We start from the raw sequence: 69,516 nt of genomic DNA on the forward strand, positions 1-69,516 counted from the left end.
TGTTGAAGCTTTGAAAAAAATTGCAAGACTTTTACTGTTTTTCCAGAATTCAAGACTCTTTACAAACCCTGTTAGATAAAACATTAATTAAGACAAGGCTTTACAGCTGCCTTAAAGCCTCTTGAAATAGTAAGCCATTGACCAATCTGAATGCATGCTGTGGCATCTCAGTTACCGGTACTTTAAAAATTGAAACATGTTCCACTATTATTTACCATCACAAAGTGTTCATAGTAGTCTTTTACAGCTTCATGACTAAAGCTTCTATCCATCAGCTGCCGCCTCTTTCGAGCACCCGGACCATTTAGATTTTGAATATTCTTTTTACCAACAAGAGGCTCAAACATCTGGAACAGTTCCACTGGAGAGGAAAATGAAATCTGGGTAAATGGCACATTTACTCAATAAATTCAAAATAAAATGTACTTTAAAAAAGTGTCAGGCTTGTATTGAATTTATATTTGCAACCTTAAAGTCAAATGAAGCCGTTCTGTATGAGGTGGTCTAATGAATTCAATCTTTATCATATGTTTAATCAGCTTAAAAAACTTCAGTAATTAATTTTCATATTATTCAAGAATCCTGGGTGGACAATTTTTTTCAGGCTCCTTTCAACAGCTCAATTAGAAAATGCAATTTCTAGAACTGTCAAATTTATCATTCAACCCTCATCAGTCTACTTGGAAGTTGGTTTTCATACTTACATGGTCTGTCAAAGATGTGGTTTACTTCTCTCCAGTACTCTGGAGAAGCCAAACTGACGACATACTTCTTGCCCCACCAGAACCCTGCTATACTGCCATATTTCTCATGTAATAACATCAAGTATTCATGGACACTTCCAGCTTTTCCCATGTCAAGAAAATTTCCCATTCTGCAAATAAAGTAACAACCCACAGATAATCACTAGCTGCAGATGGCAAGTTGCTTAAGCAGACAATATTTACATGTTATTTCACAACTCCTGCAAACCTCACATTATATTACATGTTTGGTCAGATTAGGAAAACCTTAAGGATAGTGACAGTGTACCTGATGCAAAATTTGCTTACACACATGTCTCTTGCATATTTTCAGCTTGCAAAGATGATTATCTGGCATCAATTTTTTGCAAAACCATAATTGTTGGAAAAGCTGTTTTTCCTACTAAATTTTACTTTTTTAAGTCAGTTAGGAAGACATAATGCCAATAGGCTAGATATTAGCATATTTTTGCTTTTCTGTAAAATACAACTCTAAATAAAGGCCACGTTCACAGGAAAAAATAACGGATTCCCATTTTTGGATATTTTAGGGAATTTAAAGAATACCCACAAAAATCCCAAATTTGGAAGAGTGAGACAAGTCCCAACCAGGGAACTTGGTTGGGAATTCCCTGGTTGGGACTTGTCTCACTCTGCCAAATTTGGGATTTTCATGGGTATTTTTTAAATACCCTAAAATATCCAAAAATGGGAATCCGTTATTTTTTCCTGTGGTTCACCCTGTAGGTATGTATGTTCACAGCAGTACGTCCTCTTATACATGCACCAGTAAGACAATCTCGAAGGTTGATAATGAAATATGACCTTATTTCTACACTAGAATGAAAGGGAAAGAGATCACTAAAACATGCAAAAATTTAATGAATAAAATCACTTTATCAGGTAACAATTAACAGCGGCCAAAAGGGACCAAAGGCCATTGCAGAAAATACCATAATTCCTTACATTGCTACCCTGTTAGGGTAGTGCTTCATGTAAACCATACTTTTTGACCACGATTTGCATGTGCAATTCACCACTTGTTAAAAAATTGCATGGTTAGTATATTTGCATGCAAACGCAGTTGTGCCAGTGTTCAACGTTTAGTTTAGTACCTTTGTCTTTTTATTGCATAATTCAGAAGTTTCGCAACAACAGAAGTGATTTGGAAGGACTCTTTTATCAGAGATAAAGTTTGTAAGAAAAACGCTCAGAATAATTACACATTATAGATTACTACGGTATTTTTCACAGTGGACTATGAAGTGTTTGGAGGGGGCACTCATCCAGACCATACAGGAGGGATCGGAGGGGTACACTGGAAAATTTTTCTTGGACGTACAGGCCTTAGCCTGCAAATGCAGATGTATTTGCAGTTGTCACTTCTCTCTTCCCAAAGTAATAACCAAAAATTGTCTTTGTGTGCAAGCTGTGCAGGTCTTATTTTGATCCAAAACTGTTAACAGGCCAGAGCGCTTTCCCTAGCCAATCTGTGAATTAGTTACATTTGTAATTACTTACTCTGAGTCCGATGGTTCTTCTCCTGGAATTGCTGGACCTTTTGATCTTCCTTTCTAAAGGGAACGATTTATTTAAGCTTAATTCCTGTTGTAACTAAAATGTCAAAGAAATTTATCACGGGGCGGGGGGAGGGATTATGCATTGCACATCATGTCACACTCCTGCCCCATGGCCATGACGTTAAATGAACGCAAGCCGCATCAGTAAACTTGTCTAACTCTCTATTCTATTTCTTTGAACAGTACACTTAGGTGACGTCTGTTCGCTTCTCTCCAGCTTAACTAAAGCTGACCTTTAAAGCGACTACAGTAAGCTACAACGCAAGTGACGTTTACTTACAAAGTCAAACATGAAAAGAAGAACGACTATCAGGCCAAAAACCATCGCCACTGCAAACACGCCCAGGTCATTGACAGAAAGATGAGTTGGAAACATTATGAAACACTGTTCGATTATCGCAACAACCTTACTGCAAAACAGTCGAACAAGGATGCTCTTATATAAAAATCTGCAGAAGGAATCGCAGATTTTGAAAAGATTTTGCAAAGTAGATTTGTCCCAGTCTTTTTCAAGCTCTACGTTATGTCCATGGGTAGAGCTGGCGGGGGAGGGGGGGAGGGGGAGATACTCACTTATATGTGCCGCCCCATGGGGTAGGGTTTTTGCGCCGTTTTGGTCTGAAAACAGGTATACCGCAGGTATACCGTCTATACCGCCTTTGCCCATTCTGCTCTGGAATCAGGTATGGTTTTTGAGGGAACTGCGGGAGTGTATGAACGTATTTATCGTTTCAATTCCAAAATGAGTAAGAAAGAAAGAGAAATATACCAATTCGAAATGGATTTGAAGAATTTTTTTGTTTGCATTCCAAATTTATGGCTAAAGGCCAGGTCTGAAATTATGGGTACGAATTTTAAAGGTCTGGTCTGAAAAAGGGTGTGGAAAATTACATTTTTTGGTCTGAAATAGGGTCAGGATTTGGCGAACCGGGCGGCACTCCCCAAGCCTGCGTAGCTGGCGGTATTGTGTAGTAGTCGAGTGAGATTTGACGGCGGAGCCGTCACGAGCGGCAAAGCCGCGGGAAATACCGCCTCGTTCCTACTCCCTTTTTTTGGAACCCGGTTCCGCCGCCAAAACTTTAATCTCGCACCCACACAATGCCGCCAGCTACGCAGGCTAGCACTCCCCCACAAAAATGCCCAGTAATAACCCCCCCTCCCCTTCTGGGTAGGGGGACCAAGCCGAAGGTTAGCCGCTGCGGTGGAAATCGAACCTAGCGAAACCGAAGGTTTACTAAGTTTTGCATGACGGGGAAATCAACCTCTGGTCTGATCTTTTTAAAAGCCTTTTCCAGGTGTTCAGATAGTGGTGTACGGGGCAAAAAAAAAGTGAGGAAAAGAATAAACCACACCCCTCTCGCTGTTTTTCCACTCCTGACCAAATCTCTTTCCGCAGTCCCCACAATCTGAACCGGCCTTTGAACAGGCTAATCAACCTCACGTAACCACTGTTCTCTGGGATTTCTGCTTGATAGCAATCAACTAAAATCAAAATGTTTAAGAACGCTAAGCAAGTAGTCTTACAGTGAGGCGAGATACTTTGGTAAACTACTTTGGCCTCGGAAGCTCGTCGTCTCGCTCCCCAAAAGTGTAAATTGTAGATTTTGGTCTCACTTGTGTTTGGGACGGAAATAAAACGGTGCATAAAGAAGTTTTGAAAAAAAGGCCGTGACACTGGCCACACAGTGATCTAACGTTAGATTAAACTGGCACGAGACAAATCAATTTCCAGTGGTGGTCGCCTTTAGGGGTCTCTTTAAGCTTGAGTCACACCCACATTAGTCTCCGTTTAGGGTTGAATCAGATTGTAAATTGAGGATTGCTACACGTGCATGTTAAAAACTGTTGTTCTTTAATTATCATATTACACAATGCAATTCCGTCGCAACAGACTAAACGTGATTGCTGAATTGGAAGATTATTCTGGAACTGGAATTGGAGCTATAGCGTTCCTGCGAGCTGAGCCTTAATTAGTCGAACAAGTGATGGAAAGAATTTGCTAACAGTGTGTGCTATATCAGGTGACAAAAACGAAACAATGCCGCTCCCTGAATTAGAAAAGGTGAAACTGGTAGAATTGGTCTGTTCTCACAATATATAGTTCCAGGCTATCAAAAAGCCTGGCGTATGTGGGATGGTTGGGATCGGCTAATTATCGAAAACGTTTTAGTTACCAAAAAATGTCTCTTTTTTCAAGAGATGTTTTTTTTTTTTCACTGTTTTATTTCTGTTTTTATTTTGTTTGTGTTTTTGTTGCTGCGTTTTTATGATTGTGGGAGTAGCTACGCCCATGCAAGGGGAAACAAAATGCTTCATGGGCCCATGTTATTGGAGAGCCAACTGTTCTGTTCACATGTTCTGAGATCACTGTGGGTATTCTTGAACAATAAATTGCGTTGTGTATCTCTTGAAATTTGCAAGAACACCGTTAGATGAAACACCTTAATTTATGCGGCCCAACTTCTGCAGCTGCCCACTAATTTTACAATTGAGTTGTGCTTTAAGTGGCATAATTAGCCTGGGACACTCTCTCTGTTGGGGAAAAAGGGGAAAAGGCTAGCTAGTGTTGTGAAGAATTTTGAAAGTTATTTTTAAGACGGATCTATCTTAACTTTTAAGTTTAGTTTTTGTTTGTTGTTTGTTTTCTTGCACATGACGCACTGCGAGCGTCCTTTTGGCGTGGGGAACCCCGCTAAAACAAAAGTGTAAGAAGGAAATCAAAAACCGCCAAGTATCCTTGGCACATGTCGGATTCGAATGTTTGGCTGGGTTTCGCATATGCTACGCGGCAAAGTGCTCAAATATGCGTATACTTAAGGCTGGCCATCATTTAACTTATAGAATAATTGTCAGAACCAACAGGACTGTCCCGTTTTTAAAGACCACTGAAATATTCGTTATCAAACGTTGGGTTGTTTCGGCCTCTATACTTAAAGGGGCTATGTCACCCCACACGCATGCGCGAGCCAATGAAAACAAACTTGAAAAAGTCGGCCCGACTTTTTCAAGTTGTGTCGGAGATTTTGGAAGGCTGTTTTTATCTGTCTAAATCTCAGCCATCGCTCGATAGTTAGCGAAGTTTTGTATTAAGAATCGTTCTATGGTGATTACAGAACAATTTTTTGGCGTTATTTTGAAATTGTTTGCCTGTGGAATGTTTTTACGTGCATTTACTGTGTCCTCTTATCAGCGGTCGTTGTAATGGCAGAGTTAATGACGGCTACTCCACAATGAGTGATGGAATCTTTGATGGAATCTTCTCTATAGTTCACAGGAACTTTCTATTGAGTTATTTTGGAGGCTGCTAGCTCTTGGATTTTTCTTGTGCTCAAAGTGTGGGGACATATGATGAAGCGGCTATGGCGGCGGCCGTTTTTTGTAAACGAATTACAAGAGCATCAGGCCATGAGTTTCGTGACGAAACTAAACTCCTGGCGAAGGAAACATTATAAAATTCGGTTGCATTCCTTCTTGTATTTATCTCGATTCACGGCAAAGATAAACACGACCGTTTGCTCGTCCAGATTGTTCTCAACGGACTTAGAGAGGCACCTTAGTACGAGTTAGATCCTGTGAATGCCATGTTTCTGAACTGTTTGTGTTCGAGCATATTTTTGGAAAATAACAGAGTTTACTTTCCCTTTTAATCAACGGACTGCTTATAGTGGAGTAGTATACCAATGATGCTTGGTTCTGTTTTTCTCGACGTCGCAGTGATTCGGCACGATCGAACAATTTATGCGTTCCATAAATTCTATCGAAATATCCCTTATCTAAGGTCCGTGCACACTTCGGCCAATCTAATTTTCCATTTTTCCAACAAAAACGGAAAAAGGAAATATTACATATCCTTATCATATTTACATATTTTAAAGTACAGACAAAATTAGAAAAAAAGAAAATGGTCAGGAAAATTGATCATTTTTTCATTTTTCTAATTTTGAAGTCCGCTTCAAAAATACAAAAAATACTGTAAACGGATAAAAGAGATATTTTGCTATTTTTTATTTTCTTCCTATTGTTAAAAAATGAGAAAAATGAAATAATGTCCAATTCCTAACTCATTTTTCTATTTTTCCGTTTTTCGCCAAAAATAGAAAAACGGAAAAATGAAAAAAATAATATTTATTCGCACCATTTTTTCATTTTTTCCATTTTGTTCAAAAAATGAAAAAATAGAAAAAAAGCATACTTATCGCCCAATTTTCCATAATTCCATTTTAATAAGAAAAATGAAAAAAATGACAAGTGTTGCAAGCAATTTTCTATTTTTCCATTTTTTAATAAATAGTAAAACTTTAAAACGATACACCCTTTCAGACCGTTTTTCGTTTTTTAGGCAGAAAAGTGAGAAGTTATGAATATTTTAACGGTGAAGAAATGAAAAACCTAATTCGTATCCACTACCGACGCTCTAATTTGGTTAGAAGATTTACCCAGGGTCGGCAGAGATGTGGGGAAATTGAGGGGGGCGGGTGGGGGAGGGCTTGTTAGAAATTATTGCGTCATTGTGGCGGGAAAACTCGTCACGTGATCTGAAAACTGAGCTTTGCATGAGAGTCTTAGAACTGTGTAGTCGTTCGGAGTCGTGGAGCTGATCAAGTGTGTAGATTGAGTTTAGATCATCGAATTGTTACGCGAATTGATGTCGATGAATCCTTTAAGTGTAGAACAGAGTACAGAATTCTAAAATATGAACATGTGAAGAAATATGCTTTAATGGAGTGAAGAATTAAAACTACAGAGAACTGATTATATATACAACATTTGGTTACAGGGCTTAGTTTTCGAGAAGTGGACGTAGTTCCATTCACTTTTGATCTCGATTTCCCTGAAGGTTTGAGTTGTCGGGAGTCGACTGTGGATGGAAGCGGCGGGAAAACTGTAACGTACCGGCCGTGGAAATGAAGAACATTAGAAAGGGTACGAGGGAGGAGGAGAAGGCGTGAAAATTGGTACGGGAAAAGGGGGTGGTAACTCAACGGTTTTCATGCCAGCAACAGTATGGTCCCCGCACAAAAAAAGCGGTTCGTGAGGGAGATTAAGGGGAAGGAGTTAAAAACAAGGTCGTTGAACAGTCACATGCACAAAATAAATAAAGAGCACGCCAGTGAAGAGGTCAGACGCTTTTAAATGAAATAGATGCTCAAAAGTAGACTGCTTAGCCTGCCGAAATAACGGATCTTGCCGCAGAACGGGTGTTTTAGGATTGCAAGAGTAAAGTATGTTGAATTAATATTATGGAGGAGAAACATAACGAGGCGGCTAGTATACACTCGCGGGAGAGAACATCTTAATGATCTGGCCCATACATTTGCTCATACATTTGATTAAACGTTGGATAGCGACTATCCACCGGATAAATCACTATCCAGCGGCCTGATAATTTTTTATGTATTTTATGGAAACCAATTGCGTTATCTACTGGATAGTTATTTATCCAGCGGATAGCGTTATCCACCTTTTAAGCAACTCAGCCCTGGAAAGACGAGAGCAAAGATCGCTAATGTCGGGAAACCCATGTGACAAGTATGGGGAAACGTTCTACAGTTTGAATGGAACAGGAACACTTTATGGTGACGCAGTGTTAGAACAGGTCACAGAGTGAGTGCTAAGTAATGAGGTAAAGGAATCAGCGAATCAAATCCAAACGTGAATGAAACTACTTTCGCATTCCGAGAACTAAAGCAGCCCCACCCACCCTTCCCATCCCACGTCTCCGCCGACCCTATGTAAATCGTGTAACAAAACTAGTGAGTCTAAAGTGGATTAGGTTTTTCTGTTCTTTGTTGGTAAATGTTCATGATTTGTCATTTTTCTTTGCTATTTTTCATTAAAACAAAAGATGAAAAATTATCCGTTTTTGTTTGTTTGTTTGTTTTGTATTTATTGAAAAAATGGAAAAATTATTCGCAACACTTGTCATTTTTTTCATTTTTCTTGTTAAAATGGAATTATGGAAAATTAGGCGATAGGTATGCCATTTTTCTATTTTTTCATTTTTTGAACAAAATGGAAAAAATGAAAAAATGGTTCGAATAAATATCATTTTTTCATTTTTCTGTTTTTCTATTTTTTGGGAAAAACGGAAAAATAGAAAAATGATCTAGGACTCGGAGATTATTTTATTTTTCTCGTTTTTTTAACAATATCAAGAAAATAAAAATAGCAAAATATCGCTTTTAGCCGTTAACAGTATTTTTTGTATTTTTGAATTTAACTTCAAAATTAGAAAAATGAAAAAATGATCGATTTTCCTGACCATTTTCTTTTTTTCTCTTTTTTTCTGTACTTGAAATAGGCAAATATGATAAGGATGAGTAGTATTTCCTTTTTCCGTTTTTGTTGGAAAAATGGAAAATTAGATTGGCCGAAGTGTGCACGGACCATCTAAACCCATTTCGCTTGTTAACCTCTCTAAATTAGGAGCCTTAGACGTGACAGAGAACATAAACATGGCTTAAGGTTAACCGTCATTTACATAATGATTCATCAAACGAGGCAATTATAAATGATTCTTTGACTCCTCTACCAAAACAGTTTTTTTGGGAAAACGATTCGTCACAAAAATTTAGAGCTACATTACAGTCTGAAGACATTCAAAGAATGATCACGATTTTATGAATACTACAACAATCACGAGAAATGTTGACATGAACCTTCATGCTGTAGAAAATATTCTTATTTCAACCGCCAAACGCTCTTTGAAGATCAAAACAGCAAAAAAGCGACGTTGCAAAATATCTTCGAACAAAAAATGGTTCGACAAAGAATGCCGCTATAAAAGACATGAACTGCGGAAACTTTCTAATCAAAAACATAGAGATCCTCTAAACAATACCCTCAGGGAAGAGTTTCACAACGTCTTAAAACAATATAAAAACCTTTTGAAACATAAGAGAAACGAATACTATAGCAATAAGATCTGTGAACTTGAAAATACGGTCGAAAATTCGAACAATAAGAGCTTTTGGAACTGTTTGAAGTCAATGGACGACACTATGAAGGAAACCTACACCCCTCCAATTTCTGAAGAAAAATGGATGTCCCACTTTCAATCTTTGCACTCGAATGAACCCCTTAATGAACAGCAAGAAGCAATTATAGATGAGTTGCAGAATTCAAAGGATATGACGACACGATCTCACTCCTTGGATTACCTCATCACTGAAAATGAAATTCGCACTGCAGCTGGAAAACTCAAAAACAACAAATCTTCTTTTTCAGACAAAATCAAAAACGAAATGATCAAATCTAGCCTAAACGAATTAATGCCTGTTTATCTAAAACTATTTAACACGGTCCTCGACTTAGGAACTATGCCCCAAATGTGGTGTGATGGCCTCATTACACCAATTTTTAAATGTGGTACTAAAAGCGATCCATCAAACTACCGTGGAATTTGTATTTCCAGTTGTATTGGAAAACTATTTTGTTCAATTCTCAATCAGAGACTTCTAAAGCACGTTGACTTAAATAATATACTTCACAAGTCTCAAATTGGTTTTCTAGCAAATAATAGAACAGCAGATCATGTCCTCACACTTCGAACATTAATAGACAAATATGTCCATTGTCACAAGGAGAAAATATATGCGTGTTTTGTTGACTTTAGGAAAGCCTTTGATTCGGTTTGGCATGATGGGCTTCTCTATAAGTTATCTAAGATCAATGTCCAAGGAAAGTTTTATAGTCTAATTAAGAGTCTATACTCGAAGTCTACCTGCTCTGTCAGTATTGGAAATAACAAAACGCGATCTTTTCAATACGAAAGAGGAGTGCGGCAAGGCTGCATTTTAAGCCCTCTGCTCTTTAACTTATACCTTAACGATCTAGCGTTCTCATTTGACAATGTTTTATCAGACCCCTTCGTGTTACCAAATGGCACCAGACTCAACTCTCTCCTTTACGCAGACGACTTGATAATATTATCGCGATCCAAACTTGGTCTACAAAACTGCCTTAACGTACTATCTTCATATTGCAACTCATGGATGCTTAGAATAAATCCTAAGAAAACCAAAATAATGATTTTTCAGCGATGCACACGAAAATGTGAACATAACTTCCGCATAGGCAATGAAGTAATCGACGTTGTCCAAAACTATACTTACTTAGGAACTCGCATTACATCTTGCGGAAATTTTACACTTTCGCTTGAACATCTCCGACAAAAAGCTCTTCACGCGCTCTTCAGCCTCAGGCGGCACACGGATTTGAATAATCTTAAGCCCTCACTTGCGTGTAAAATTTTTGACTCTATGATTTCACCAATTCTAACCTACAACAGTGAAGTTTGGGGTGCTTTTGTTAAATCAGATTTTAAGTCCTGGGACAGCTCTGCAATTGAAAAAACTCATTTGCAATTCTGTAAACGTTATTTACAAGTACATAACAAGGCATTCAACATTGCTTGTAGAGCTGAACTCGGTAAATTTCCCATGATCATTGATATAAATAAAAAGATTCTAAATTACTTAGACTATCTGAGAAGTAAAGATGAAGATTCTATAGTTAAACAGGCCTTACAAATTTCAATTGACCTTCATCATAACGGAAAAACTAGTTTTTACTCTAATCTCATGAAAATGGTTGACTACTATGATCTAAACTATGACTTTTCCTGTAATTCATTGAGTGACTCAATAGTTAATAGGTATATCGGCATAATGAAAAATAAGTACGTCTCTTACTGGAATCAGACCCTTCAACAATCACAAAAACTCAGTTTTTATTGTACAATCAAAGACGACTATAGCCCATCGCCGTACCTAGGTTTAACAAGAAAAAATCCCTCGAGAAAAGCACTAGTTAGATTTAGAATAAGTAGTCATCAACTTAGAATTGAAACAGGTAGATACGAAAACATTCCTCGCAATGAAAGGATATGTCACTTTTGTACAAGTAACAAAATCGAAGATGAAAATCATTTCTTACTAGATTGTAAGGCTTATTCTCAGATCAGAGACATATTTTTCTCCAAACTAGAAACTAAAATACCTGACTTCAAATCACTTTCACACGATACTTTAATATCTCTTCTTATGAATTCTTCTGATTATTTAATTAACTGTCAATTAGTTTCATTTATCTCGCAATGCTTTGAATTAAGAACCAAATTAATATCAATGAATGATAAATGAGAACTGTAACGTTTTGTAATGTTTTGCACGTACTAATTAGTTGAATTAGTACTTAAATTTAGACTAATAGCTTTTGCAATACTGTAATTCCTTTATGGTCATGCAAATAAAGCTTTTGGTGTATGTATAAAGAAAGTCACGCGTTAAAAACAATAGAATTTTGACAGTTGAAAGTAATTTGCATAACCTCAGAGGGCACATGGAGAAAGTCACGCGATAAAAACAATAAAATTTTGACAGTTGAAAGTAATTTGCATAACCTCAGAGCGCATGCTCTCCAGCTGACATAGCCCCTTTAACTTATGAGGCAATAAAAACACTTATTTATCCATCAGTGACTGTGAATCGCTGCAAAATGATTTTATAATCTAGTTGAACGGTGTGATGAGTGGACTAAGTTGGTCACAGACAAATGCTCGTTACGCTCAGTGACAAGAAACCGCGAACCCACTACTTATTATTATACCATATGAACTAAAACCTTGATGAGAGTTGACGCTCAGTGTGACCTTGATGTTCTTATTACTTCTGATGCCCATTTTAATGAACACATTTAGGGTCATGTTAATAGAGCTAAAGATCCTAGAATTAAGGTCCTTTTCGAGTAAATAAAATTAGATTAAATTTGGTTAAAAACCAAACTGTTTAAGGGAAAAATTTTCAATAGAATTCTTTATTTGCGGAACATCTTACCTGAGATACTTATAACCAGAAACTCATAAGGGGTTGAAACGTGTAACTCTCATATGTTTTGCTTTGTCCGATGCTCGTGATTATTCATTTTCGAAAGTACCATATTTGGAACGAGAAGAAGAGATAACTGACCAATCAAACTTCGTAAACAACGTGACGTATTTTACTTCATGTTCCCGCGCCCGCTTGAAAAAAATGGCCGACAAGTGGGGGAAAAACTCCCGAAAGCCGAGAAAGCTTTCAAAGGTTGAAAGCAGGAATCTTACCGAAACACTGAGCAAGATATTATTGCCACCCGGGCCAAACATAACATTATGAAACCCATTGACGTCCTCGCAACTCCATGAAGTTGTCACTTCAAAAAACGATGCCTCGTTGACTCTCTGCACAGTAAACTTATACTGCAAATAGGCTTTTAAAATTCTTATATTAAAATTCTAGAATAAACAGTAAAAAATATTTTCGAATAAAATTCATTAGCTGCGTATCGAAAAGTGTCCAAAACCTGAACCTGACATCTTCACAAAAAGTGATGCGTGTAATGAATGTGAGAAGCAATTAAGCTTAAATTCAGCTTGGATGTTGTAGTCACGATCGTGTTTTGAGCTAATTTTATGAATGAACACACTCAAAACAATAGACAGAGAATCCGTTTCTTGAAAAGTTTTATTCAAAATCCAAAAACTTAATCCTTTAAAGCAATTCGGAAAACACTATCTGGATCGTGGATCCGTTCACGCTAGTGAAATCGGCTGAGCACATGGCAAAGTTCAACACAAAATCCCTCTCAAATTGGGGCACACTTTGTAATTTTTCTTAAGCGCCGAAGAGAAAAATTTATAAAACGTCTATGAAACATTTAAAAATAGATAAATTCCCTTTTAAAAACGCAATTGTCTTGGCCATAGAGTGCAAAATGTACCTGAAAATTCAGCAAAAACTTCACTGCCTTGGTTACATTTCAAAACAGACCATGCGCTCCGTCGAGAAGAAAACAAGGTTGAATTCCTCGAAGGACGATTTCTTGATGAAAAGCTTCCCTTCCTCCACAAAAAGAAACCTGAGCATTCTTCTGAACTTTCTCTTTCCATTTTTTGTCTTGTAACGGTGTATTTTAACCTTGAAATGCAGAACTCTTGTCTTAAACATCTGCATGGTCATCGCGCGGCAGCCATTTGTTGAAAAATGGATATCTGTCACTAAGGTTTCCAAATATGGTAAAAGTGAATATTCACGAGCATTGAACGCGAGTTACACGTTTCAACCCCTTATAAGTTTCTGTTATCACTGAAAACTTAAGCCTCTATTGCTTCAAAAAACGTTGCAGAGATTTTTTCAAGAATAAGATTAGGGACTTTGATCCTGATTGCCCACGTGTTACCTGGGGAATCTTAATGCTGTCTGTGTTGTGTTCCGCAAGGGTCGGTCTTAGGACCATTATTTTGTTGTTGTACAAAATTGATATCTATAACTCTTCTGACCAATTAAGTTATTATTTATCTGCTGATGACATTAATCTACTTGATGCTGATAACAACTTGAGATTTAGATTTCATAGAATAAGAACCTGTTTAAAATTTGAGGCTAAAGAGGTTCTTGTATAAAGGGGGGCCAATCTGGAACACGTCAGACTAACAGGAGTAGTAGATAAGGCACCGGTTACTCCTTTTCTTTGCGGGGGAATTCCATTAACTTTCGGGGGAATAAATTAACGCAGATGACGTGCATCTCATAAAGATGGGATGATGTCATAGTTTATTTTTAGCTGGCAAGGAGCAAGTGACGTCAGAATTTCCTAGAGTTGACGTCATCAAAAAATGTTGAGATCATAATCTATAAACAGAAAAGTGATTTTTTATATAATCAGCTATTTGCGATAGTTTTCTTATTGGATATTGTTTGCTATAGTCTTGTGATTGGATATTGTAGAAACTGTTATGTGTTCAAAATAAGAGTGGGCAAATTTTGAACGTGTTATCCTTGCAGATTATACCAAATGAAAAATCTTTAATCATTAAATTATGTTCACTAAAAATCGGTTATAAACAAAACTAAGACATGGAGGTTAACTGAAAAATCTTTACTTCAAAAGAAGGGAAAAGCACGTTAAGCAAATGCGAAATCGTACAAATTTTTCAGGCAAAACATGAAAACGCGGTCGAAGCTCAGCGGAGCGAAAACCTGCCTATCAAGCAAAAATGTCAATCTTTGTTTACGTGACTCTGTAGAAAGTATTGCACAGGGTATGAAAATTCTATAGAAATCAACAGGTGGTTCTAAAGTAAACCCTAGCTCTTTTGGTTCTTAAATCAACTCCATTCTTGTTCCTAATGAGTCGAAAGTCTATTTATAAAAAGAGGGAATAAGAGATGCGATCCCCTAGTAACACATGTCTTCTTATTTAGCGCTAAATATCGGATATATAACAAAACACACACACACATACAAAAAGTGGAGCTGAAAACTCTCTATTTCAATTTTGACTCACCATTACGAAAGCGTTTTCTCCGTTCCATCTCGAGGAAACGACTAACTATTGAAATCTCAGCGCTTGATGAGCTTATGGTTTTGTCAATTTACGCGCCGTTAGCGTTAGTCAGTTAATTATGCGGGCTAACAAGCCTAAAGTTGAATACAAATTAGTTCATCTCTACAGCTAGACCCAAGGGAGCACCTTGACTTATTATTGTAAAAGCACAAACAATTGATAACTTAACAAGGATCAATTTAAACACGCGACGAATAAATTGACAAGACACGAGATACAGTTTTAAAAACTTTATTGAAAACCAGTGACAAAAAGAGTCAAATAAACAGCGATTTGGAAGGGATGGAAATTAATCATCTTCTTCGCCCATGGAGTACTTGTAAGGTCTAACTCGAAATTTCTTATGCCCACGTTTCTTCAGCTGTTTGCCATGAGATTTATGATCATCCAAATAATTTAGAAATTGAATCCGACGTCTCTTGCGCTTCGGGCCTTGTGGTAATGGGGTTTCTACTGTGAGAGGAGGGGTCAGGAAAGCAGGATTTAAGGGTGGTGGAGGGGTGAGGCTTTCTTTGTCAGGTTTTTGAGAGATAGCCGCTTGTGTTAATTCAGGTGTTACATTAAAGGGTTGAGGGAAGTCGAGAATGCTGTCGTTGCTGTCGAAGAATCTTGTGTCCTTGATGTTAAGTCTGGAACAGTGCTGATTATTTCTTCCGGTCGTGTTCTTGTATTTAATTGTTCTTTAAAAGCCAGGTATCTGTTTTGCAACTGAAAGTATCGTTTAGCTTTTTCATCGTCCCGAAGATCGTTTCGAGAAAGCACGTCATCCATGTTGCCTTGTATTTCTTGCATAGCTGGAAGAAGCGGGACAGGCGAAAGAGTTTGCTGCTTCAGATATTTTAGAAGCTCTTGAGGAATATTTTCTTGAAACCCTGCTTGGTTAAAGCCTTCTTCACTGGGCAGGACGTTTGTTCGCAACCGACAATTATCTTGGGTAGTAGTTTTCAGATCAATCAGAAGATAACCAAAAGGTCTTTTTACAGCCTCTTCGTACTGATTTAAAAAGAAATCAGTCTGCCTGGGATACATTTGCTTCGCCAGAGTCAGGATTTGCAATTTGTCTCGTGGATTCTTGAATAACACCAGATAATGGCTGTTTAGGCTTATGCTGCGGCTACCTTTCCCCTGATGAAATAGATTCTGCACGATATAAATCACGCTCAGATTGCGATGATGAGAACCACGAGTAAAGAGGTTCACAATTCGCTTGTCTTTACTGGCGTCAATCATCTGATCATCAAACACGATCAAATTCCGTTTGTTCACGTCAAAATAGGAATCCTGCTCCAAAGCCCTAGGAATTCCCTTGACGAATTCAATGTTTGGCATGGCTATTAACATTTGTGTATACGCAGGCTGCCATTGTGAATAACACCAAATGATCCTCTCCGGGGGAGGGTAAATTGTCTCTGAAGCTTGTTGCAATAGAGATCGAACCCAGGCCGTTTTTCCCGACCCGGTCATTTCGGCAATCATGGAGGTGAAAGGGTGCTCGAAGCGAAACCGCTGATATTTCTGTGAAAATATTGGAACTGTTTGAAATGGTGTGAGACCAGCATTGCGGTGTTTAGACATCACGTGCCTTTGCATATTATCTTTTCTACTAATGGATTTTTCGCAGACAGAACAGAGCCAACTCATGTCAACTCCTCAGGAGTAAAATGTAGACTGAGAAAGAGGTAGAATGTTGCTCATTTATATAGGTTTTCAGGCCACAAAATTCTATTGTTTTCCTCCCCTAAAACCACCACTACCACCACCATCACATTTCTATTGCTTTTCCTCCTCTTCCTCCTCATTTCTATTGTTTTTCCTCCTCCTCCTCATTTCTATTGTTTTTCCTCCTCCTCCTCATTTCTATTGCTTTTCCACCTCCTCCTCCTCCTCCTCATTCTATTGCTTTTCCACCTCCTCCTCCTCCTCCTCCTCATTCTATTGTTTTCCCTCCACCACCACCACCGCCATCACATTTCCACTGTTTTTCTCCAAGACAGTCAATAAAAGACTGCAAACTACTATCATAAGTTCAGTTTGTCGCAATGTCTCAAGTTGTCAAGAACAATCGTGGTTTTCTTCAATTCTTAGCGGTTTGTCCAGCTCATCAGCGACAGTTTCTTTTACGGACAGCCAGTCCAAAACAACTACATGCATTAGTCCAAGTCTTATACAATATACTTAAGGAATACATTCTTATCCCCGTAGAAAGTAAGCGGAACGTGTTGCCATATAAGGATGCTCTAGTAAACCTAGCAGAAACAAATGTACCTTACAAAACAAAGAAGCGAATCCTTGTACAAGAGGGTGATGGTTTTATTCAAGACCTATTGGTACCTGCTGTTACAAGCCTAGGATTTTTGATGTTATAAAAGAGGAAACGAAACTATAAGTTACTCATTTGAAGAAACGGTCTGTCACGGGTACTCATCAAAATGAAGAGAAAGATAGATTTGGTTGAAGAAGAACACGAGAGTGAACATGAAGAAAGTGAAAGTTCTGGTGATGAAAGCGAGGATGAAGAACCAAGAATAAAAGAAGAACCAAGAATAAAAGATGTTTTGAGTCATCTTTCCCGAGCAGTGTCGGAAAAGCGTGCTTCTGATTTGCTGCATAGTATGGCCGCCTCCAAAGATATTCTTTTCTGGACTCCTAGCGGACAATTACTTCGAAATAAACGCACTATTCCCGTCACAAACATCGCCTAGCTAGTTGAGTATGTGTTACTCCCTCATAACAATGAGGTTACCAAGCCTCGTGCGTTAAATACGTTTCTAGATGGACTTGCAGAGTTAGGAATCGATAAAGGTTTAATCAAAAACAAAAAGTTGTTAAGTGATTTAATAGAAAAGGAAAAAGGCTACCGAAATGTAGAAAATACTTCCAATAATGAGAGTAATAATGAGGAGAGTTCATCGGATACTGAAAATCAGGAGGAGGAGGAGGAAGTGACTTCTGAGAATGGCGTTGAAACTGAAGGCACCCAAGAGAGTGACAACGACACTGAAAACGATAGTGAGGAAGCAGAAAGTAGTAGCCCTGAAACGTCCACCACCTTTCACTCTAAAAGTCCCTGTGAACGTTGCGAAAACTCTAATGTGTACTCCACACTGATCATGAAATGTCCTAAATGCTTTTGGCACGATAACTACAAGATTTGTCCTATATGCGATCACCAGATCCCCGAGGAGAGAAAATACATCAAAGAGGGATTTCTTCGGTGTCACGATTGTGGATTAATTACACACAAAAACGCCAAGACGTTGGAAACCAATTTTTATTCACCTTCTAAAGGGGAGAACGAAGAAGATGATTAATTTCCATCCCTTCCAAATCGCTGTTTATTTGACTCTTTTTGTCACTGGTTTTCAATAAAGTTTTTAAAACTGTATCTCGTGTCTTGTCAATTTATTTGTCGCGTGTTTAAATTGATCCTTGTTAAGTTATTAATTGTTTGTGCTTTTACAATAATAAGTCAAGGTGCTCCCTTGGGTCTAGCTGTAGAGATGAACTAATTTGTATTCAACTTTAGGCTTGTTAGCCCGCATAATTAACTGACTAACGCTAACGGCGCGTGAATTGACAAGACCATAAGCTCATCAAGCGCTGAGTTTCCTCGAGATAGAACGGAGAAAACGTTTTTGTAATAGTGAGCCAAAATTGAAATAGAGAGTTTTCAGCTCCACTCTGTGTATGTGTGTGTGTTTTGTTTATATATCCGATTTTTAGCGCTAAATAAGAAGACATGTGTTGCCAGGAGATCGCACCTCATATTCCTATCTTTTTTTTGATAGACTTTCCACTCATTAGGAACAAGAATGGAGTTGATTTAAGAACCAAAAGAGCTAAGGTTTACTTTAGAACCACCTGTTGATTTCTATAGAATTTTCATACCCTGTGCAATACTTTCTACAGAGTCACGTAAACAAAGATTGACATTTTTGCTTGATAGGCAGGTTTTCGCTCCGCTGAGCTTCGACCTCGTTTTCATGTTTTGCCTGAAAAATGTGTACGATTTCGCATTTGCTTAACCTGCTTTTCCCTTCTTTTGAAGTAAAGATTTTTCAGTTAACCTCCATGTCTTAGTTTTGTTTATAACCGATTTTTAGTGAACATAATTTAATGATTAAAGATTTTTCATTTGGTATAATCTGCAAGGATAACACGTTCAAAATTTGCCCGCTCTTATTTTGAACACATAACAGTTTCTACAATATCCAATCACAAGACTATAGCAAACAATATCCAATAAGAAAACTATCGCAAATAGCTGATTATATAAAAAATCACTTTTCTGTTTATAGATTATGATCTCAACATTTTTTGATGACGTCAACTCTAGGAAATTCTGACGTCACTTGCTCCTTGCCAGCTAAAAATAAACTATGACATCATCCCATCTTTATGAGATGCACGTCATCTGCGTTAATTTATTCCCCCGAAAGTTAATGGAATTCCCCCGCAAAGAAAAGGAGTAACCGGTGCCTTATCTACTACTAACAGGTTCTTACTGGCGGGTTTTTACTGTATTTAAGTATTATGGGTGTTGTTGAAAGCTTGAATTTTTACTCTTTGCCTAACTGCTTATCCATTTTACTAAATGCGTCAAGATTTGGTTATGCTCATTATGCATAAACCGCGAGAAATAATGCGTACGACAGCTAGTTTTATCAGGGAACCTTCATGATACTATTAAGGATATTATTATCATCCTTATTTATCCACTGTACGTGTTTCTCATTTCTAAGGATTTCTAAATGATGGCGGATTTGCCGCAAGATTGTATTTCTACGTATGACCATATTTGTACGCGCGCTCTGATTGGCTATTTTCTTGTAATGACCGGACATCACCTTCTTGTACTGACCGGGTGTTTTTAGTTAGGTGTCCAAGGCATGTACAATCTGTGTTTAACTTGATAGTGGACATCCTTGTGGCCATCCATGTTATGATCAACTGTCAAAAGGGTATCCGCTGAACAGTGTCACCTGAAGAGTACAATTAATTTAGGTGACGTGTTTTCTAAAGTTATCCGCTGACCAGATGTTGCTTTTAATTGATCGCAGGTTCAGGTCTATGATGAAAAGGCCATAAAAAAGACTTATTAACCTCGTCCGTTCGATCACCACGGGGAAATGTCAGGTCGAGGCTTTGATGTGTTGACAGAGAGATAGCAAGGTCAATGCATCACTAAATTGAAGTCCGAGGTCTGATATTTCCCTGTAATGACCTCAATCTCGGTTAATAAGTAGTATGTAAGTTCCTGGTTTGCACTAATACTTTACCGAAGGTCTCAGCGACGTAAGGAATAGTCTGAGAAAGAGAAAAAGAATTTCGGGCAGGAGCTCAAATCTCCCCCTGGGGGGGGGGGGGGGGTCAAATCCCCTTCCCTATGGAACGCCTGCTATGATTCAGTACTCTCACAGGAATAAGGTCGTAAAGTTCCGCATTTACCAGTCTGTGGAGTTTAAATGCAAATCATTTCGTACTCATATTCTGCATATTCTCTGGTTATATTACCCCATTGTATCAGTTGTAGAACACGCAGTTTTCCAACTCAACCCCCATCCTCCGGGAGGAGGAAGCCTCCGTAGGCGATTACGTATGTCTGACTATCAAACCCGTGGCTGACGGTGCTCTTATTTTTCATTTTCATTTTATTTTATTTACTCATTTACGCTGACTACACTAGACTAGTTTTGAACTATCAAAATCCATACTTCCCTGAAAGGATAAAGAGAAAAAAAAGGGCAAAAGAAATCAATCAAAATGTCATTTCTTTTGTTTTATCAGCCGTCAGTCTCGGAGCCAAGCTAATAATTCGCTACTGACTTGCTACAACTAGGTAAAGAAATCACTCAGTACGGTTTCCGTTCAAAATGGTAATGAGAGAGCTAAAAACCCAATGCCAGTGAAAAATAATAGAACCTGTTAACTATTCCATTATGAAACAAAAAAAATTTAAGAACCTTTAAATTTGTATTGATGCAGCAAAATCGATAGACACAAGGATTTATTGAGAGTCACTGGGAGCGCCGCATGTCAGATGCATGTATTGACTATCCGGTGCAACTTCAAGGTGGTTATTTGTGTGACGCCTAATATTTCGATGATTTCATTATTGTCAAGACCACTTCAATTGCCCTCTTTAGGTTGGTTGTCTGCTACATTAATAAAGCAACGATGCTGGAGATATTTGAGCTAATAACAGATAGTCAAAACAGGTGATCCTTTTTCTTTGAATCAAAGTCTTGTGAACATAGTACATAACGGGTAAGAAAATTGATCTCAGAGCCATGGATGTTCTCTCCAGCTTAAACTTTACTCTTTTGTTGACTGCCATTCCATTTTACATCACTGGATTCGTCGGTAATGTGTTGGTCATCCGCATTGTACATAAAACACGAGAAATGCACACGACAACTAATTATCTTTTAGCAAACCTTGCTGTTAGCGATGTTATTACCATCTTTATCTATCCACTATACGTGTCTTCCTATTTGTACGGATATCTAAATGATGGATTTGCCGCGATATTTGCATGTAAGTTCTTGGTTCTCACTCAAAATTTCGGCAATGGTCTCGGCTTTAACTCTGACAGTGTTGGCAATAGAAAGGTATCACGCGATACTGAAACCCTTCAGAAGAGATTTATTGTTGAATAATGGCAATATTAAGCGCGCCATCGCTTTTGTCTGGGTCTTAAGCATCGTGTTTACTTTACCAGAATTTTTTCTTACAGGAATGGAGTCAAAAAGAGTCTGCGTGTAGCGGTCCATGGAGTCTGAATGCGAATCAAGCAAGCAGAGTTTATTTGTATTTTTACTCCGTTGTCTCTACCTATGTTCCTCTCGGAGTGTTTTTGTTCGGTTACGGGTCTTTGATCAAAGGATTATACTTCTCCAATACAATCTGTGCCACCGATTCAGATCAAGACAGAGATGACAAAAAGAAACTTGTTGTTACAATCATCATGGCTACTGTAGGGTTTGTTGTTGGTTATGGAACGCCTGTTGTATTTTACTGTGTTATGACATTCCACAATGGTGAACGGTTCAAGTCTAACTTACATTACCAACTATTGAGTGTGTTCTCCTTCGTGTTTATCTGCAGTTTAAGTTTTTTTTATGCGCTTTTCGAAGTAGGAACTTCCAAAAAGGCTTCAGAAAAATATTATTCTGTCAGAAAACACCGACGCAACACAACGTCATGGAATTGAGATGTTAAGAAACATCAAACGTTTGACAAGAACCGGGTGAATCTGACGGTAATGGGTGCTGTCTATATAAGCTGATAAAATTGATTCCTCGCGAAGCTGAGGTGCATAGATCCGTCTCGCGTGAAGCGCGCGGGATGCACGCGGATCGTAGCGGCCTGCACACTCAGGTCACACTCAGTCCCTTCCTGAACATTTCGGAAGTAGTCGCGGTGCACTGGGTCGTGGGAAGGGCGAAAAACGCGCCTCGCAAGCTTTTATTTCGTCATGTTCACTCCCGCTGCTGTTACGTCGCCACTTCCAGTTTGAAAAAATCTTAAGAAGTGCCTGGGAACGAGTGTTAAGGATACTAGGAACCAGGGAGCAATACATAATAACTTTGTGATAGAGATGCCCGTCAGGAGAGGTCCGAATGCATTACATAATTTGCGTAGAAAGAGAACTCTCATTCAAGCCATGAATTCAACATATTAACTCGAAAAAGCGCCCAGGCGCTTATTAAATTTGTCACACCTCAAATACGGCGCTTATTTGAGGGTCGCGTTTATTTGAAAGTTGGATGGACGCGAAAAATATATTTTTTAAACTGCGGTGTTATCATTTCCCATTATGCATGTCTAACAGTTTAGAATGAATAACATGACTCGTGAAAGTTCTATCTAAACTGTCTTTTCCACCACAGAGAGATAGTCTAAGGATTGGCCAGATTCGTCTATTTTTGTTTCTTCTTTTATAAGTTGATATGCATCTATATAATTGTGATTAAAAAATGCAAAGGAAATAATAGTTTAATGAACTACAACACAGACACCACCAGTTGGGCAACTTGTTGAACAATGATGCGACACGACATTCACAATGCTTTGTTTAAAAAAATTAATTAAGCATTTATAATAAAAAACTACAAGACAGGATAAAGCTTTATCCTCTCTTGAAAAATATCATTGGACTTTTTTACACCTGGGTGGGGTAGTCAACAAAGTTGTATATGGGGAGGTTCCGCCCCGAGATCTAACCACTTACCCTTTTATACGCTAACGTACCTCTTTCGTTTACCTTGTATCGACAAATGGTACCCCTTGCACATACCGTAATTTAGAAGGCTTCATTCCTTTTGATTGCTTATTTTACATGTACGATAGGAATAAATCACTAGACCAGCTAGTTTTTACAGTCATAAAATGCACTATGATCTGTTCGACCTTGTGGACCCTTCTCTTTTCAAGTTAAAAAAAAATGTTCAAAGCAGGCAGTTCCCACTGTTTAGTTTAAGTCATTTATTATCTTTTACGGTTTAACCTCTAAAGTTTGTGATTTCTAAGTGCGTTTTAGATTAAGCACGCCTAAGATTGATCATATTCAAAATACTATGTAAATTCTTATGTTAGGAAGTAATTGCAATAAACGCGTAGCAAATTATCTGACGTATGCTGGGCTCAGTAACAATTCAAAGCACTCTACTATGGTTCACTCTACGGATGTGACTGAGCCGCACCACAGGCAAACCACCCTCTGCTAGTGTAGCCGTTGCTGTTATTGAACTTTTGCACTTCATGGAGGAAATACAGATGAACATTACGGCGGCTTCTATTTTCGCAGAAATACAGATTTGAACGTAAATGTTTCAAAAGGTTCAAACGAAATGTTAACTTTGTTATGTGTCAGGTTTTTACGATGTACCGACCTGTTTAAAACTTTACTTTACGAAATAATCAGTGGATCCGGGTAGTCTGCCTGTGGCTAAAATGCTCAGTTCTCACTTCAAAGAATATAGCTAGTTTGTTTCAGTGGCGGATCCAGACCTTCAGATAAGGGGGTCTGGTCTCCCAAAAAAATTTTTTCGGCCCTTCGGGCCTCAGTTTGGGCTAAAAATAGGGGGCGGGGGGAGGGGGGCAGCCCCTCTCCTGGATCTGCCACTGTATTTTTACTAACAGAGTAGAAGCAAAGATGACGCCGTGGCGAGAGCACTCTGAACCCACCAATAAATGTAACCCGGGTTGAAACCCCGGCGTCCGTCGAAGCCATATGTGGGTTGAGTTTAAATTGTTGTTGGTTCTCTTCCTTGCTCCGAGAGGTATTTCTCCGGGTTCTTCGTTTTTAACATCTCATCCAAAACCAACCCTTCCAAATTCCAATTCTCGATCTGGAACTCACGGCATGTGTAAACGAGTTCATAAGAAATCCTAAGTACTTCGTGGGGTAAACAAATTACAATTCATTTTTTTCATTTTTAGAGTAATAATGAACGGACTTCTGTAACTGAATAATTGTTTTCTAATGAATTGTTACTAAATAAATAAACTACAGTTCACACCAAAAATGTGTATAGTTATTTTGCTTTGCTACGAAGTGAACCGACAACTTCCACATGACCTGAATGAACACGTAGAAATGATGCTTGAACGTAAGAGAACACTCTTATTTACAAAAACTGATAATATATGGCAAGTGTTAAGTATTTACAAAACAACTTTGCGAGACTCAATAAAAGTCGTGATTACATTAATCCTGTATATTCTTTTCCAAAATGCGATAGAGTTGATATTTTTTCACAAATTCCTTTAGGCTCATCTCGTTGCTTTATCGCTCGTACTTCAATGAGACAGCATCCTCGTAGGCTAAAAGTTATAGAATTATCTATAGCAACAATACAGCGAGAGACATTACTAATACGGGCAGAGTCAAGGAAATACGGTCGCACGTTAGGCAACAGAGTGTTACAACAATGTTGCGGCATTGTTCCAACACTGTTGTTAAAAACTCGTCGTTGCAAATTAGAAAACACTATACCTTCCAACTGAATCAGCCGTAGCAATGAAATATCGTGCTTCTAACCGCTTTGACTCTAGAACAAAACCTCTTCAGGAGTTTTTAAATGATCATTCTACGTATTAAGTACAAAGTTCTAACATTTAAGTCTATAGATAACCTATCATTAGTTACTGACAAGAGAACACGTTTTTTGTTCTGTTGCAAGAGAACATTAAATACAGTATGTACTGATTATTTCAACGCATTTCAAAAAAAGTGAAATTCGAGAGTGTTCTTGAATATCGAGGTTTGATATTCATCGGTGTGGCTGAATCCGATGACTGGCAAGATGAGGAAAATCCTCTGTTTTGATTGGCTACCCGAGCACATCTTGCCTGTTCGGGATTTCCCTCGTCAGTCCCGCAAGGAAAAATTATCTTTTTCGCCATATAATAAATCTTTTAATGACCAACAGACTTGTTCGCTCAAGATGGCTGGATATTGGCCACTTTCTATCTTACGTTTTTATTGACCTTGCCTTCGTCTTGGAAGAAAAATGAAAGATTTATAACACGACGTTTCGGGGTCCTCTTGACTCCATTAACAATTGAGATGTGAATAATATTTCAATCGAAGAAAGGCAAGAGATGAGACGAAATATTTTTACATACTGGTTAAGTAAACACTTTGGATCGCAGGGAATCGGATTGCACATTTAGTGAAGACATGAAGTTCTTAATTTAAAGCATTTCTTTGACAAGGCAATCAAATTTGCTACCGCATTTAACCACGACGCTAAACTGCTCAATAAGCCGCTTCGTCTTGATCCATAAAAACGCAAAAAGAATCTTGGTCAATATCCAGCAATTTTGACCGAACAAGCTTGATCAATAACGCATATATGCTACACCGATTTGGTTTATGAAAAAGTCTATCCTAAACGTCAATAGTTAGAAAGGCATCAAAATGTCTTTGAATGAGCAGCTTAAGCATCCTATTTGGCGTCAGTACATTGCTCTTCAGAGGTGCATTGGTCATGGGACTGGTCAACCGACCTGACGTCAGCCATTCTTGTATACTGGCACGCTCGTAAGTATAACCATCTATTAAAAAATATATATTAATAAGTAAATACAGAAATAGATTTTTCAATCTTCATCTTTTGCGCTTGTCATATAGTTTTAGAGAGTTTCTTAGTCAGGAAGAGAGATAGCAGTTTCCTGGCACGGCTTCAAAAGAGGCGCAGTGACACTGGAACAAAATGCGAAAGTGAAACCAACTCTCTCCTGCATTATGTAGAGTCTCAAGAGTCCGCTTAATTAAACACCAGATAAAAAGTGCGTGGACAGGCCTTTCCCTCAATTATTTAGCACTTATTCTTAGAGGAATGCCTGGGGCCAAGTTAATAAAACTAAATAACTTTTACAAGTGTAATTTACAAGTGTAGCTATTGTTTTAGCGTATGAAAACAATAGCCACACTTGTAAAAGTGTTATTAAATTGGTCCCTGTACCACTTCGCCAAATAGAGAAATCGGCTTTATTTACAACCAGTCAGAACCTAGTCTCTAAGAAATCGTTTATGTCATCGTGACTGTGCAATATCTATTAAAGCAAATTTATTTTCCTACTGTAACTTGTCATTAGTATTCCAAGCTTTTAAAGATTTGAATTTTCAGGATCAAATTGAAGTCATTTTAACGGGGTATTATGTATAAAGACGGATCCTAATGATAGTAGTGACGATTTTAAAGAAATGAAAAGTTCTTAAAGGTGTTCTCTCTCTTTTAGAGTAGTAACCAGTAAAATCAGTTACCACTTTCGTTAACTTGTCTACTACTCTAGTGATCTCAGATATCAAACATTCTACTGAAAGAACAAACGGGTACGTATGTCTCCTTTTCAATAAAGTGCCAAGGTTTGAGTTGGAATACTCATAATATTGGACACACACAGTCGAGAAATTAAAGCACCACACATGGACAGGAGAAGTGTGACGTCACGTTACCATGGTAACACTATTTCTGGATGACAACAAAACCAACGACGACGGCGACGGCAAGGAGAACGGCAAAAAATGATATGTTTATATTAACAAACAACAACTTTGCAAATGCATCATGCTATTTTGTACATTTCTTTGCCGTCGTTACACCACTACGACATGAAACTTCCTAATTTCACGAACCCGCTTTATGGAGTAGGTGAACACAACACAAAAATTGTCGCTTTCTTTTTCTAAACCTTCGGCAAGAGTTGCCAAATTAAATGAAATTGAATAAGATCGGTAGTTCGAAATACTGCGAATAGTTTTTTAAGTGACTTTATTATTTTGCTGTCATCCCAAAATTTTGCTATCATGGCAACGTGACGTAACGACTTCTCCTTACTATTTTTTCCCGCAAACGGAAGAGAGGATCACGTGACCTGACTTTTCTGCTTTTACCGGCCGCCGTTTCAACGCGAGGAGGACATTTTTCCCGTTTGGAGGAAACGCGAAAACGTGCGTATTTGCAGCCCACTGGTATAGTACAGACTACTTCTTCATTTTGATTGCTTGGTTTATCATGTTTCTTCTTAATCTACACGTACTGTTTGTAAAGCTAAATGAGTTTCAAATTTGAGCGAAAAAAGATGACAACTTCTCGGTACTTTTTTGTCCACTCAAAGTGAATGGCCGCTGAGAACACTTGCGATGATGTAACATAGGTAAGCTTATTTTACTTAGTTTAAAAGAAACATTAAGAATTATGGAAACATTTAGCCAATACCTAAGTAAATTTTCAAGCATTTTAGACAATTTACAGTTCTATTTTCCAAGTTTCCAGTTCTGCCGTGTCGACGGGAGGCTTAACAAACCACTGAGGAAGGAACGGCAAACGACATTGAAACGGCTAGCCAACATGACGTGTTCGCCGTTAGCGTGGTGCTTTATAATCTAAACTACTGAAGCAGAGATCATTTCTTAAATTATCGTCCATGTAAAGGAAGTGAATTATTTGTTAGTTATGCAATAACAAGAGTGAATTATGCTTACCTGCAGCAATAACTGGATCAGACATAACTTCTCTTGTTATAGGACATAAGAATTCATCAGGAAAGTCTTCTTCCAATTCTTGTTTCTTGATATCTTTTATTGTCCGTAATATCTTGTTACGGTGGCCTACTGGACCTGAAAATCAGCCGTTATGAACAAGTGAGCAGAGCGAACAAGTGAATACAAAATTGTAAAAGCGAACGAAGGATTTGTTTGTAAATGGAGAAATGAAAAGTTTCGTAATGCGGACTGTAATTTATCAGAATGATGATGCTGACAATCGGACAATTCACATGTTTTCTAGTCTCTAACGTAGCATTTTATTATCGACGGTTTTGCTTTAAGTTCATCTCAGCAGTTCAATAAAACCCCACTGATCAAATACAAGGGCAAGAAAATGCACCTTCAGCCACCCTGGATTATTATCATCGGACTATGACACATTTTATGTTTTGCAAAAGATTGCAAATTCACACAGAGAAACTGTCGGTTCAATGTTCAAACGTAGTGCGCAGTGGGGGATGAAGAGGCATATATATATATGTAGATTAAATATTTCCTTATCATGGGATTCTTGGAAATGCAGGATGAAAAGACCTTTTTAGCTTGAATGTTTTGTTTCCCATTTCAGACCACGTGATGGTACCTCAGAGAACTGTTTCTTTCAAATGTCGTCCTATGCACGTGTATCCAAACCTGTGCATCTGTATGCATAATTAATGAAAAGACAAAAGGCAAATTCCCTGGCACACATCAAGTGGTCTGAATTGGGAAACAAAACATACAAGATAAAAAGGTCTATTCCCTGACATGGCCTGGCAACTGAATTACTTTAACTGACTGTAAGACAATTGAGTAAAATTAACAAGGTTAAGGATTGCAAAAAGGCATGCGCATGATCTCCAACACAGCATTCATACTCACCAATACCAAGATCTGAAGCAAGTGTTTCACTTGTCATATTAAACAGCTCTTGTCCATCAATGGCATTTTGACGGAACGTTTCACAGTACAGTTCAAGTTCCAAAGAAATAAGCCAGCTGCACACTTCATCTGTGCTCCATGTGACAAGTTTCTTTCTCTTATTTTCCTGTGACTGACAGAAAACAAGTAACAGACGTAAAATGTCGTTAGATCACAGGCGTCCCACGCTCACGTTACGAGTGTGGAATTTACTGCTGTGGTTAGAGTCAGAAATACTTCTGTCCGAATGGTTACCTAATCGTTCAATACAGGTTTCCGTTACTAGTTTAAGCATAATTACCACTACCCCTACCTGGTTTGCCTGTGTTTCTGTTGGTTTCTTCTGTTCCATCTCTCCTACATTGACTCCACCAGACTGGTCCAGTTCACCTGTTATAGTATGGATTTTAAAAAAAGAGTTATATCCTGTTTACATTCGGCCTTTGGATCTTTGGATACGGGATTGTGCTCTTTTCAGAAAACGTGAAGGATAGCTAACGAGTTTTCAAAAGAGACAAATACCCAAAACAGGGAATGTATATTTTGTACTTCTTTATCACACCACCAATACAAACGAACTTTAGAGGAAACTGAAGGAGTGCTTGGAATCAGTCACTTATGATTAAACCTGTTTTATTCCCCTTTCAGTTTTCCTTGTAAATGCTCATGAAGCAGAGGGAGAATTCACTTTAGGACCCCTTCCACTCTTGCGCACCCCTTGGATTGTTTTTATACAGTTCTTTAAAAGACACATTTAAAAAATGAAATACCATTTTCTGTAAGACAGATCTTCCATAGCTTGAGTGTTCTGTCATTTGATCCAGTGGCTAGCCAGTTACCATCCACAGAGAAACTACAGCATGTAACATATCTGAAAAATTGACACTTACTCATTGTCTCTGTCATGGTAGAAAATACCATTGGAAAATTGAAAAAAAAAACTGTAAAGCAGACTTTTTTTTGAGTTGAAGTTTGAAAGAATTGAAGAAAATAGGAAGGAATGTCTTTGCAAACTGAGAGTTATAGTCTGTCAACCTCAGCAAACTGCTCGAGCGCATCTACACCAAGATTCAAACAAAAAAAAAAGAAGATGATTTGAGTTCGCCAGTTTCAAAGCTATGATGACAGCTTTGGACAGGCATTTGAAAGAGAAAGGTCATACCTGTTCTGTAACAAGGGACGGGCAATTCAGCTCCTTGAAGCAAATTTTGATGGTATAGCAAAACAACTACAAATGTACATCTAGTAAGTTATAGAAAGTGTCCAAACAAAGCCAGGCAGGTAAATCTTTTCAAGTATATCATTTGAAACTTTTCAGGCAACTTTTATTATTCAATTTGGAATTTACACTGGGAGGTGTGTTGTTCAAAAAGCTCAAACTGCATTTGCCCGAATTTTGATAAAAACACACTTATAAATACAAATAAATTCCACATTCTTGGCCAATCATAAAATATTATCAGTGGTAGAGTCTGTCAAGGTTGTAATCTAAAGAAATCTTAGGGAGCCCAACATAAAAGATCAGCACAGTGGTGAGGCTTCCATGTCACTCAAGGCAACCGCAGGGTAACTAATGTTAACCCAATACCTTGTATGTCCCTCCAGAGTAAGTAATGATACCTCAGCCAACTACAAAACACAAGAAATTTTAAGAATACGTCAGAAGTTATTTTTATAGATGTAAGATTACCCTCTTTAGCAACATAAGTCTATCCAGCTTTGTTCAATTTCCATTGTTTTGAACTGATTTTCATGCACTACCACACAGAAAATCAATGGAAAAAATTAAAAGTGGTTAGTGGTTAGTGGGTAGCGGTTAGTGGTCAGTAGTTAGTGGTAGTGGTAGTGGTAGTAGTCAAATTAAGATGACGGAAAGTATAACCCAAAAATTAGAGAACAGAGACACCGTTTCACGGCTTATGCAGGAATCATTATATAGTTGTCGCAATGCAGACTTCGTATTCACCTAGTGCTTCATGTAAATGTAGTTGAAACTCTTTTTAAAATACAGACACCACTGCACATTATAAAGTCAAACAAAAATATATAGGTATCTTCAGGACCAACTGAAGTGTCTTGAATAAACTGACATCTGCATCGTAGTGGTATGCATGACAGAAGGTTCAACAGTATTAAAGCGTGTTTTAGTTGTACTTACAGGATCCCAAAGGATAATTAATTTGTCTCCACCCCTGTCAAATTAAACCATAAAAATATGTGATTATAACAACAGCTGTTAATTATAAACTGTAGTATCATTTTTCCAAAGACAATGAAAACACAAGACTTAAGAATTTCTAAGAACTTGAAAAAAAAAAAACTTAAAAAACAGCTTGTCCTTTGAGCAAGCAGCTCTCACATTTTGCTTGCTGATTTTAGTGGAGGATTATTTGCTTGAACCTTTGACCATTGGGCAAGAAAGCTTTAAAAGTTACTTGCAGAGCAAGAAAATATATTTGTCCAGGACGGGATGTTATTTGAGCACTGTTCCTGGGATGCTACGGCAATTTCCCTTCTCTCTTTTTCACTCTGATAGAATCAGTAGGAACAAAGCTGCTTTACACTGGATATCATGACATACATGTACACCAATGTTTAAACCAACAGCCATCTGGTTTAGAAGTGGACAACAGTAAAACATAATCACTTTTTGCACCATGCAAAATGCCAGCATGAAATTTTGACATTAAGTACATGAATCTCCTGTGCTCATCTTACTCTCTCTTTTCAGCTTTAGTCCTGCCCTTTTGTTTCAGGAATGCGTACGGTAAAGGCCAACGCAAAACAGGCTACTTTGCAGTTTAATGGATCCAAAAACTGCAACCACTCATTGCCACGCTTATACTCACTGTCAAGTGTAATCATGTAATCTGCTACCATTTGCCTACTCACCCTGAAGCTAGTATCTTTCCATTTGGCGACATGGCAACCCCATAAACAGGACCTTGGTGACCACTTAATGAACAGCGTTTGCGGATATGGCACTCTTCTGAGAATGCTGAAATCAAATTGGAAAAGCCAGAGTTCAAAATGCACGTTTGGCTCACTGTAAGACTGCCAATCTAATGCATTATATTATTTTCTTTTCTTAACGCATTATCTCTATCCACTGACTTATAACTGTGATAATAGAGTGGTTTTCGTTTGAGTGTCGTAAAACCAAAACCAAAGTAATTACTCTGGCCAATCACATAGGACACAGACAATACATTGAACCAATCAAAACTCGAAGTAATTACATGTGGCTGATGCAAAGCGCGGGAAAATGCATGCGAGCGCGTCACAATTGGCTTTGGTTTTACTTCTGATTGGATGAAAAGGTGGCGCGAATCTTTTAAGCCAATCGCATCGTGTAGAAAGTGCAAAACCAATTACTTTTCGACACTCAAATGAAAACCGCTCTACAATGAAAGCCCACCTTACGGCCACCTCAGTGATACAGTCACCTTGTTACTGCAGCCACTTTTTTTACCACCTGGCAAAATAGCCATACATTTTCTTGTAAAAAAAAACCTAGTTAATACGGCCAAATTTTTTGGCCCATTGGTGACCGTATCAACAGGGTTCCCCTGTAATTCCTATATTTAGAAGAACAGGATGCAATTAAATGACAAGATTATGAAACAAACACTTAAAGAAAAAAAACAAAACATGTTTGCATGGGTTTCCCCAATGTTCCAGATTTTAGACCTTCACGACTTGAAACAACTTTTACTGAGGCTAAGTGAAGTCATCAAGTCAAAAACATTTTTTATTGGACACTATCCTTTTTCATTGTCTGTCTTTGAATAAAAATACTAAGTAACACTGAAATAACCAAACAAACTACTGGTAAATACAAAAAAGCTTCATGTAGGGATTGTGAAATAAGACTGATGGTGCTTTATGAACTCGCAAACAGAAACATTGTACATCACTAAGGGAACAAGACTATTATCATACTGAAAATTACTTTATTACAATGACAATTATTGTACATGACCAGCAATCCACAAATTTGATCAGTCAATAAAGAAAGTGAAGATCATTATACATTTCTGGCAAACTGCCCTCCTACCCCTCCCCTAAGCCAACTTTTACACTTACTTCTCACTTAGGGCAAAATGTTGGCTTAAGGGAGGGGTAAGTGGACAGTTTCCCAGATACATAAAATGATCCGTAAGGGCTATGTTCTAGTAGTGCCTGGTGGCCCTTGGTGCCAGCTTTACTCTTGCTCATTTGCAACTAGAAAATCTTGGTCTTTTTCATAGAAATCCTATGCTGGGCACCTTGGATTTCACAAGTTCAGAGCACTGGTCTCTCATTAGAGCACAGCCTAGAAAGTTTCTTGTCTGTTGACTTCAAGCCATGCAACTTGCATTATACAATCCTTGACTGTAGAACTATCAACCAACAATAGAGTATCTTCAAATTTGTTAAATAACCTAAGATATCACCTGCTGCTACTCATTGACATCACAGTAATGCAAGAAAATACAAGATCCAGCTAAATACCTGAGGCAGTAAAGATGTCCCAAAGCTTGACAAGGTTGTCATTTCCACCAGAGGCAAGTAAGAAATTTGGTGCACTGCCACTTGTGTCATGGTATGATGGACCTGCCACAGTATGGGTAAAATTGTACACAGAATGTTAAGGATTTGCATGCTTCAATAATAATATTATTTTTTGTTGTCTTATCTATTTCAGCTCCTGCTCCTAGTTTAAATGTAGCCTACTTAAGTACTTTTCCAGATAAGAGATGGGTTTAGGTCAATGACTTGACAAAGAAGGCTTCCTGACCCGACAGATGAAATATAAAATGTTAAGTAAAATACAACGAAACAAATTACCACATGGTCTTAGTGACCCCTCATATGATCTACATGATCTTAACTTGAAAGAATAATAATAATAAAGAATTAACTGGAGTGCTGCTTAAGTGACCCTATTCAATGGAGAATTAAAAGGCCAATGTGCAATCCAAGTTTTACAATCTAGTAATCAAAAGGACAGTGCTGATATACTGGTTTCATCCAAAGTTTTATTTGTCAATACGCAGAACAACAAAATAAAAGACACCTATTATCTTCAACGAGAATATTTACAGAGTCTAGACTGTGCCATGAAAAAGAAAACAGTCTTGGAGAAAGTGCTAGAGAAAATGCTAGGAATTTCAGAGGTGTTGCAAGGAAGAAAAGCTGAACTACTCCCTTAAAATATAGAAAGAACAGCAAAAATCCCACTTGACCAATGATAAATTCTGCTTTTTGAAGAATATCTGCTAAGTACTCATTATACCTTAAGGTGTTTTGATACAGTTTTTGGGAGACCATACCGATGTTTTTCAATCATCTTAGAAGTGATTTTGTCCTTGTCAACTGCTACAAACTTTTCACTACTGATTGACTGTGAATTGAAGTTTGTCAAAATGTAGTTTTCAGTAAAATCAATATCACCATGACAACAATCAACAAAAAAACTTTGAGATTGATAAAATCCAAATTTTGCGTGATCTAGACCTGCTACTAATAATTCAACACCAGGAACTCAAAGTGTGGTGTTTAGCAAATACCCTCCATGAGAAGTAAAAAATTATGTATATTTTAATTCAATTAACATGCAAATATATTTCAAACCTTTCATTTTCAATAGCTGAGATAAAATGTTTAATAAAAAAGTTCTAAATAACGCAAATTAATCTTAAGTAGCGTCAAAAGGCTTCTTAAAATCATATTTCGATGCTAGGAAATTTTGGTGTATTTCTTTCTTGCAATCCTGAAAACCAACCTGTTTTCTCACCACCTGTCTAAATGCAACTTTATTCTAAATTTTGACTTTTAGCACTTTTCTGAATATCTCTATCTCTAAAACAGCTAAACAGAATTCTTTATCAACCCCATCACATAACCTTCATGATATATATATATATATATATCAATGCTTGAAAAAATTAAGATTTGCTCACTGTAACACCTTGAAATTTCAAGACGAACCTAACCTACCAATTGGCCAAAAATCTGCGTTACAAACATTCACCGTTTTGACATTATGCTAATTTCTGCAAATTAATGCCCACCATTCATACGTCCATGGCTAGTACATTTCAATGTGAATATTGTCATTGTTTTACATTCAAAATATGCAATAAAATTCATACTAAAATGTACTAGCCATGCAGGTATGTATGATGGGCAACAATTTGGAAAAATTAGAATAACGTCAAAACAGTGAATGTTGTAATGAGGTCATTTCTCCAGACTTGCACATTGTATTAGTATTCAAACTAGGTTACCAACATTAAAGCCCTAACCAAAAACTTATCAATCCTAATGGGATGAATATTGCTTTAACCAGAAAACAGTTTTTACCTATCTGTACATGGTGGACATAAGCAGGGAGACAGATCAGTTATAGCAAAGAGAGAAAGATGAGCATGTGGTACATTTAACCTCTATGACTGATCAGCATCAAATTCTCCTTGTACTATGAATATTTTACAAAACAAATTGGTGATGAGAATAAAGGACATGATTACACAAGATGAATCACTGTTACTTCAACAAATTCTCTCTACTACTTCTATAGGAAACGTACGTACGTTTCCTACAGAAGTAGTAGAGAGAATTTGTTGAAGTAAAGTATAGGGGCAACAAATGAGAATCTGAATTTCAATATTAGGGTTTAAAGGGTTAACTCTCTAAGTCCCAAGATTGACCAACATCAATTTCTCGTGACAATATCGATACATCACAGAGAGAAAAGGTTATGACTGGTAAAAAAAATTATCACCAAAGGGAAAATGCTTTGATCTTTTATCAAATTCTCTCAACTAATTCTTTAATGCAATGTATGGAGACTAGTGTGGAGAATTTGTATTTGGATATTGGTGCTTAAAGGGTTAAATTGAAGTGGTCACTCAAAAGAAATGCTTGTTATTTTTAAAAAGGAAGCTTTATATACTATTTTAAATTATTGAAAAGTGAGGTCATTTCATTTTATTTCCTGTTCAGCAAAAGAGAATGCATCCAGAGGCTTTCACAGGCAAAAGGAATAAAGATGTACAATCTGTCTCCACCATTCCTCATGATGTCTTATTTCGGGGCATTTTTTGGCCAGGATACTAGTTATATTATCTTGATATTACACTACGCCTCTTGGTTTAAAGAGTCTCCTTATCATAATATTACCAATTACTTATCTTAAAAGAACAAGACAATCAAGACTTTATTTGAACAAACAGGACAAGTTAAGCGTCATGCACTATTTTTGTTAGAGTAGCAATTCAGAGCTTACAGTCTGGTTGATGGCCATCACAAGAAAATACAGCTTGAGTCATAAATGGGGACTCCAAATTCAGTGCTGTGGGAAGAATTAAAAAACCCTTTTTATTTTGTTAGTTATTAACATGGTTAAATTAATGATCCAGTTTACTTTACAAGTGAATGGCCCCAAATAGTTCATAATTTTAGTAATGCAACTTGTTTAAAAATGAACATGTTGCTAAAATATTTCTTATTAGTATATACACACTCGGTGATCTTGGTGATTTAAGCAATCTGATTGGTTCGCTATCTTGGACTATTCACCAAATTCACCTTCTAGCGAGTGGATAATGTGTGAGCTCAGTGTTTTTCCCATTTTTTTAGAGAATGATCTTTTAAAAGTTGACAAAATCCTGGGTTGACCTTTTTAAAGGCAAGAAAAAACTTAAAAGGATTCAAAACGGCATTTTTCAACTAACTATAGCTGAGTTTTGTGCTTGATGGATTGTTTACAACTCCCGTTTATTCATGTGCAAGAGGCCGTCCCCTGAACTCAGCGTTTCCTAACAAGAAAATTTGGCCCAAAAATCGAAGTTTATTTATGACAAAAAAAAATTGACAGCAAATGTTTGCAGAAGTTCTACGTTTTAAGTAAATAGGAAACAGAACGCTACAGGAAGACGACGTCTTACCTCAAGCAACCAAGCCGCCATTTTCGTCAGCACTTCATGCGAAGAATGACACAACAAACCCTTTTGGCTTTAAACTTGGCGAGTCAACAGAAAACAGCAAAGCTCTACTTTTCTTCTCAGGTAGGGAAACAATTCAAACTTTTAACAGTTCCATTTAAGCCATTATGCTTTTGTGAAGTGATAAATGTTTGAAAAATCTGCAAAGATCTAGTTTTAAAGTTTGAGTGATTTGATCCATCAATCAATAAGTACTTTGTAATGGTTTCCTCATATTTTGTTGAGATCACTTTGGGTGTATATACTAAAACAATTATTCTTTTCAATCTCAGTGAATAGTGGCTTTAGGAATATTTACCGTGCTGCTTTGCAGCATGGTAAATATTCAGCCACTATTCACCTTGATTGTTAAATGTACAGATTAATTTGAGCTCTAACATATTTTCCTGGCCATAAAACACACTCAAAAGATTGAGGCATCTTTTATCATTTAATGAAAACTTCTTCTCATCTGCATGGCATCAAAGTGGCTGCGCTTTCTTTATTGGCAAGCACTTAACTATCATTAACTATTGATTTGTGGTTTTTTTGCATCACACACAAAATAAACATTGTTGTTGTTGTCATTGTTAAACAATAGCCAAGAATGTACAGTGGAACATTGATGTAACTTATCTTTATGCACTCAAATATCCATGTGTAACCACCTCTTGTAAATGACCACCAATCCAAAACATCAATTTTTTTCAGTGAAAACTAGATGTTATTAGTTGTTTTAAATAACACCAAAGAAATTTCTTATTGGAGCCCAAGAAAATAAATGTTGAATTTCAAAAAATGGACCAAAATGAAATCTTATGCAGGAAATTTTACCTTTGTTGTTACAATTCCTATGAAATTTGCAATTAACTTTCTCAGGCTCCCACAAGAGAATATTGTCTTTGGTGTTATTACAGATAACTATATCTATAGCCTTTGAAAAATTATTATAAACATTGTTTTTAATAGCACCATGTATGATACATGTAGATGTACTGAAGGTCTGAAACTTACGGTTTGGTGGTTTTAGCCAATTTTGAGTGTCGTTTAGCGGTCACAGTTGTATTCGTGCGGCAGTTTATGGTTAAGAAATCATTGTGTTGTTGTGGAAAATTGTAACTTTATCATGCGGTTTTCCGATTTTGCATGTGTGGTGGCAGTTTTGTGAACAGAGTATCTAAGCCCAGAAAACTGAGTCGCTTCTTTTTTTCTTGAAACCTGCTTACTCAAGCTTCTTCTTAAAAACCTGAAGAACATTGCCTTTTTGGACTAGAACAATTGAGCAGGGCAGGAAATGGAAGGCATAATTAATTTCTGCTGTCTCCCCTCTGGGGAGGTAATATGACAGAAGGCCAGGCTTCAAAGGGTCGACTGCCACATTTTGGAAAACATTGGCCATCTCACTGGAACAGGGACAATTGAAATGCATTAAATTACAGCTATTAAAAAGTAACCAATCACAGCAGAGCATTGGGCTTTACAAGGTTATGTGTAACCATCTGACCTCATTGCCTGATGAAGACTACAGTGAAACCTCTACTTTGGGACACCACCTAAATAAGGCAGTTTGTGGAATGGTCGACCCCCTATAATAGACCCACTGTACTTAGAAATAATTAATACAAGGGGTAAAGAGTGGTTGTTTTGTTAAATGCAAAGTACAAAATAAATGCATATTTCATTGATCAAGTCATATAATATTACCATATTTATGTTACAGCATCACAAAATAGTACATGATCATGGAATCAGAAACTATTAGGAGGGGGTTTACATCTTTAAAATCATACATTTTAAAAATAAGTTTGGGTTGGGTAACTAATTTCTTCATTTATATGCCATATTTTTTCTTCCCTTAAGTAATTAAGTTTAAAAACAACAGAGTGCACCTGTTTAGAAGAGAAATTAACAAGCCCATTATTGATATTATTTTACTTCATTGACATTAAAATTTAAAATACTGCAGATAAACAAAACTAGAGTTAAGTTTTTGGGAAAAATTTCCGTATAACCCCATACATTAATTATGCATTCTGCGTCATTAATAATGCATCCGCCTTATTGTCTTCTAAGACAATGGTGAATTCCCCAGAGTATTGCATATATACATCGGTAATGAATACTTACTGCGTTAGTAAAAAAGGATTTCAATTTTCGTCTTCTTTTATCTTTTTCCACCCCTCTCTTTCTCTTTTTTCCCCTCTCATTCACCTACCACTCTCTCCAGTGCCCCCCGGTTTCCTTTTTCCCTTTTTTTCTCGGTAGTCGGCGAGATTTGAACCAACGCTTCCCTGTAGCTCCGACGTACCTGTCTCTCTGCCATACCACTAGACCACGACGATTTGTTGAGATTCCCTGGTCAAAAAATTGATATCTTTTTGCGTGTTCAAGTTCAAATATACATAACAAAAGAACTGAAATGTGTATTCATGTAAATTATTCACGCTTTTGCTTGTAACATATCCACGAAAACATGCATCTCTTCAGGCAATAACAAACACGCACAAGCTTCACAAACACTCCTCTCTTGTATTACACTTGTCAGGGACTTGGTCAACTTTCATGCTTAGTATGGCTCAACTAAACTTTTGAAAGGCTGTCCAGAATACTGGAGGATCATGACCGCGACCGGTACATAGAGTGGTGTAAGGAAAACATAAGCTGCCCTCACAACTTCTGTTAAATGTGCAAGAGCTCTGGGAGAGGACTTAAATGAAAGCTGATTGACTCAGTTTCCTAACCCTAATAACTAAACTTCAAGGTTATTCGGCGTTTTTCAAAAATACCCCGGCTCAGTTTGGCCATCATTCGTGCTCAAATTTTGGAGGTTTACAGACGTGATGAGCGACGAGTATGGGTCTTATGAATATCTACGAGAGGAGGGCTAGGAACAGCCCAAGCTTTGTAAAATACACCCAGCTGACACAGGTGCCGACACGCAGCGCATCGAAAATAGATGGAGGGGCAAAGCATGGTTTGCCCTGTACAGGAACATTCAAAGAACTATTCCGCAAAAGCAACTACTGGCAGGAGTTTTAAATATGTGGCGTAGGCATTACGGTGAAGTTCTCTTTGGAAGCATGATAGTAAAGCATATCGTCGAACTTTACAATGACATTGCGAACGGCGACTAAAGGGCTAAATAAAACAGGCAGATCAGACGTGGGAGGAGAAGGTGGAAACTCGAAAATATAGTTCAGGAAAAAAAGGAAACTCTGAGGAATAAGGTAGACTTTTTTTTACTTTAATTGTTTATTAAACCCTGTGTTACGATCGATGGATAGTTTACTCAACGCCACTAATTACATTGATTATCACTATCTCTGGGGTCATTATAAAGTTAGGTTTCGGAAAGCGAAGATAGTCCGAAATTTGTTCCAAAAAGTTTTTATTTTAGTTCAAAAAGCGCCAAATTTAGCGCGTTTCAAAAAAGACTTAGAAAAAAAATTAAAAATTTCTAAAACAATAGCTGAACTTAGTATTGTTCTGTCTTTTGTTTTCTTTAAACAATGAATGTATGCATAATTAATGTATGGGGTTATACGGAAATCTTGCCAGTTTTTGTTTAAAAAGGATCATTTTCCCAGAATATAAAATAATTAAAAATCACAATATAAAATGCCCATCACGTTCAAACTCTCTGTCAATAGAAAAGTTTTGATATTATCTTCAGAAACATGTGCACATCATGATGAACATGTACATTATCCTTCATAACAATTCATATGGTTGAAGTTATCAATATAAATACCTGCCCAGCTATAAGTAGACACCCTTATCCATCTCTGTAGTACGATAAACTAAGACTTAAACACAGTTTCAGAAGAAGAGCAAGTACATAAAAACAAACTGAACGGCACCTACTTGCAGATCCATAAGTTGAAGAAAAGCAGCAGTCTGCAACTCCTAGATCATGTCCCTCGGCATAAAACTTGGTCATTTTACCGGTCTGTGCTTCCCATATACTCAAATCTCCCATGCTCGTACCTGTTATTATATACAAGCTATCTGGCGTAAAACAACAAGTCATAACGCTACTTTCTAGCTTCTCCACACAACGGACTAATGTTTTCGACGAGACATCCCAAATGCAAAAAGATTCATCTGCTGAACCGGTCACGAGAAAGCGTGAATTTGGGGAGAAACGACAAACTCTAACACCACTTTTGTGTCCTTGCAAAACCGCAACCACAGACCCTGTGTTCACATCCCAAAGATGAACATTACCATCTGTTGAAGCGGTCGCAAGTAGAGTTCCAAACGGTGAAAATCGGCAAGAATTTACACCATACGAGTGCCCGAGCAAAGGTGAAATCGACAGCTCTGTTCCTTTTTCAACGTTCCAAAGTCGCACGCTTTTGTCGCCGGAACTTGAAGCTAAGACCTTGCTGTTTGGTGAAAAACTGCATGATGTTACATCTTTGGAATGTTTCGAGAAAGTATTCACTAACACAGACATTCTAAACCTTTAAATAACCATACTTTACAGTGGCCTTCAATTACACTTTGTTTCGTTCCAATTTGTGATTTGCAAAACAAAATGGGGGTACCATTACGTCACATACTTGAAATACGAGGTGCTTTTGCCGAGTATTTCCGAGGTTCCTCCGAAATCAACCGATGATCCTTTTGTGGAGCGAGCTCTGTGGAGTGAGTGGAGCGCTTTGTTATGGATGACGCAATAGTGACGCTAGCAGGAATTTAAACATAGAAAGAAAAATAGGTGGAAATTGTACTTGAATTAAAAGAGAGCATTCGAAAAACATTTTTTTAATACCTCCAACAACCAGCATGATTTCTGAAGAAGCCTTGGGACTGCAGTCACAGTACTCACCTCTCCCCTGCCCTATGAGTATCCTGAATAAACCGTGAAACGTGTTTCTCTTCATGCATGGATTCACTGGCTGTGATTGGTTTAATTTGAACACGTGGTCCGTTGTTTTCGGCGGGTACAAGGTTCAGCCATGGGAGTTTACACAGAGCAAGAATGTTTTTAGGCGGACTCTAAGAGTATCTTCATGAAATCAAGAAGAAAACGAATTATTATAGTGACTAGGTAACCCTGAGTTCATCATGCGGCTGACAAGAATTTTATTGCAAGACATCGCTAAGCTTATTCAACGATACAGTCGCTACCAACAGTCTTGTTTGTCGATTGAGCAATTCACTTCTTTTGGTGAGTACTATTTCGATATCACTGATCAAAGCTGTAATTTTATCCCTTGTAACTTGAACTATTTATTGTCATCCTTTGTAAAGGATCAGAACCAGCAACAAAATATAGTTCTTGCTTTGAAACTTACTTTGCAAAGACGCATTTTTAGAGTCTTTTTAGCCGATACGGTTGCTAACTCGATCATGTGTGTGAATGCAAAAGAAGGCTTGAATATGCAAATTGTATCTCTGGAGAAAGAGGTTATATTCGTAAAATAGTTTATTGCGAAGAAAAATCCTGAGTTTTGTTTATCTTTTTTCTGTTGTTTTTAGTCAATCCGATCATCGGAGTAACGTGAGGCGTTTCTACTCGCCGGCCGCGCGCTTTACCAAAGCGATTTTCGCTGCGTGATCATTCGTTGACGCGAAAACTGTGAATTTCCCGCGCCTGAATTTTATTCCATCCTTGTGAGCCCCACAAGCTAAAAAAAAATTATATAATGTACACTATCTTAATATTTTGCTTGTTGTTTCGATTTTTACTGCAAAAACAAGGAGAAAGTTTGGTTTATTTACGATGGCTAGAATTTCTGTTTTTATTCTGACGTACAGGCAGCGCCCCCACAACGCCCCCGTGTTCCGTGACAACATTTTGTTATTTCAAACCGCGTCCGTTTTGGAATAGTTTGGAGATCATATGATTGTCACAAGTTTTATGTGAGTCTATTCAGGAAGTGTTCATCATGTTGAAAATCATACCATGTATTCATGTAGAACATTTTAGTCATTGGCATCGATTTCTTTTTTGTACAGCCATCACGAGAAACAAACAGTCCAAAGCTATTGTTCAGTAAAGAATTCTAATTAAATTCTTTTTTTGTTTTGGCTTTGGTCTTCTTGGCATGTAAACATTATTAATATTTAAAGCCAAACTTGCATAGTGGTTCTGGCAAAACTTGTGTCTTTGTAACCCTCTGCAAATCTTGTTTATCTGATGAATTGAAGGAACTTTCATTTAGCAGTAATTTTGTTACAAATAGTTATGGTGAGGCCTGGGACTATTAAATTTTGTGAAAAATCATGAGTCCTAGTAAAAAAAAAAACAACAAATCCGAAATTGAAAACATTTGGGCCTTTATGTAACAAGACAGTTAATCTGAAGACAGACTCCAAACTTTGTTTCTTCACATACTGCAATTTAAATAATATGGTCCTTCTATTTTAATAAAATCACTCTTAGATCCACAGTCAGCTGATGGTTACAACAATTTTCTATTTATGAAGAATTTGAAAATACCGAGTAAAATTCTCCTTTAAAATTGATGTGAAGGAAACTTTATTTGTTGTTACTGAGATACCATATTTAATCTCTAAAGGTGTGATTTTATACTAAGCATTCTCAGGGTGACAGTTAACGTTATATACTTGATAGGTTTGTTTTTCCTATCAAGAAAAATTAATTAGAGATGAATATTATGCATGTATAATAATGAAACTGTTGTAGGTGATCAGAAAATGTGAGATCAATATAAGTAGTTGTAGTTATGCTTGGTCATAAAATGGAAATGGCAGTTAAGTGACTTAACATTCTCTTAGTCTGGCAAAACTTTTACTTTAGAACCTCCTGATATCACACAAAGTACAATACAGATAAAAGAAAGTTTATTTACTGCTTATTGTGGGTAAACTTTAGTGTTATTTTACGAATGTAGTTAAGTCAAATATAATGTTTAAAGTGATATTTATAAGCACCTCATATACTGTATTTCCTCGAATAATAGCTGGGGGTGATTATTCGAGGAAAGGCGAATATATGAGGGATATTATTTCAAATATTGCTCACTGTAAGTTGTGCCCTAAATATTTTGCTTTATTTTCCCATTAAATCAAAAAATAATGACGGCTAATAAACTGAACAGGGGCTTGTTAAGTACTCCAAGTTTAGTTCCTTGATTAATTTTCAAAGCTTGAATCATCACTGATCAGTTTTGCTGAATCTCATTGTACTTCAACTTGACAAGGAGGGGATAAAAGGAAGAGAAGATGGCAAGAGGGGTGATTGTTCAAGGGAGGCAATTATTTTAAGTATTTCTGTCAAAGGGGGGCAATTATTCAAGGGAGGCGATTAATCAAGGGATGGCTATTATTCGAGGAAATGTGGTATATGTAGCCTCTTGAGTCCATTCTATTTTGATCCTATTCTACACAACAAATTAGCTAGAATTCAAACAAGATATAGCATTTGCCAATCACAATCATTACAGTGCTTTTTTCTTGTCATTTTCATGGTACTTTTAAGTAAGGTCTTTCTTTTTAAACTTTCTTTGCAGGCAAGACTGCAAAGCCAGTGGAATCTTTTCAGTTTGGACGACATGAATTACCAGTGCGGCTTGCTCACATCATCCGTGAGATTGATCTGCTTCCCAAAAACCTGCTTAAAATGCCATCTGTTGAGTTGGTCAGAGGCTGGTAAGACCTTCTAGCAATTTTAATCAACATGCTCATTTTCAGTGATATTAAACAGCTAATATTACTGGAGGAAGTGTCAAATTTATCGGAATTAAGCCTATTCAAGAAAGTTTTATAAATATGAGCTTACATACCTAAGTAAACAGATTCACACTTCCTAACAGTTAAAACATTTCACTTCGTTTATGACAATCGGTCAACACCTTAACTCAAACGACCCTAATTTGTGGTTCAAGAAAATATCCATACCCCACCATGGAGGGAATTGGAAACTCTGAGGGGATGGGAGGTCAGAGGAAATTCCAGAGGGGAGGGGGTTGGACAATGAAAATCACTTTTCAAGGGGTTAATTTTGACCTCAGTACAAACATTGCTACTTACTGATGTAATTTATAGCCAGTCAAGCACTTTAATGCAGCCTTCTGTTCCAGATGCAAAATATTAGCTTGCTAAGTTCAGGCATGCACAGAAAGACTTTTGCTTTTCGCTTTCTCTCCTTCTCTCTTTTTTCACTTTTCTTGTCTCCTTTTTTTTCTTTTGCTGGGTATGTAGTAGGCTTCATTTTGTGGGAAAAGTTTTCATTTGATTAGATGAAAGGAAAGAAGGGGGGAATGAAGCAAGATTTTCATGGAAACTTTCAGGTCAATGTTACAAGGTTTTTTGACTTTTTCTCTGGTGTCCTTGACTGAATTGTGCTCAATCTGGTGTGGTTGGAAAGGTCTCTTCACTCTGCACAAATAAGTGGACAAAGTTGTCCTTGACCATTAACACTGATGATGTCACGAGGGGCAGGAGGGACAAGGATCTGGACAGGCAGTTACGGGTGGCTCAAGGGTGGATTGGTTAATGCCTAGAATATAAATTTGGTCACTGTAAAAATTCATGTATAATCTTCACCTTTTTGCTAAAATTTTAGGATTAAAATCAAGATTGTGGCTTATCTATGAGCCAATCTTCTGGCTAGTGTAAATGTGCCATAAGAAGCAAAGCGACTCATACATGTGATTATCTTCTTTGAGGGGATAGGCATTTGCTGTTTCACAATGATCTGTTCGAAAGCTTCAAAAAATCTGTGCAAAGCATTTGACAGACAGGTTGAACGGTTTGAATATTATGTTTGCTAACTAGTAACATCTATTCAAAATTATGTTTGCAGTGTTTGCAACACCCTTTCATGTAGATTTATATCTGTTTGCATCTAAGGAATGCATTCAAAGAATTACAACATCCAATTCCTTACCTAAAGTCTGAGTGTAAAACATTGCTGACCTTAAAAAGTGGACTAAAAGTGCAGGTAAATGGATAAGACTTTAAAATGTGGAAAGAAAAAGACTGATTGGAACCTTTTAAAACAACAAAAGCTGGAAAAAATACTGAACCTGATCCTTGTGAAGTATTATGTTAAAAGGCATGTGACCGAAAGTCTGCTCGCAAATTTCACTACACAAAGTATGGTCAGTGATCTTTTTGGGCAAAGAAGTTGATTTGGAGACAATTCTGGTTTATAATTATTGTGATTTCTAGCTCTTCATCAAGCCTTAATTTTTGTAATTGGAATAGAAGTTGTGTTTCTTGAAAATAATGCTTTTCCTTGATTTGTTTCCATCATTTTCATGTGTAGAAGGGGTGTCCATTTGAATTAATTTTTCCAGAGGGTCATACAAAACTCACAATACTCAAACTATTCTAACATATACTTACCGCATCTTATGTTGTGGCAGCAAACAAATTATTAATAAATAAAGGTCATAATCATTTAATAATTAGATGTTTTTCTTCAATGGAACTATGAACATCGTTGTTCATTTAGGTGTTCCCTCAGAAATTTTATTGGCATCGATGGGGGAGGTATGGATATTTTCTGGCACGATACACCACTGGCATAAATTATGCAACCTAAAAGATAGAAGAACAGTATAGACCATTTGCTTGTTTGCTTTGTTGCTTATACCAGTTTATATTATCAGGGTGCAAAGAAAGTTATTTTACAACTTACCTGAAATTTTTTTTTTCATGAGCATTGATTTTAGTTCTTCTGTCGTTTCAATATTGCCAAAAACTTACTTCCCCGTGCAGGGCTCAAAGTTTAAATTTGAGTTTGGGAGCACTTGTGCAACCAGATGTAAATTTTTAGGTGTACTGCCGAAATTTTAGGTGCACAGCTGAAAATTTTAGGAGCACAGTTTACAGTGTTAAGAGCATCTATTTCAAAACAAAAAGTAAAAAGCTTAACAGTGCCACGTATATATGTCATCAAGGAAAAATTAAACATACACAGATGAAAGGAAAACAATGTAACTTTATTATTTAGAACCTGGTTGTGTTATTCCTACATTACTTTTACTATCATTGCTTAAAGCTATATGTACTGTTTAACGTTGTACTAGTGCAAGTACGTAAGGAAGCAGGGAAGCAAGTCAATCGCACTGGGGGTTTTATGAATGCACAGGTGCAATTACACATGATGAGCATGTTTCAGTCCAGGAGACCAACAATAAAGTATGAAAGACCATGGAAGTTAAACCCAAAAATGCCAATGAAAATCCTGTTCCACTACCCACCTGCACTACCTTCCATTTAATCCTGTTATCCTAAAAGCTTTCCCAGAATCGTTTTGTAACGAAATGAAGCCTAGTAAATACCCGGTAAAAGAAAGAATTGGGGACGTAAGAAAAGGGATAGAAGAGTGAAGGAGAGGAAGTGGAAGGTGAAAGGCGAGTCCAAAAACTATATAGAAATTTTGCTTTGTATGCATGCCTGAACTTCAGAAGCTAATATTTTGCATCTGGATCAGAGGGCCGCATTTAAGTGTTTGACCCATAAAATGATAAATTGGATTTGGGGCAATTTTGGTTCTTTATAGCCAGACAGTGACCAGAAGACTGTTGGTTCAACTAGCTTTTGGCAAAATTCCCAGGGCAAATTGTTTAAAACTCATTGTAAGTTCATGTCATTAACTTGTCTTCCAGGTATGTCCAAAGTTTTAGTGAACTTATAGAGTTTCAAGATGAAGAAGAAACAGATGAAGTTACAAACAGGTAATTACTTTTCCTTTGAAGTTTGCAGTCTCAGTTGATTTGATCCTAATAATCTGATGAGGCTTGTGTTTTGTAACATAAATACCATGTGAGTTGCATCAGTTGATTTTTTACCTAATGATCCAATGTGACCGTGTTAAGGCTTCAAGCAACAGTTGGTCATCAGAAATTTGTTTCGTAAATGTACAGTATTATTTTAACGGGCAAAATTTTATTTGGGTCTGCGACTCAAACGTGGCACTTTTGATAGAAGCTGATATTTTTTTAACTTTGTTTGTTCTTGTGGTTTAATGCTGGGCCCAGTTGTTCGAAGGCTGATTAGCCCTTAAGCCGGGGTTAAATTTAACCCGGGTTTCTCTTTCTTGTGTTCAAAAGCATTTTCTCGGATAATTTTCTCTGTTATATTTAGAGCTTTCAATCATCAACTTGTAGACAAAAAGAATTAAAACTGAAATGCTTTTTAAGATTTCAAATTTGAATTCAAATCTCGCTCTAACCCTTGGTTATCTTAACCTGGCTTTGAACAACTCGGCCCTGTACTTTTATTGGGGTAAAAACACACAGAGAACATTGGAAATGATTAGTATCATTTCTTATCAATAGCTAAAAAGAAAATGACGTTAGTAAAGAATTCATAATGCGCAGTTCTTGTTTTCTACTGTTGCAGCAACAACAATTTTTGTAAACATACTGGTTTGACCAACTAAAGTAGTGAGTTTCTTTTTTCATTAAATTCTTAACTTTGCTTTTTCACTGGGAAATTATTGTAGTCTTCAAGTGTTGTTTGTCAAACAATACAAAGCTATGATTGCTTATTGTGCAAAAATTTTGTACTTAAAGGTCTTGTAAAAATAATTCAGTTGGACTTTTGTACAATGGCTTTGCAACAGGCATTACCTTCCTTCCTATTTTGCACACACGGCATTTTTGTGCACCTAAATTTCCCCTTAGCTTTCAAATACTTGGCATGCAGCCCACATGTACCTGTCATTTTCTTATTCCTTCAGATTTACTCAAAGTTTAAAGTACATCAAACAGCGTCATGACAATGTGGTTGAAACCATGGCTCAGGTGAATGAGTAATCATTATTGTATTGTGGCAATAGTAAATTTCAGCTTTTTTATTTGGCCTTAAGTTAAATTAAATTTGTTATACTTATTTAGGGAATAATGGAACTGCGTCAGCGTGAAGGAGATGATGCTTTTCATCCTTCAATAGAATACTTTTTAGGTAGGTAATGTTATGAAATATTTTCAAGCATTTTTAACGACATGTCAGTACATTTTTAATTATGACTTTTTCAGTCTTTTAAGTCACCTTGTATACAAAGGGAGACAACAAGGCCCAGTAGTCAGGGCATCAGACTTGCAATCCAGGATTTTATTCTCATTCTGACCATTAGCTGAATTTGTTCGAAGTTCAAATCTTTTGTCATGCTTGTTAGTAGCAAACTGGTTGCCTACTGGCAATAGGCCTCTTTCAAAAATATCATAATACTCTTTGTTGTCCCTCCATAATGTTGCATAAGAATTGTTTTCAATTTCTCTTTTGACTTACAATAATTATTGCCTCAAGAGAACTTGAAAACAATGCTGATGCAAAATTTTGGAGAGACAACAAAGAGTATTATGGACTTTTTGAAAAAGGTCTATTTACATGTAACTGACACTTTTATCCAGTGATAAAAATGTTTGTCATTAATTTTGTTTTAAGGTATTCAAGTGGAGCCATTTAACTAACTAGACAACTAAGTGCACTTCTATTATAGATGGGGGATTTACACAGTACCTGTTCGTTTTTCTTCTCAGTTTTCATGTGTTCTAACGTTTTACTTGTTATGAATGCTTTTTCTTTTAACAGATCGCTTTTACATGAATCGTATTAGTATTCGAATGTTAATTACTCAACACCGTAAGTATCTATGAGTAATTTTTATCAGATCTAAATTGTTAATTTAAATTACCTATCAGTAAATGCATTTCACTGCCACATAAATCTGGTTGATGTTAAAGTAACCAAAACATGTTGACACAACAGTAATTCAACTACTTGTGATTTGTTATGACCAACAACAATCTGGAACTGACACTGAGTGAGTACTCTGACACCAAGCTGCAGAATTTTCTTTTGGAAACAGTGAAGTTTGTCTCACTCAACAGTTATCTCCTTGTTTCTCATGTCTCAGCAGTATTGCCACTAACTACTTTGCACTTGTGTGGAACATTTGATATCACCCTGAAGACAATTAACAGACTGAAGGCCGTTTACAGTCTGTGAAATTCAGGGGACCTAGCACTGTAGTTTTCTGCAAAAGCTACAGTTTTCCCAGTCAGTTAAAGGCAAAAGTAAAGCAGAAGGGGCTATGAGGCCCTGATATGTCTCAGCCCTGGAGTGGCAATTTACTTCACATATATTTAGCAGTGATGTTGTAAAAGAAAAACTAAACGTTCTTCACTATTATTCAAGCTACCTTTTTTACTCAACTGCACCTTCAAAAATACCCCATGTCTTTGTTTTACAGATTAAGTTGAGCTGTTGGTAAGCTTTTGTCAGTGTAATAATAGCCAGCAGTCGGCTCTGATCCAAACTGAGATGCTTGATACTTGCAATTCTTCAACCCTCTCGAGAGTTTCAACTTGAGAGAGGAGTTTTGCATGAGGGTGGCAACTTACTTTTGAGCAGTACTATAATGTGGAATTGGCAAATGCTAAATAATTTTCCACAAGGGTTTTGTTTCTAAAATAACGGGTTTTTTGTTTTCTTTCTGTTTACCAGTGCTGTTATTTGGACAGGATGCTAGAAGTTCTAAGAGTAATTTTGTTGGTTGTTTTGACCCAAACTGCCATGTTGTGTCTGTTGTTGAAGGTGCTGTACATTAATGTGATCTTTTGTTTATTTATAGGGATAATAATTAAGAATATTCTGAATTGAATAGTCAGAAATTAAGTCTATATTCAAAATTCTTGCTGTCGTACTGCCCTGTTATCTTGCGGTCATTAAATCTAAATATCTCAATTTAATCTTTTTTTTAATCAGCAATATAAGATAGAACCTCAACATAACGATGCACCAAGGGTTTGACAAAATATGTTTGCCAAAACAATGTTTCGTTTTATTGAAGTTCTTTTCTATACATTTTTACAAGAAATTACTGGGGTAAAAAAATTGTTCATTATACCGAGAACTTTGTTCCATGGAGGTTTGTTTTATTGGGGTTCCACTGTATCTGGAGTAAACAATATGATGTTGATAATTTGATCAAAGGTATCCAAATTCATGTCCCAGTGATTATTGCAATACAGTACGCATAATAATGATGTAATAAACACTTTGTGACTGGTTCTGAGGGAAACATTGAGATTTGAGTGATTTGGTATATAGCTGGAAATTCTTTTAATCTCGTTGTAATGGCAGTTGTCCGTCAACATTCACAAGTAACAGTGCACTGTTACTTTCTTACATCATAGATTTTGCATTGTTGCCTGCTCAGAGATTTTGGTGGGAAATGGGTTCATTGTTGGATTTCATGTGACCTTGAAGTAACTTTATGAGAGCGCATGCTGTTGGGAAAAAATGTCCAGCCATTAGAAAATCCACAAGATTAGATTCAATAAGCTCATTTTTACTGTTGTTTCGTTTGTTCTCAGATGCTATCAACAATGCTGCTTACCTCTGTGAGCAAAACTACATGGCCTCTCCATCGGTAGAAATTTCTCAAGTGAATGGTACGTTTTTAGATTTCTGGTCCTTTGAGATTGTTCAAAAGGCTAATAGCGCTATCCACCAGATAAATCACTTTCCACAAATGAGAGGAAACTCTCATTTCGTTTCATGATAGGTAGCATTTTACCCTATGAACAACTTAAAGTCTGTCTTTTAAACAACTGGGTCCTGTTTAGTGTCAGATGTTGAGAAAACCAATGTGGCTAAAACGAACACGAGGCCTGGTTAGCCAGCTGTCTCTCATTGGGGCTATGCAGGGGTACCCTAATCACATTGCAGGGGCTCATGTGTCTTTTTACAGTTTTCTCTTGTGGAATAGCCTGTCTGCTTGTGCATCGTTGCCTGTCATGGCTCATACTTGCAAAGTAACTTTTCTGCTGCCTGCTTACTGAACTTGGACTTGCCACAAATTGACCTCTGACACAAGTTTCACAGCAGAAAAGCTGTAAAGTGAGCTGAACGAGCTTTTTAGGTCGCAAGGTAGCCGAGCCAGCTAGAGACAAAATCGCGAGAAGTCTTTGTGCTGCGAGCCAAATTTGAAATACGACGAAAGACTTCTTCAAAAGTCTAGCATATCCTTGAGAATGTAAACAACAAATCTTCATCAGTGGTGTGGACCGGAAGGAAATCTTGTAACATCAATATGACAGTTCTGTTGTCTTTTTAAGATGACGCGTGCGCATAATCGGGACACTGTTCCCTTTAAACCATGACAAAACCATTTCATGATATACAGTTAAAAGAAACTTCGGAGCTCAGTTGCATGACCTATCCCACATGTATTTTTAGCACAGTTATTGTAATTACAAACCACTGTTGTTAACTTGGTGCGTCATTCACCTTGTCCATGTTAGGCAAGGATTAAATTAATGTTTTCTTCTCTAAAATCATCTTTAACCGAGTCAATGCACAAAACCTTTGCTTTTTATTTTTTCATGTATCCTCATAATAAACATTACAAAGTTGCAGTGTACTAATTTTATTATACTTTCTTTGTGCAGCTTATGATCCAAAGAAACCTGTTCAAGTGGCCTATGTTCCTGGCCATTTGTATCACATGCTCTTTGAATTACTTAAGGTATGTGACTGCACGTTGAACCTATGGACAGCACTTTTTCTCACTCGAGTTGATCACACTAATGTTTAACAGGGGTTGCTACATTTTTCTAATTTTTGTCAAGAAATGAACTTTTGTATCTGAGAAAGACATGATGCAAGTCACCAAACAAAGTCTATGCTATGATTATCCACCTTGTCTGTTTATCGCTGAAAAAATTTCTTTGATCAGTTTAGCATCAAGTCTGCATTACATTAACCTTTTAATAGTTACTGGAAAATCTTGCAGTCATTGCAGCCTCCATTCCTTTCCCTAAAGATTTGTTGACCAGACTGTGTTTTGTCTTTTCTATATAAAAAATGCCACATACAAGTTACTTCGTATAACCACAATAACGACATTATTCTCTGTCTTTAAGAATGCCATGCGAGCAGTTGTTGAACAGCATGGGAGCAGTATAGACATTCCTCCTTTGAAAATATTAATAACCAAAGGGAAACAGGATCTAACAATCAAGGTGAGTGGAACATGTGTCAAGTACGATCCAAAGTATTATGTGTTTTTCTTTTTGTCAAGTTATACTAATAGCCAATTATTAGGCCTGTAAAGATTGAAAAAGTCAGAAAAAATCAAACTCAGACTATCTGAGTTCTGGCAATACTGTCATCACAGGCTTATTTTTGCCAGCCATATTGATGACTTTGCTAACTAATTACATTTCTTTAGATTTCTGACCAGGGCGGTGGAATAGCCAAAAGTGAAATAGATCAAGTGTTTGAGTATCACTATACATCAGCTCCTGAGCCACTGACAACTGGTGCTGCAGCCCCCATGGTGAGAGTTTTTTCCCTTTTATACATATACATGAAAAATTTGGCTACGATCAGCAAAAAAAATAATTGAGACACTGCCCTGAAGGTCATTTGTGATGTTTCACTAACTTCAAAAGGGCAGGGCTCGTATAGTTCGTTTGAAAAAGTCTTGAACAACAAGTGCTTTTATAACTGAAACCTTTTTTTCGTTTTGGTTAAATCTTATTCAGTCTTGCCTATATATTTACAGCACACCAGGAAAAAAGCTTTGTTGCTGGATTATTTAAGGTCTCTATTGATCACACCTATTTGTTAACCTTGAGTCTGGAAAAAGAAACCCTTGTTTTGGAAATAAGTTTGGAAAAAGTCTTGAATTTTGGATCCAACAATCTCCACGAACCCTCAAATGGAGAATGAAGCATTCCTTCCCCTGAGCCTGTAGGAAACAACAAGTGCCCAAACTTTGCAGGGCTGAGCTCTGGCAGTGCCTGGTGGCCCCTGGCATTCAACTGTTGCTCTTAGCCAACTAGAAAATCTCATTTCTTTCATATAAATCACATGCTGGACATCCTTAAGAGCACTGGGCTTCCCCCAATTTTCCTTAGAGCACAGCGTTGCTTTGAATGGAGGGTGGTTGGGAGGGGTGTAGATTGCTTTGTTCTCCAAAGTTTCCCCATTAAAGGACAGTGTCTGTATGTAATCTTACTGCGTAGAGTGGTTGCTAGTCGATAACTGGTTCATCCTCTGTACAAATTAATCATTATAAAATGAGATCCAGGCAACAGAGCTCGAACCGTAGTAACTTCCAAAAAGTGAATGAAGTCCTCAGTAGTTGCCAGTTCTGTCCGTCAACACAAAATAAAATCCCCTCAACAAAATACAGCTGCATACAGTTTGATGTTCCATCTTCCACTCCTGTTTAAAAATCATGAATTTACTGTTTTAAATAGTGTACTCAAAAGTCTTGTAAATCACACACAGAAATATGTAGTTCTGAAGTAATAAATTAACGATTATTATCCGAATCAGTTTTACACTTGGATTGTACGTTTATTCTCCAGGCTGGTTATGGATATGGTTTGCCATTATCGAGATTGTATGCTAGATACTTTGATGGAGACCTTCAGCTTTATTCCATGGAAGGATTTGGAACTGATGCTGTGATCTGGTTGAAGGTAACTTTTTTTTTCCTGTAACTTCACTTGACAACCTCGTTCCCAGGGTTCTCTCCTACCCGCCCCCATGGAGCGTTCTCTCTCGCTCCATGGGGGTGGGTAGGAGAGAACCCTGGGAACGAGGTTGTTCACTTGAATGATCCTGCCATAGGATTTCATATCAATACTGAAACATGAGAACAGCATTTCAGTAGGTCTAAGTTCAATAATAAAAGAATTGAAGTTATTTGAAGTCCTGAATAGGATATTTACTATCTTATTATCCAAAAGGAAAGGACGAAACTGGTCCCATTGGGTTTAAATACAATGTGTTTTAAAGTAATGTTGTTGGTGGAAAATTCTTGGTATGTGAACAAGATCTTGACTGTGGCACTGACCCCACCTTCAGGTTTAGATTTTGCTTGTAGACTAAGACTTACAAAGTTTATGGCTTAGTACCCCTGACAGAACAAGATTATGGAGCCGAGGATTGGCAATTTGCTGCATTTGAATCTCTGCTCGGCTGAGGCGCTATGGGGGTTCCCAGTGGTGCCAACAGTCCACCTCCATGCGCTTCCAAACTTTGCAGTCCTGTGCCACAGTACGAATTTCCTGTAGCCTGCGAGCAAGCTCTCCTATTTGGGCGAGCCAGAACACGCGAGCGAGGGGCCGAGGAAAGGAGAGCTTGCAACGATCTCTCAAAAATTTTCATTTCCACCCCGGAAACCCTGGGACTCTGCAAAGCGTGAAAACTGTCACCGCAAACGTGCCGCAGATTAGAAAGTTGACAACCGCCTGTCAAGTTTAGACAGCCGAGGGCGCGTAGAATTATTTATTTATAAATCGCTTTTGCAACAGCATCAAAGCCACGGGGACATCGAACTTCAACGTGTCCGCTCGGATGAGAATTAATACTTTGATTCTCGTTTCGTTTACTTTTGAAAAGTCGTCCGTACTGCAGCAGGCTAAGACGAAGGGAAATACCGTTGGCTGGAAAAAGACGTTCCGGAAAACAAAGTTGATAGATAACAGGCCAAGCTGGCGCCCTCTTCGTCTTTGTGACAAGTTTGGTTCTCAAGGGGATCAGATTGGTGCCAAGAACGTTTTTCAGCCCTCAAAGCAGACGAGGGGGCTCGTTTGATTTAGTCCTCGCAAAGAGAATATTGCGAGCCAAGGATAAGTCGGACCGAGCTTGTAGTTCTTGTGGAAGGAAAATGAAAACCCTTCATTAGTTGTATTCGTTTGTGTCAAGCGCCTTGTTTAGTTCTGAAAACGAGAAGAGTGAGAGTGAAGAGAGATTCAAGCGCCCGGCTCAAGCGCTGCCTTCCAAAGTCGGTTTCTTCGCCCGATTGAATTCCACTGGGTAGAAAACATTCAGAAACGTGTACTTGACAGTGTAGCTGTGTAGCTTGACCGTAAAGAAGGACAAAAGAAAGAGTTGGTAGCAACTGGAGTATAACTTAAGAGAACCAAGTTCAGGAAAACGCTACTCTCCAGTGCCGGAAAGGACAAACATATAATGTTTTGTTGGTTATTGCGACGGAGAGTCGGTCTTCTACACTGCTGCACTGCAGTACCAGGCCTGGCCTGCGAGCAAGCTCTCCTATTTGGGCGAGTGAAGCGAGTCTCGCGAGAACGCGCGAGCGAGCGGCGAAGCCGCGAGGGGCCCCTCGCTCGCACGTTCTAGCGAGGCTCACTTCGCTTACCCAAATAGGAGAGCTTGCTCGCAGGCTACCTTCGTCTGAGCGAAGTACAAATGAAAATTTATGAGAGATCGTTGCAAGCTCTCCTTTCCTCTGCCCCTCGCGGCTTCGCCGCTCACTCGCGCGTTCTCGCGAGACTCGCATCGCTCCAAGGAAGGGGGGATTTTCTGAATTGATTAGCTTTTCAGCACTCTCGTGGAATGGAATTTTGCGTCCTTCAGGTCTTGGTTTACCATGTGTCGGGAAAGAGTAGAAGTGTCCACAAATTGAAAAAAATTGGCATCTTTCACGAAAGTGTTTCTTTCGGCTTCAGAGACATCTTGGAATTCGTTGTTGTTGTTGTTGTTTTGCTATAATTACACAATTATTTGTGAAGCCGTGCTTTTATAATTTTATCTACACCATGTAGTGTACTGTGGGGTCATGCATGGCTTACTACATTTAATAAATATTTGTTGGATGAAGTTGAGACTCGTGTTATCGCCGAGGCTGAAGCTGATATAAGGCTGGTAACACTTACCAGGACCTAAACTGTAGGCTGTTAACCAGTGAGAAGACAGATTCTGAGTATTGTGCGATAACGGAGCTTTTAAACAATTTGCATGACAATTATGTCTTTTAGGCATTATCTGAAGAGGCAAGTGAAGTTCTCCCTCTATACAATACAAGAACACCCAAGAACTATGAAGAAGTAAGATTATCTGCTCAGCACTGTCGAGACTGGAGTTCCTCTAAATTCTATGGCCATGGACACAAATTTCTATCAACATATCACGGCAGAATGAGAGCAAGAAGATTGCATCACAGTAGGAAAACTGACTCTTCATAAAGTGGTCTTGGACACTGTCTCACCTGGATATTTTACGTGATGTTTTCTTATTCAAAATTAAAAGAAACATTTACAAATATATCACAATTTGCGATGGGATGTGGAACGCTGCACTGACATACGTTTATTTATTTTGTTACAAGATCAACTACAACCTTTGATTTAACAACCATTGAGTTTTTTTTGACTTGTTGTAAAAAGTATTTGATCATTCGGCACATGCAACGTAATTAGAATTTAGAATTATAAGATATTTTTATATTTCTTCCTTAAGTGGGCAAACTAATTACAAAACAAAATATGAGTTGTAAATTTTGATTAGACTTTGATCTGAAATGCTTAATGTACCTAGTAAGGGGGAACCGTTTTACATGTACAAAAACAATACGATTAATGAAAGGAAGGTAATGCTAACACACAGTGGGTCGTATTTAAGCAATTCAATTGCTGTACAGACTGTACTCAATGTACATGCTTATTCTAGGTAAATACAATAATGTTCAATAGCTATTTTACATTCCAAGGTTTACTTGGAAATAGATCAAGATCGATGTAAGTCTCAAGATTGTTTAAGTTGTTGAACAAATAAGCAAGATACAAAAGGTATTTTCTTGACCAAGTATTTATCTCACGTCGAGAAAAGTAATATTGACAGCTGTTAGTAGTGTAGGGTGTCAGTCTTCTTTATGTTGACACGTAGGGAAAAATAATTTTTATCACATGTGCTTATTTTATTGGGCACCTAAAGATCAGGTTAAATGTGATCGAAACGTATATGGTCTTAATGCATTAAGGGGGCCGCTCTAGTTGTTGTGGTGGTCTTCAGTTATTTGTCCACAGAGGAAGAACAAATCTGAAACGTTTTATCAATAAAACATGTCGCTTGATAAGAAGTATATACTTTTACTCTTATTTTTGAGTAGCGTAGGAGTATTTCGGAAGGTCTCTCCTAATTGGTCGCAGGAAAGAATGACATGTCAAACTGGTCCGTGAAAACGCCGTGACACAAGCACATGGAAGTTGCTTGTTACCGGTCATGGGCTCCCGCATCAGTATAGAATTAGAGGTAGCCTGCGAGACCATCCGGGTTTTTCGGCTCCAGTTTCACCTGTTTTTTCCCGGCGGGTGAAACGAGCCGACAAAAAAAACGGATGCTCTTGCAGGGTATTTACGAAGGTTACTAGCTTGTGTATTGGAGAGGGTAGGGAATTCTGTCATTTTAGTTTGTAAAAGGGCCCAAAAGGACTGGCAGATGAACTTTATGGCCGTGAAAAATTAGAGAAAACGTTTCATTTTGAGATATATTAGAGTGCATTTTGCAGCCGTTAAAGGATGCAAAGTTCTAAACGGTAAAGAGGTGTGTCCGTTTAGAGAGAGTTTACTGTACCAAGATTCAACTTTGGGTAGCAGGTTCGGAGCCACCTTTCATTTTAATTGAGTAATTATCATTATACCCCTAAAAGACATAAAAAAGGTTCTACTCGTTTAGCAGGCCCGTCCCCCTTTTTTTTTTATTATTATTCTTATTTTTAACTATCGCCAAAAGTTGAAAAACTACCTGACTAGAACTAATCTCGTTCCTACAGTCCGCGTTACCCTTGTCTATCAGAAGGTAGACTCTGGGAACGAGATTGGACTGGGACCAGTTAGCTAGTCTGCGTGGCAGGTGCAAAAAGGGGAGGGAAGGAGGATAAAAGCGAAAACGGAAGGGCTACACAGGCTACCAGTTAGCGAAAATCCGTCAACACGGCTGGAAGGACTGCCTTAAAATCAATAAAGTTGCCTAGTTTGAAAGTGATTTGTTGAAATCTAACGAAGATACAGCTCCACAAATTCTCGGAATTTTACGGACGTCTGTACGGTGGAGAGCACCAACTGATTACGAGACTTTGTGGAGCAATATCTTTGCTATCTTTGGACAAACCACCGTTACGGGTCCTCTTTCTAGCAGTGTCCCATTCTCGTCCCCAGAGCCACTCGGCTTAATTTGTAACCACCTGACCAAGAAACGACAGGCTCTGGGGACGAGAATGACAGTGTCCATGGACATTCCGTTGCTATACTGCTCTTTATCAATATTTACAAGAAAGTTGGAAGGACCTATCGGAAAAATATTGCATTTTTTTATTAAACACCATTGTCCTAATTGTCGACATAAATATGAAAACTTAAATCTTGAGAGGACTTTTAACGGGTGACAATCTTGCCAAAACATCTTGATTTTATTTCAAGCCAAAAATGAATGTAACTTGTTTTATAATTAGGTGGGTGTCTGTTAAAAAGGCGTCGATGCAGCTTTCCGAAACAAAACAGAGTAAATTATGGTTCAGAACGGCAGAACCGAACCTGTTGATTTCAGGGCCATTCTCTATTTTCCAATTGCCCATAATACACTCTGTTTGCCCCCCAAATTCTGCATAAACCATTGTTTTTAAATGCTCCTGGGAGTATTGCTTTTTCCCAAGAGCATTTTAAGACAATAAGTTATGCAAAATTTGGGGGGCAAACAGAGTGTATTATGGGCAATTGGAAAATAGTCAATTGAAAAGTGCGCATTCAATCCCTTATAGGCCATTGAATTAAGTCTCCACTGCACTCCATAGTCTCAGGTTGGGTACTGACCGGGGTATTGCTGGCTTTGGCAGCCGCGTTTTGTGTCGTCAAAGAATACGTGTAGAAAAACAAGGAAGAAGACAAGGAGACAAGGAGACAAAGACAAGGAGAAAAAGAGGAAAAAACTACAACAATTGGAAAAGAGTTGAGAAGGCTACTATTTTTTACTTCGTTTTGTTCTCCCCCTCCCCACCCCAGAACCAGCGCAATGTTGAACCAAACTTAACTGCTTCCGCCCGCAGCGGCGCAATCGTTTGGTTATATCCCAAAATTGAGTAGGGGGAATAGGTGTATTAAGCAAAGGGGAAAACCGTTAAAATGTACTACAGATAAATTGTACAACCTTTCCAGAAACTTGAAAGGAGTAGTAAAAAATGTATGGCAATCTCCAGTGGCTTTGCGCAGGAGCCTACAGGCTCCGGCTTTGTGTGACGTTTTTAAGTGTTTGTTAGAGTAAATATATGTATACTTGACGGATCCTCAGTCACTACAGCTAATTAACAATTAATGAGTGAGGCTGAGTATCTTATGAAGAATTATGGAGATCGAGGAGGGTGTTATCCGTCGAGGCCGTAGGCCGAGGCGGATAACACCCTCTGAGATCTCCATAATTCTTCATATGATACGAAAGCCGAATTTAATAATTGTTGTATTGCTCCTTCAAAATAATTCCTAGTTTAAAAACAAAGCTAAAACATGCTTACCTCCATCGATGTTAAGTGCACGTTTAGGGTTGTTCAGCTCCGCAAATATTCTCCAAAGTAACAGATGTCGCCCTTCGAGTTGTCTTTTTGCTGTTCTTGCCATGTTTTTAGCTATTATTTCGCCTAGTTCTTACTCTTAAAACGAGTGAAATGTCCGCCATTTTTGTTTTCACAACCAAAACAACTCAACCTCGACCCAGGTCTTCTCGGTTAACGGTGCATTAACCCGCAAGAAAGCTGCACTTTTGACGTCTATCGGTTCATTAATCGGAAAATTCTTCCAAATTTGGTCATCAGTAGCTGGTTATGGTGAATTATGCGTGTGCTTTTAGCCAATCAGAATGGGGGAAATATCTTGAATGAATAATAAAAGATATTAATGCACTACTGTTTTAGACCTAATAAAGATTATTTATAAGGTTTGTTCCTGGATACGCAGCGATTACTTATTCACGTGCAGACGCGGCGGAGTGAAATATAAAGTAGAGGGGTGGGCGGCTGAAAATGAAATTGAACATTCTATTCCCCCCCCCCCCCCCCATTACCACCAATAAGCAATAAAAGGCGGCCTCTGTCTTTTTTTGTAAGATGCCGACAACATCTTAGCGTTCCAGGCGTTCGGATAGTGGAGTACTGGGAACTTAAAACATTTTGGACCGATGCTATCTTAAATGGTGCTGACAACAAAAACTACATAGGATAGCCTTCCATAGGGCGGTGGGGGAGGATAAACAAATGAAATGTCCTAATCCAACCGGCTACGTACGTTGTTTGGATTTAACCAGACGACTGGACGTTTACTTGAATTTTCCAAAATAGTCCTAATGATAATGAGTTGACCGTGGTAAAATAAAAGAAAGTTATTTATTTTTCTTCAAATTGGGGAGGGGGGTCCCTGCCCCCATCACAATAAAAAGTGTGAAGAACTGAAGCCCCCCCCAGTCCCCCCCCCCCCGCTTCCGCCGCCTATGACGGGTCTGCGTATTCACTGCGAATTCACGTGTCTGCGTATTCGGTGTACTACGTTTACGGTCAAGGGTTTTGTTCCGAAGTGGAAGTTTATTCTGCCCAAAAGAGCAACATATTAACCAAATTAATCCCATTCCAAAACTTATACCGTTTGTCTGAGAATATTCACCGAAACATATCTCAAATACCCCCCGCCCCCCCCCCCCCCCAACAAAAAAAAAGCCTGGCTAAAGCTGCAATTAAAGGAAGCGATCATTTATTATTTCCCAGAGGGGCAAGAGGTTTTCAGAAAAATGTGATGTACCAAAAATTGCCCCACCCACTCGAAAAAAAAAGAAAGAAACAAAATCACACCAGGAGGCTCGAGCCCATATTAAAGTCTCCTGATCACACGAAAACTGTACCCCCTTGACGGAAATAGTTTGTGAAATGCACCCCCTCCTCCACCGCTCCTAGAACAATTTTTTAAGTAATCCGTTTTACCCTCTTTTTTTCTACAGTTCCTTGGATAATGACCCATATAAAGGAACGGGATAGGGATATTCGTATGCATGTTGTGTTTTAATATGTCTACTCTGGGAAAGGTTACTGTTAATCTGCACTCTTCTTCCTCTCTTGTTTTCAGGTAAAATACGATAAGCTTTGCAGATTTAAGACATTTCAATGTGTCTACTTCGTAAATACGGTTTAACAATTTTGCCAATTTTTAGACATTTCCTTCATTTTCCAAAACAAAGGCTCTTTTACTGGTATAGTATCCTCACCAAAATCTTCACCCTCTCCGGGGGCACAAGAAACGCACTCTTCAAATTTCCCGCCAGTTTTTGGGAAAGGACGACGATGTCGATTGGAGACTTCTCGACGGATTGGAGTATGAGATCCCGTGATCAAAATGGAGGACTTTGATTGGCTTGGTCGCTTGACGGCTGGCATGCGGAGCGAAGGTGCGAAGGTTGGAGCAGTTTTTTTCTGTTGAAGAAGTATTTCTGCACAGTCTTTTTTCCAGTTTATTCCAAAATTGCAAGGGAATTGCAAGAGGCAGTAGATTTGGAAATGTCTGCATCTGTTTTGTTTACTGCAAACCCTCCATATGGAAGTGACTGGCTGATACAAGGTAACTTTGCTCTTCGCTGAACACAGCTGAGGTGTCTGAGGTGTCTGCATGAGGTCGTCAACTAGGCTGTTTTTCTTACTCAATGCTTCTAAATTCTTCAAAATTTCAGGCAGCAGAATAAACGGAGAGATTAACCAGCCTTGTACAAGTGAAGCCTCGACGCTCATTGGGCGGGTGAGTATAAACGAGCTGAACAAAACATGTAAACAAAAGTAACTAATTAGAAGTGACAGGCCATGTGACAAACTTCGGTGCCTGTTAAGCGTATTTTAGCTAATTCTTTATCTTTTATGTTATTTGTACTATTATTTGTGGTCGTTTTAAGGAACGTGAAGTAAAGAAAAAGTGTAGTATTGTTGCTGGCCTTAGATAACGATATTCAAAGACAACAGATAACACAGCAGTAACAGCTGAGCACTGTTTCTGTTTCCCTTGAAACGACATGGGGAATTGTATATGCACAAGCAATGCACAAGCAGCTACTACTTGTCTTCAAGCACTGCATACTCATGACGAGCATAAACACCGGTATCAACTTGCAAATAAAAGTTATTAATAAATAATTTTTTTTTTTTAAAATTAAGAAAACAATAACATTGTGGCAGAAATGTTTAAGCTCATATGGTGTGTTGATGCCAGTGGATGCATATAGTCTGCATGGGATAGCATGTAGTTTGTGCAGTAAACTTATGTGCATTGTAACAAGAACTATGTTGTGTCAACAGGAGGGCAATTTCGGTACGCATGCATGCATTTGCTGAACAATTATAGCATGGCATCAAATCTGATGGCGGGAAATAGGAAACTCTTGTAAAGTTACAGTCCTTTTAAAAGTCATTTCGTTGATGCTTTGAATACCATACTTTCGAATAAAAAATGTTCTCCTTGACAAAAATTGGATATTTTCTACGTGGGTTTTCCGAAGTAGATTTTTCAGCAGTAGGTTTTCTTGACCTTTTAAAGACTTTAAAGACTCAACACCAAAAATCACTGTTTCTGTAGTACGTCTGAGTTTCATGGGCAAAGCAGTGCATTCTATGGTTTGATTTCCAAACTCATGGTTTGTTTATCAAGTAGGAAATGCTTCGTAGCAATGTTCAGCTGCTTTAAAAAGAGTGAAAAAGTTTTACTATGCAAGGTTTATTTATTAGCCTGATGTCTCATGTTAAACTGATTGCAGAGACACGCATTTATATATGCCACAAAAACATGAAATCCATGTTTTTTTAACAGTTTTTGGAAAGTTTTAATCAAAAAACATGTAAAAAAGATTATAAAGGTAAATGGAAACAGTCTGAGACAGCAAAAAGTACAAGTGATTATGTACCATGTAATTGAGCATTTCATAAGCTCACTCGCAGACAATAAAAATGAACCCCCAAAAAATGAGCAATACTTTTATTTTTCTTTTTGTAGAAGATACAGAGATTTTTCCTTAACCTACTATAATTTTTGAAGCTACTCTTGAGTAACAGCTCCGTATTCCACAATTGTTTTTCTTGTCATTAATTTGTATTTGATGACAGTTGTGATGTATCCAAAACAGAGAGTGGCCATTACTCCATATTCTAACTGATGATGTATGTTTGTCTTTAAAGCCTGTCAAAACATAAGACATGAAACATCACACAAATTGGCATATGAACAAATGTAGTATCCTTTAAAATGGCGTCATTTAGGAATACATTGCAAATGCAAAGGATTTATTTTAAAGGTGTGTTAATAACGTTTCATTTCGTGCCATTTCAGGGTTGGGGAGTTGGGCTAGATTATCTTTAAAATGCCCAAATGTTATATTAATTTGCATGATGAAATGTAAACATACAGTGAGCCATCAAAATAAGGTGGAAAAAAACTCAAATCAGAATTCAAACCAATTGCTGTAATTTATTTCTTTGTATAACTAAATAAGACAGTTTTCTTATTCTCAAAACACACTCTTACTGGCATCAGTATATGAAATTAAAATGTATAGCTGAAGTTCATGTACTTTATATCTCCATGAAGACGTGCCAATGAAGAAAGCTGAAGTTACTGCAGAAGGCAATTTTTTTCAGCCTTCAACAAACCACCATTCATTCACGGAAGTGTTCTTAGTTTTGTTGTAGTTCAATTGTTTTTCTGGTTTAATTATTTTTTGAACCAGTTCAAAATTTTTTAACTGGTTTTATTTTTTTATACCAGTTTGATTTTTTCAAATACGTCACTTTTTTATTTTACTGAAGGGGAGTTTATTCTATGTAATCCTTAAGTAGTGAATTAAGTGATTAAGATTAAGCACTTGTTTTACTGATTAGGGTTAAGCAGTCATTTAGGGTTAGGGTTAGGTAAGGTTTGGTACCCAATGCTTTTCCACTCAGTCAAAGAAGCAACACCAGTATTGGTATACACTAATGGCTTTTTTACTTCTTGAACCTCGGTAATAAGTACTACTTGACAAATTATTTAAATACACTACGTAGCTTTCTTGCACGCTGCAGAAAATGTCAGCTCAGTAGTCTAATCAAGTTCAATGTTCTGATTAGTAACTGTGCAAGGATATAATCGGGTGGGTGAAATTAATGTGTTTATTCTACCAAATTTGGTCACAACACGTGCATAGGTGTTTACAATTTCTTCAACTTTTGCCAGAAGAAGATTGGAATGGAGAGGTGATGTCTTGTCAACACGGTCAATTTTTATAGAGACAATGTCTCCAACTTTAAATTTTCTCGGTTGGTTTTTTCTTTGGCTTTGGGTTACCATTTCGTTGCTGTACTTTTCTTGATTTTCAGTTATTTTTTGTCGTTTTCTGGATTGTTCCTCATGATGTTCACATTCTCTATGGCTTTTAATACCATAAACAGCCTCATATGGTGTCATCTTTATTGCTCAATGGTAGCTTATGTTTCTGGTATAAGCTGCTTCTGACGCTTTTTCACACCATTTTTGAACACTTGTGGAAGAGGTGCTCATTATTAATGCTCTCATATCCTCTTTCCAAGATCGATTTGATCTTTCAACCAAACCTTGAGTGGTTGGTGTTCATGGAGAACCATGAGCCACTTGAATGCTATTTTCTTCACAAAATGCTTCCATCTTTTTGTTTGCAAATTCTTTACCATTGTCGATTAGGGTTTTTTTCGGAAAGCCATAGGTGTAGCAGTAGCGTTTGAATCCGGTAAGTACTTCGTCGGCAGACTTGGCCTTCAGAGGTGTTACGTAAACATACTTAGTATGATGATCAGTTATGTTCATGGCCCATGTGTGCTTCTCAGTACAATCACAAGGACAGTTACGGAAGTCCATTAATTCTATCTCTAAGAGAGATAGAAATGTCGCAGATTGAATAGGTTTATCAACAAGCTTAACACGCCTAGTTACTGACTGCTGCTCCGCATGAATTGGGCACAGGCCAACAAATATGCCTACCACCTTCATATTGACTTCGGAATAGTTGTTACTGATCCATTTAGAAGTAATTTGTCGACCACGATGAGCAGTGCGATTGTGAGCGAGGGACAGCACATTGTGAATGTCTCTTTTAGGGACCACTTTTCTCTTGTTTTGTGTTATTATTGAGTTGTCTGAATAAGCCCGTTGCTTTCTTATGACTGTTGATTTTTCCCACTTCGACAGCATGGCTTCTTCGGATTGAATTCCAAGCTGCATCTCGGTCTGGTATTTGAGATAGGCTTTTGCTTTATCGAAGAACGAATCCTGGATAAAAAGCGTTATCTGTGACTCGTTTTTGGTCTGTTTGTTTTTCAAGGCATACAACTGTTCGTAAAATATTTCTCTCGGTGCACATGGTACATGTACATGAGGTTTGCCCATGTTTCGAGCTCTAAGTCCCACTCTAGACCAAATGCGCACGTTTTTTACTGTATGAATAGTTCAAGAACAAATTTGGCCGAGCGGAGGAGAGTCTGGGGCTAATTACTTATAATACCTACAAATATTCAACGCTCTCCAACGAATTCTACCGTGGTCTACCTGGTAAGAACAATATCAAAGTGAATAAATAAGTAGTGTAGAGGTGGAGTGGTAAATAAAGCACGGGGTAAATGAAAGATCCTGTGGGGTGGTAGGCTCTGGATAAAAGACTAACAGGAGATGTGTAGATGATAAATTGCAGGAAAAGTTCCATCCTTTTTCCCTCTTCTCTTTCATCTTGCATCTAATTCTTTTTCAGAACCCCCCTTAAAAAGCCAAGCCCCAATTTTTCATCCACACCCCAAAAAGAAAAGGGCCTTTTTCAGACAGTTGATTAAAAGCTGGTTAACAAAAATTAAACTGGTTCAAAAAAATTGAGCTGGTTTGGGAAAAAATAAACCAGAGGTTAAAATTGAACTACAACAGTTTCATTAATCATTAACTTAATGTGGGGAGAAAGGGGTCAATTATCATTCTGACTGTAATAATTTATATCGAACGCATGCGTGGATATGTGATCATTGTTGATCCGCAAATGAGTCGATCCTGTAGCATATCGTTGAGTGTTCCTCTAGACTGGCAATGCTCCAACAACCTTCGGGGCTCCATGACGAACTCCGCGACACTTTCCCTTCCATGACAATTTCTCTTAAATCGCTGTACAATGACACTTGGCTTAGGCGAAAAATGATTTTCCAACGTTTTGCAAATGACTTGTAATGCACTGTAGCCGGTTTTTTTAGTTTGCAAGAGATCTCAAATGAGGCCGTATGTTTTGCTCCCATATATACTGAGTAAGATTGCTCGCTGTTCCTTGTCATCTTCAATTTTGTTTGCCAGAAAGTATTGCTCAAGTCTCTCTGGGTACTGAGTCCATGATTACACTGACTCATTGAACTCTCCCACGTTCCTGTAGGTTGCCGTTAAGGTGATTTTTCCGAATCCTCATCGCCAATGTAATACATGTATATCGAACACATGGAAATGTGACTACATTCTACTTTAATACTCATCAAAAAACTGAACTAAAAATCTTACATGTGTGATTGCATAACCACAGTGTTTGATTTACACAACTACATAATATAACTGAACCTGTATTGCATAATACTGACCTTTTCCTGATACTCAAAAAATGTGCTCAAAATGTTAGGTCGTAACAAAATTGAACCATCTTGTCTTTGATCTACTGTCTTTCAAAAGGGAAAAGGGCGACAACGAGGCTACAATAAACTAACTCTTCAGACTATAATGGTAGGTCTTCCAAATCAATTGTAAGACATTGTACACATCATCGACAGACTTGCAACTGTTTTGCAGCTGCAAGTACTTTCAAATCTTGTGGTTTTTTTAGCTGGAACAGTGGATGCCTTGGGTTTGAATAACAAAGTGAGTGTCCTTGGTGTTTTTGTTGAGGAGTGATACTTTTTCTGATAGAAGGGCAATCCTGCTTGTTACTAGGTAATGGCTCTGCCCTGACTACGGTTACAAAGTGATTTGCTGTATACAGGTTGCAGTCCTGTTGTCCAAATTACCATCCCTTGACCAAAGAATGGTTATGGTTTCCTTGTTGGGCATGACAGAGTTATCTGAAGTGCTAGGGTTGATAATTTGGTTCACCAAACAGCGGTATTTAAACTGGATGGTAGGGTACATCAAGATTATTGGTTTGGACAGAACAGAGCTCATACCCATGATGTGAACAAGGGAAAACCGTTGTCTGATCTCACCCACTACTAAAGCTTCCTCTGTCTTAGAAAATTTGCGGTCACCTCTCCTTGTTAAATCAACAGAAAATAGGACATCTGGTTTTCATTAAAAATCAAGACAATGAACAAGATATTGTTACACTCCTATTTTAGCAAAAAGTGAGGCAAAGTGTCAACTGCTAGCCCTTATATTTTGTAATAGCCAAGGTGTAAACTACTCGCAAAATTGCGACTCCTCCCTATGTTTTAGTCGCAAATGGAAGAAATTAAGTCACAAATGCGATTGTTTTGGTTGCAGTTTTGAGCCCTGTGATGGCACATTTACTTGGGTGTCAGTTACCTGACTGTTTTGAATGGGTTTTGATGCCCTTTCTTTGGCTCTCTGCCCTTTTTTACAGTAGTGTTTCTATGGATTTTTTTGTGATTTCTGTTTTGAAATGGCTCTGCTGGTTTTGTGTAGAGTGTACTGTTCATCCTGTATATTTTTAGAGTTTTTGATTACATGTGTTTAAATCGTGTTTTTTATACACATGTATCGAAAGTCTGTTTTTTGCAAATTGGCTAGTTTTGCATTGTTGTGGTTTACAGTGTGGCTTGCTGTGTGTGTTTAGTCAAGAGGTTTCTCATTTACATGGTTGTTTCTATAAATAAATTATTGTCTTTTTTCACCACAAGATATGTCACATAATTGCGGCTCACAAGGGGTAGATGCCTATGTTTGGCTTGAAAGTGTCTGAGAATTCGATTTGCCAGAAAGTTTGTTGGGATGTTTGTTTTGCTGTTTCAGTTAGCAGTTCCCAGTCCCCGTGGCATAGCACCCTATGCAGCAAAGTAAAATGGCCACCAAAATTTTATTTGAGAATCTTGTAAGTTACTCATTTGCTTGTCATGTCAGTTTTAAAGTTAAGCATTTTGGAAAGGTGGTGAAGGCTTAAGCAAGGATTTGAGGGGAAGATAATGTTCTTTTATGTGTTTCACAGCACTGTCATTCCATAAGCCCAACTAGTTATCAGCTGTGGATCATGAACCAGGGTTTTCATTAAGAATACCAGTAGCAGGGGAAAGGTGTAATGTTACAGGAGAATATTTGAAAGAGGCTCGTCATCTGAATAAAAAATAGTCACAGACTACTGAACGTAAGCCAGAGAATTTTTCATAGTAAACGGAGAATTCTCCGATCTCCGATGTGTGGTTCCAAAAATCATTCAGACCGTATACATATTTATGGTACCAAACAATATTAATAAAATCTTACTAATGTTAAGTATTAAACATTACTGTCTTCAGAATGTTATCCGATCTCTTTTAGAGAGAAATTATTGTTGGAAGAATAACCAAAAAGTGAAGAGGTACTTACAACTACAATCAACAGTTCTTTTTGGAAGATAATGAAGAGCTAGATATCACAAAATCAAAAATGCAGCTAACAAAACAACCAGGCAGTCACTAGAACGTTACCTTTGTCAAAAGGCCATGGTTGGTGCATGGCTTTGCAGCTCTTATTTGAGCAGAATTTAACCTTAATATCAAGTAGAAGAAAAATGCATGGAGTGAGAATGTATGAGGAATCCTGTTGTCCTTGACCGGGATCCATTCTGCAATCTCAAAGAGGACTCCCTCTGTGCCTGACAGCATAAAACAGCGAGGAACATGTTTTAAGCTTCAGCAGGCAGAGAACATAATTATCTTGAGGTACCGGGTACGGAATTACCATTCTCATGTTAAGTCTAATTGTTGATCCTCTACTCACACTAACTTCTAGCTCAGAGGTTACTGTTGTGAATGAACATGTGGCTGTACATCTATATCTACAACTACATTTACATCTACATACATAAGGTCAGTAAAAATTGCTAGGACATCACACCAACCGTAAAATAATATACAATAATGATATAAAATTAAATAAGAATAA

The 69,516-nt window shown here is 37.8% G+C and overlaps 3 protein-coding genes and 1 pseudogene across 4 annotated transcripts in view; 1 reads left to right on the forward strand and 3 right to left on the reverse strand.

The window, feature by feature from the left end:
• LOC140929429 (cytochrome P450 20A1-like) overlaps nt 1-2,803 on the reverse strand; it is a 47,617-nt gene extending 44,814 nt beyond the window's left edge. The window contains exons 1-4 of the mRNA XM_073379231.1: nt 2,604-2,803; nt 2,265-2,317; nt 705-874; nt 216-361 (exon numbers count right to left, since the gene is read on the reverse strand). Of these exons, the coding sequence (XP_073235332.1) occupies nt 216-361; nt 705-874; nt 2,265-2,317; nt 2,604-2,699 (465 nt within the window). The 5' untranslated portion in view covers nt 2,700-2,803. The remainder of the gene's footprint in view (nt 1-215; nt 362-704; nt 875-2,264; nt 2,318-2,603) is intronic.
• Nucleotides 2,804-23,179: 20,376 nt separating this feature from the next.
• LOC140930612 (WD repeat, SAM and U-box domain-containing protein 1-like) lies at nt 23,180-41,211 on the reverse strand. 2 transcript variants are annotated; one of them, XM_073380339.1, is made up of 11 exons: nt 40,502-41,211; nt 35,941-36,006; nt 33,162-33,263; nt 31,560-31,665; nt 30,826-30,859; nt 30,256-30,296; nt 29,438-29,538; nt 28,981-29,057; nt 28,629-28,800; nt 27,705-27,839; nt 23,180-25,771 (listed from the first exon to the last, which is right to left on the reverse strand). In XM_073380339.1, the coding sequence occupies exons 1-11, from the start codon at nt 41,094-41,096 to the stop codon at nt 25,605-25,607; spliced, it is 1,596 nt and encodes a 531-aa protein (XP_073236440.1). In that variant the 5' UTR covers nt 41,097-41,211; the 3' UTR covers nt 23,180-25,604. The 2 variants fall into 2 exon arrangements, with proteins under 2 accessions (XP_073236440.1, XP_073236441.1); XM_073380340.1 differs by lacking the exon at nt 35,941-36,006 and having other exon boundaries at nt 40,502-41,210.
• Nucleotides 41,212-41,588: 377 nt separating this feature from the next.
• LOC140930613 (pyruvate dehydrogenase (acetyl-transferring) kinase, mitochondrial-like) lies at nt 41,589-57,471 on the forward strand. Its single transcript, XM_073380341.1, has 13 exons — nt 41,589-41,813; nt 44,122-44,260; nt 47,230-47,298; nt 48,306-48,369; nt 48,463-48,529; nt 49,160-49,210; nt 50,075-50,164; nt 50,947-51,024; nt 52,024-52,100; nt 52,498-52,596; nt 52,806-52,913; nt 53,953-54,066; nt 56,371-57,471. The coding sequence occupies exons 1-13, from the start codon at nt 41,711-41,713 to the stop codon at nt 56,575-56,577; spliced, it is 1,266 nt and encodes a 421-aa protein (XP_073236442.1). The 5' UTR covers nt 41,589-41,710; the 3' UTR covers nt 56,578-57,471.
• A 6,927-nt stretch (nt 57,472-64,398) lies between these two features.
• Nucleotides 64,399-65,793, reverse strand: LOC140931639 (KRAB-A domain-containing protein 2-like; annotated as a pseudogene).
• Nucleotides 65,794-69,516: the final 3,723 nt, after the last annotated feature.

Source organism: Porites lutea, chromosome 3 (assembly GCF_958299795.1).
Source record: "Porites lutea chromosome 3, jaPorLute2.1, whole genome shotgun sequence".
Lineage (NCBI taxonomy): Eukaryota > Metazoa > Cnidaria > Anthozoa > Scleractinia > Poritidae > Porites > Porites lutea.

Coding starts and splice junctions, on each gene's coding strand:
- LOC140930612 (XM_073380339.1), bottom strand. CDS start 41,096: ATGTCTGTGTTAGTGAATACTTTCTCGAAACATTCCAAAGATGTAACA. Junction 33,264..35,940: donor TGATGGCCATCAACCAGACT/GTAAGCTCTGAA, acceptor ATACTGTGGCAG/GTCCATCATACCATGACACA. Junction 30,297..30,825: donor TAATTATCCTTTGGGATCCT/GTAAGTACAACT, acceptor TGTGTTTTGTAG/TTGGCTGAGGTATCATTACT.
- LOC140930613 (XM_073380341.1), top strand. CDS start 41,711: ATGCGGCTGACAAGAATTTTATTGCAAGACATCGCTAAGCTTATTCAA. Junction 48,370..48,462: donor TGGTTGAAACCATGGCTCAG/GTGAATGAGTAA, acceptor ATACTTATTTAG/GGAATAATGGAACTGCGTCA. Junction 51,025..52,023: donor AGAAATTTCTCAAGTGAATG/GTACGTTTTTAG, acceptor TTCTTTGTGCAG/CTTATGATCCAAAGAAACCT.